Genomic DNA, 72,089 nt, shown 5'->3' with positions numbered 1-72,089 from the left:
ATAAATTCTACTACCTTAACACTTACACCGCACCCCTTACTCTTAATACAATATCTGCCATTTTATTAGTGACATACAGCTGGATCCATCATTAATGTTTATTCAGGCATCAGATATTTATTATTGTCCAAACCAGATCATAAACAGATGCATAGCCCAGAGAACACTAGCAAACCCAGATTAGTCAGTGGTTCCCAAATTGGGTGTAATGGCACCGTTAGGTGCAGCAGGGCACTTTCAGGGTTCATGGTCCAGGATTCATGGACCAATACAAAATAAAATGATTTTTGGTCAATGTAATAGGCAAAACCAGTATTTGTGGCTGCTAAGTATATAATATATGAAAGACAAACGCAATCCTGACCACTACCACATAACTGATCCTAAGAATGACAGGTAGCACAATGTATTTAATCATTTTTGCTGAGTTTCTCCAGTAGAAGTGTTTGGTGTAGGGGTGGGGTGGCCCTGTTCCTTAAAGTTTAAAGTTTAGAGGAAATAAATACAGGTGGAGTATCCCTTATCCTAAATGATCGGGACTAGGAGCATTTTGGATAAGGGATCATTGTGGATCTGTGTCCCCAGGTGGTCCATCCTGAGAGGGCTGTATTATTGGGACTAGGACTGCCTCTGAAGATGGACCGTGAATGCCGGGGGACCAGGTGAGTATAAAAAACTATACTGGAGGGTTAAAAAATATTCCGATTAAATTGGTTCTTGGATATACGGATGAGGGATACCCGACCTGTATAATAACACAGGAAAGTATGCAAAAAATATTGTCCAAAATTAGCTTGTCACAGGCACATTTAAACAAAATGCCAATATATGGAAAATCATATGCCAAACTGTACTTCTATTATTTACTGTCACTAATGTATTAAATTGTCTTCTCTTTTCCCACATTGAAGTAGAGATGCAAGCAGACTTATCCAACACAACTTAATTAACATGGAGTTCTACACAGAGAAACAATCATAGAGAATTGCAAAATGTACTTGTAGTACTTAGCATATTTGTCTACAGTGCCATCTACAGTTATACATCAGTAATACACCAGACTTATGCTGCTTTCACACCGCAAAACCTGCTTAGACCCGGTATTTAAAATGAGTCTTAAAACGGGTCAAAGCAGACTTTAATGCCCCTTTCAGACCGCACTTAAACCGAGTCTAAACAGATTTTCTGGTGTGAAAGAGGCATAACGGGACCACTATTGGCTGGGTCCTAAATACCGTTTCAGACCCGTTCAGACTATGTTACCATTTCCAAATACTGTAAAATCACTCTGGACCTTTCAGACGGCACATATTACCGTTTTTAAATGGTTAAAAATCGTCAAAATACGTTTTTTTTAGTGCAGTCTTTTTTACAGTTGTATACTGCCTGAAGACTAGAAAGCAGGCTTTGTCTGAGCTAACCGTAGTTCTTATTAAATTCATACACAAAATAGAAATGGAAATAATCAAAAATATGCAAAATATGCAATGGCATGTATACATTATACAACGTATGCAAATTGAACTACTTTATGCTTGTATAGTTTGACTTGACATGAAACAGACTGGCCAAGTCAAATGTTGACTGTAACCTTCCCCCCCCAAAAAAACAACAACCATGATGCACTTATGCACTTAAAAACTTATGTCTAGACCTAGCACGATAGCCAAACTGTTATGGACATATCTCTGTGACCGAACCATGAAAATATGTATACAGCAAATAACCAAACAAGCTTTGTTCTGTTTAATTCTCTTTATTTGTTTCTTATTATGTGTAATTTCTTGCAAAACTCAATAGAATGTGATAAAAAAAAAAAAAAACCTTATGTCTGTTAATCATATTTAGTAGTACAATTCAGCAACAGGTTTGGCAAATGCATTAATTTGTTAAATATCCTTAGTACCTATATTGTGTTCAAGAATCTGCAATAGTTTGTTCCATTCTCTTATAAGATTTGTGCAAAAATTACATTAGCTTCTAATTCCTCTGCTTATTGTACAGGGGTACATGGGAAATCCCTGGTGGGCCCCACTGCCTAAGGGGCCCTACCTCTTCTTGGGCTATGGTGTATTTTCCACAGTGCATTGCCCTTGTTAATCTGGTACAGTATCATGCACGCACTAGCAGTATTTATTATATATACAATGATATTGCACTATCTAAGGCAGTGGTAGCCAACTCCAATCCTCGAGAGCTACCAACAGTTCACGTTTTCTAGATCACCTAGCTGGGGCACAGGCGCACTTATTACTGACTATTACATTATAAATGAGCCACAGGTGGAGTTAATTACTTCACTTGAGTTTCTGTGAGGAGACATGGAAAATGTTAACTGTTGGTAGCTCTTGAGGACTGGAGTTGGGTATCCCTGATCTAAGGGATAGCCAAACCTCTGTGGCAGATTCCCCTTTGGAGATTAGCCACACCCCTAATCAAGGGCCCCTATCTTTGTATTCTCTGGCGGGCCAGTGCGACACCGTACCTGCATGACATCACAAATATTCAAACCCAGGTGATAATAACTTATTGCTGTAGTCCCAATGTTGATCTTCGGTATCAATACTCTTCCAATATCCAAAAAGTTAAGCTTTTATCTATTAATTATACAAAAAGATACAAAAAGCAGGGACTCACGAGTGAGGGTTAGAGGTAAGCTAACTGAAGCTGATACAAATGAGAGGAGATGATGTTGCCCATAGCAACCAATCAGATTATGGGAGGTATTCAATCCCGGCCGCTATTTGCGATAGGGAAAATAGTGTCTTTCCCAACAGCATTGAAGGGGCAGATCGACAGAACGGGCCCGACTGCTTTTGTCGATTTGTCCGGGAATTGTCACGATCTCGGCTGATTATCGACAATCCATGTCCGTTTACACCGACACGCCCCCTTCTCACCAATCGTCAAGTGGGACATTGAATCTAGGTATGTGCACCAGCCACTTTTCGCGTTTTGGGTTTTGGGTTCTGATTATCTTCAGGTTTTGGGTTCTAATGGGTTTTGCCAAAACACCCCCCTAAACGTTTTGAGTTCTGATTTTTTTTTTTTTAACCTCAATAACATTAATTTCCACTCATTTCCAGTCTATTCTGAACACCTCACTCTGGAGGAGATTCTCTAAGGTAAAAATGCGGTAAAAACCCAGTTATCAGGGTTTTTACTGCATTTTGGGATGCTCTAAGCATCCCCTGCTGGGTTACCCGGCAGGGGGCATCGGCAGAAAAATCTGGGGTACTTGTTTCCTAGCACGGCTCCCACGATTTTGATTGTATTGATCGGGTCGGAAAAATCGCGTTGATCGCATCGCATGCCAACCAAATCGCATGCGATGCGATCGACGCGACCGACGCGATTTTTACATTGGAATCAATGTAGAATGGTCCCTGAGAACCAATTTTACATTGATTTCAATGTAAAAAGCCCCAAAACCCCCCATTGTAATAGCAAACCCCCCCATATGGGTGAAATGGCCCTCCATTGTTAATGCCACCCCACTATTGATGCCAACCCGTAGCGTGGCGAGCACATCGAGCCTGCGAGGGACGGCGGTACGCGTCCTCCGACCTTTTCATACCCCCACTATCCACGTCGGCGTGGAGTTGATTTTATATAGTGTGGCGAGCGCAGCGAGCCGCCGAGCCCGAAGTGTGGCGGGTTGTCGTCAATAGTGGGGTGGCGTTAACAAAGGGGGGCATTAACCATACTTTATAACCATATACAATGAGAAATTGGCGATATTGGCTCATTTCCCATTGTTCCCTATGTAAAATCGCATTGATCGCGGCGATCACATCGCGGGCCATTATAATGGCCCGCGACCGACGCGATCAACGCGATTTTAACTTTAAAAATAATTTAACATTATTCTCTATGGGAAAATCGCGTTGATCGCGTCGGTGGCATCGCGGCCCATTATAATGGGTCGGTATGGATCCGATCAACGCGATTTTCTCTTTTACCGGCAAATACACTGGTGAATGACAGAAAATCGGGTCCATCGCGTCGATCGCATGCCTGAACTACCTTAAACTTAAGGCATGCGATCAACTAGACAGGCGCCATGCTAGGAAACAAGTACCAAATCTGGCTATGCCCCATAGAAGCCAATGGGCTTCTAACGCGAACCCACCGCCGCCTTTTATTGGTGGAGAGTAAATGGGAGTACCACCACGATATACCACCTTTATGTGAATAAGCGCTCACCCTAGTTTTAAAAAAGGCGGGGAAAGATGGCTTTTTAGTAGGTGTAGTTAGGTGTGATTGTAACCAGCTCCTTATTTGTAAATAGATGAAGAAGTCCTGTTTGGGGATGTTAAAGTTGTTTTGTAAATAAATAAAGGACACAAAATTATCCCCAACATACAAGTCCCCCACTGAAATTAAACCCTGGTTAATCCACCTATTTAACGGCAGGTTAGGGATGAAAGATTTCAGAGCTTTAAGTGACAAAAAGAGAGCCGGTAGGTCTATCTTTTCTAGAGAAGCCAACATTTTATACCAGGCATCTAGGGTAGCTTTGATGGATTTGCAGATGGCTGATGTTTTCCTCGTTTCAGAAGGTGGGAGCCATTACAGGTCCACGAAAGGTGAAGGGTGGGAGTACATACTCTCTAACATCACCCATGGTTTAGGGTCCTTAAGATCGAACCAATCAATAGTATGATTCAATATCTGGATAGGCTACGCCCCCTTCAATTTTAGACCAAATTAATACCTTCTTTGCAATTGTAGGTTTAGCCCTCTCCATATATATTTAGTCAAAAGCTGGTTAAATTTGGGAGGGGATCTTGGGATAGAGCGAAATAGATACATCAATACAGGACAGCTCTGTGATTATTAATACCACTTGAACGCAAATAGTTGTATGCGTTTAAAGACGAGTCCACTTATTCCACATATGAATGACTCTCAGCAGTGGGATTAATGAATGGTGATGGCTTGATCGTGTTTACCACCAGATGAGGAGCAGTGGGCGATTGGTGCAGCAATGCAATAGCTGCAAAGGAATGGAACCTTCTGATCACAGGCGGCGACCAGCCGAGGAGCAGTGGGCGATTGGTGCAGAGATTCAAAAGCTGCAAAGGGGTGGAACCTTCTGACCACAGACGATGACCAGCCGAGGAGCAGCGGGCGATTGGTGCAGCACAGAGTTGATCTGCGAGTGTGTATCTGTTTTTATCAGTTTAATATCCAATATGACCATTATCTGGCTTGATCGTGTTTACCACCAGCCGAGGAGCAGTGGGCGATTCGGCAGCCTTCAGCAGGCAGTGGCAGAATGGCACACAGTCATGTATGTCTTATCTGTGCTTAAGGTACAGTGCCTCCATTAACAATACTGCAGAACGGCTTCCCGGAGACACCTGTAACACCCTATCTTAGGCAGTAGATGCACCAGCAGAGAGATACTGTATTATATATATACGGCAGTATAATTAATTATGCACCAGCAGAGCAATATTATTTTTATACGGCAGTATAATAATTATGCACCAGCAGAGAAATATTATATACTAGCTGACCCGCCCGGCGTTGCCCGGGAAAACCTTGGGGTTTCTTTATTTCCAAAATTGCTGAAAAATGTCATCTTACAGTATACTGTTACAAAGACCTAAGATTGTAATTTGTTATAGATTCCACCATAATGTTAGAATGTGTTTGCATTGATACTCAATGATGGCAATGAAATCAGGTGTGGTGTTGTTGTTTGAAACACAACGCTCCTGAGTTGAAAACTAGTATGTGTTGATGAATTCCACATCCACTCCTGAGATTTAGCACCTACTGTATGACATATCCTCCAACATCTGAGGGTCAGAAATCGGTACAAAATCAGAAAGGGACATGTCCACACCTCAATTTCTATACTTTCAATGGTACAGTTTCTAGGGTGTGTAATTACAGGCGCTGAGTGCGTGGGGTCCGGGGTGGGCGTTACTTACCGCGCCATAATTAATTAAAAATTCACTGCTCCCTGCCACTGCCACTCCCCTCACCGAACCTGCCTGCAGCAGTCTCTGAGGTCTGGGGATCTGTAAAGCACATGCACCGAGCATCTCTACCAAACAGTGGGGCAGCCCCTGAGTGTGGGAGCAGGTCCGCGGGCCTGGTCACATGATGTCATGACGCGACGCACACTATCCGCACCACTGTAATGCACCACTGGGAATGGGTGCAATGGGTCAAATTCTTCCCTACACCCGCCGGGCCAATCCACTGATCCAGCCATCACAATCATCAATGGATGCATTGATAAGGTTTGGAGTTTAAGAAGTTGAAGAATAAGACTGAGAAAAAGAATTGCCATGTTACAAAGTGTACAATTTACTCAATAAATCGTGAAAAAAATGTAAGTGTACATAGAAGTACAATCAAGAAATGAAAGTAGGGGGCGTGTCCTGGACTCCATGCAGGGTAGACGTGTACCTGCTGAGCTCTCTCTGACTGGCTCTATATATCACCTTTTGGGCCAGCTCAGAGGGCTATTATCAGCGCCCTGCAGTTTTAGCGGGTCCCCAGACGTCCCCGCTACACACCCGCAACTCCGGGGTGACAGCCGGAGAGCCGCTCCAGGTCGCGGCCTAGTCACGGCGCCGGAGCCGCGGCCTCGATTTCCGGCCACGAACCCGCGACGCGGCCGCCGCAACGATCGCGACGGATCAGACGCCAGCCAGCACCGGACGACTGGGGTTCTCTGCCGGCCCCCACACCCTCCCGCTCACCCTCCAAATCAACCCCGCAGAGCCGCTCAAGCACCCGGCGGGTGCAGATAAGAACTGGGACCTCCGGCTCACACAGGCCCCAAGTCACGGCCTGCACTACAGACACCCCCCCGGAGGCAGCAATATAGCAAAGGGGATATATGCAAACAGGGTGTCAGGGGACACTCATCAACCCCCTCACCTGGACCCACTGCATAGTGGAAACATTGCCTCGACCTGCCAGGCCTCAAACACCAGCTCCCTGTGACCTGCTGGGCCCAAGCACTCCTGGGGACCAAGCCCAGACTGAAGCCTCATTGTGCAGGGGCCACCTGCTGCTACCACACCATAAACAACCGTGAAACTGATCAAGCCTGCAACCCTTCAGAAACCCCCAGGTACTGCATCACCCATAGAGACTCCACACAGAACAGTGCCCTGATGCAACAAGTGATCATCTCTGCCAACTAGCAGTTGCGGGTAAGCACTACTTTATTGACCTAACTATCCAAGGCCTGTCAAACAAACGGCCTACGGCCCTACCCCCCCCCACCCCCCCACGCCCCGCCACAAAGTCACAACCCCCTCGCTACTAGCACCTTTGGCTAAACGTCTTAGCCTGTCCAGACTCTCTCAACCAATTAGCCAGCCGCAGGCACTTACAAGACCATTGAATTACCCTATTACTGCTCTGACGCACCCCAGGCCGACAGCCCCTACAATCAAGAGGACTCCCCGAGGCGGCAGGCACTATTGCTGACCCCTCACCCCCCGCCACATAACCAATATACTGGCACTAGCTGCCCCAACAACTTGATAACTTTGCCCCGGCTGCCTGAGCCCGCTGCGGGTCACGGACTCATAGGATCCCGGGGTCACGGCCAAAGCCCTGATCTAGATCGCAATTCTCATCAGACTTGGGAAAATATAACATTTCCATAATAATCCCTGGCTCTCTGGAGGTACTTCGGATGCCCGGAATGGATAAGTACGTGGCCAAACCCCAACGTGGCACTAAGTCCCAACAGCAAGGGAAAAACCGTGTCAGGGAGGCCACCCCCATATCTTCCCCTGACCCACATTCCCCTGGCCCGAGATCTTCTACCTCGATTGAGGATTCTGCAACCATGCCCCAACCATCTGGGGAACTTGTCTCCACCAACGAGCTAACCTCCATACTGGCATCATTACTAGACCAAAAACTGACTCCACTGAAGGAGTCAATTGACTCTGCCCTGACGCAAATACTACAACATGACCAACGTCTGTCAGAAGCTGAACAGAGAATTTCTGATCTGGAGGATGAACTGGCTACCACAAAAGCCACCGCCTCCTCACAGGAAAAACTACTGTCCTCCATCCATGACAAGCTGGAAGATTTGGAAAATCGAAACAGGAGGAACAATGTTAGGATAATAGGCGTCCCAGAGAGCGTTAAACCGGCTGCCCTTATGTCCCTGGTCTCTGAGTGGCTGCCACGCACCCTGGGCTGTGTCTCCCCAACCGACTCAATCCAAGTCGAGAGGGTACACCGTGTAGGCCCAGACCGCCAGCAGAACAGAGAAAGGCCCAGACCTGTCATCCTACGCATCTTGAACTATGCCGACAAGGTCAGCTTAATGGACGCTTACAGGAAATACTCTGACCTGCGCTATGAAGGTGCTAGGCTACTCATTTTCCAAGACTTTTCATATTTGGTCTCCATGAAACGAAAAGAATTCACACCGATCTGCAAAGGTCTATACGAGCTGGGATACCGCTTCGCCCTCCTGTACCCAGCAAAACTACGAGTTCAATACAACGGCAAACCATATTACTTGGAAACCCCCGAAGCCACAAAGAACTTCCTCGACTCCTTACCCCAACAGCCCCCCACAACCATGGACGATGCAGACTGACTGGTTGACCGTCAGGAGTCTCATCTTTTTCCTACGTTTCTATGTTCGTATCTAAGGGACTGGTAATACACAACAACTTCTTCTTGTTCTTCTACACCGGTTTGTTATATGTTGTTGCTTTTCAGGACTGGTTTGTGAGGTCTAGATTTATATATGGCCGGGGCCAACATACCACCTACAGAGGCGAGAGATCTGCTCCAAACGCTGGGGCCTCCCCGAATTATGTAGCGGGGGACTATGTGTTTCTTGCTGACGAGGTCACAGGGACTGGTGTGGGCTCACACCCCCCCTTGCCAGCAACTACCAAATAATATTCCCCCTTCCCTGTTGGGATACCCCATAGTTGATTACTTTAAATATTGGTCTATACGACCACTTGTTTTGACTCATGAAAATGTTCAAAAGTTTATTATCATTAGATGGTTACTGTTTACAATATGTAGTACACGATATATGTTTTTTGACGAGAGGTGGCACTCTGGGTTCATATCGCCCCTTTACAGTCTGCTCGCTGGGACAGACTGGGGGCCCGGAAAAAACTCATTATCAGTAGCATACAGACCCCGTGAGGGGATTGGCTAATGATGCCCACCATGACTAACAGACCAACTAGGACACAGACCACGTTAAAGTTCGTGTCCTGGAACGTAGAGGGACTCAATTCACCGATTAAAAGGCGCAAAGTAGTAACCCATCTGAAACGCATACGTCCAGATATAGCCTTTTTACAGGAAACGCATTGGGATATTAAGGATCCCAACATACTAAGGGATTCCTGGATAGGTGAGTTCAGGGCAGCCTCTTTCACAGCTAAACGTAGAAGAGTACTAATACTATTCAGAAAACACCTGCCCTACACGATCCGAGACACTTGGTTGGACCCAGAGGGCCATTTCTTATTTATAAAAATTGAGATATGTGGGTCAATGTATACTCTAGCAACAATATATGCCCCCAATGGACCTAATGCCCCCTTTTACACATCATTATACACTAAACTACTATCCTGGAAAGAGGGAGATTTAATTATGGGTGGTGACTTTAACAATGTCTTGTCAACAGGGCTAGACAGATCTGGACGGAGGACTGGTGGGGACGGTGCAACTACACCCTCCCCCGTCTCTTTATTATTAGACAATCTAGGCCTGTGTGACCTCTGGAGATGCCAACATCCCACATCCAGAGAGTACACCTTCTATTCTCATCCCCATGGCACCTCCTCACGCATTGATCTTTGGCTGATTACAAATTCCTTATATCACCAAGTGGCGGAGTCGGGGATAGGGCCAATAGACCTATCTGACCACGCCTGGGTTTGGTTTACACTCACCTTAAATAGTCCAATCACCACATCCTACAATTGGCGATTCCCCTCCTACCTGACCCACTCTACAGACTTCACACTACATTTGAAACATGCTTTTTCCACATATGCATCGGACAATGCACAACATATAGAGAATATACACTTATTTTGGGCGGCCTCAAAGCCAGTGGTTAGGGGACAGGTAATGGAATACGTGGCCAGGAAACGCAAAAAATTAAACCTCGCTATTGCGGATCATAGTAACCGCCTGTCGAAGGCATATAACGCTATGCTCCTCAATAACTCAGAGATACCCAAAACGGCATATGCAGAGGCAAAACAAGCTTATGATGCACTATGCACCGAAAAGGCCCAATTCTCCTACGACATCTCCCGTAACAAATATTTTAGAAGCTCAAACAAAACGGGGAGACTCCTGGCCAATCTAGTTCGCTCACAATCTGCCCCACTGCACATACTACAGCTGTCCACGCAGAATGGAACGCTGACTTCGAACCCCGCCGACATTTCAACAACATTTCAGAACTACTATAAACACCTATATGAAGCACCTACTGATAAGCCCTTAGAAGGTATGCGGTTCTTACAGCAGGCCCAACTACCTACCCTTACTACCGAAGAGAGGGACGCACTCGTCGCCCCAATCACGGAGCTGGAACTAAAAGCAGTGCTCAGCACCCTAAAAAAAGGTAAATCCCCAGGCCCCGACGGCTTTAGTGCCGAATATTACCAACTCATGAAAGAAAGCTTAACCCCCCACCTGATATCGTTATTCAACTCTCTGTTACAAGGTAACGCACCTCCCCCAGAATTCACAGCTGCACGCATAGTGGTGTTCCCAAAACCGGGGAAGAATCCCCAACTAGTTCAGTCTTACCGCCCAATATCCCTACTGAACCAAGATTTAAAGATCTTTACCACATTATTAGCCGGAAGACTACAACCTATCCTACATAGGATTCTACACCCAGCTCAGACTGGCTTCGTGAGAGGTCGAACCTCTGTCCACAATATTCGCACTCTAACAGCGGCACTAATACGTTATAATTCTCTACACAACAAAGAGGCGATTATTGTAAGTTGTGACGCAGACAAGGCGTTTGACCGCGTTTCCTGGTCTCACTTACTAAGGATATTACAAATACAGCACTTTGGCCCAGATTTTATTAATATTTTTAACATGCTATACTCCTCCCCGGAAGCATGCATAACCATTAACGGACTGAACTCACCAACCTTTAAGTTAGCCAGGGGTACACGCCAGGGCTGCCCTTTATCCCCACTATTATTCTACCTGGCACTAGATCCGTTAATACGCACCTTTTACCAGGAAACCACATGGCAGGGGTTGGAGATAGGGGGGTCAGAGGTAAAGGTATCTGCCTTCGCTGATGATCTTCTCTTATACATTAGCAATCCTAAACAAGCCCTTCCCAAATTATTGGAGATATTAGATATATTTCTTAACATATCAGGCTTTCTGGTCAACTATCAAAAGACGGAGGCATTGGCCGTTCACCCCGAGGCCCAGTCTGGATGGGGAATCACTTTCCCATTCAGGTGGACCACTGAATTCCTAACCTATCTTGGTCTACGCTTTTCCAGTAAGGAATTATATGACTTATATGACCTAAACTACTCTCACTTCATCGCCCAAATGGTAGCAGATTTCCAAAGATGGAGACACTTACCACTATCATATCTGGGACGATGTAGTCTTTTTAAGATGGTTTCCTTCCCTAGACTATTATACCCGGTTCAGATGCTACCCTTTTTGCTGAGAGACCAGGATGTCATAACCATAAATAGAGCTCTTACTAAGTTTTTATGGGCCGGTAAGCGCCCTAGAATCTCCCAATTGAAATTGCAGCAACCCTAGTCTAGGGGTGGTATTAACCTGCCCTGTATTCAAGATTACGCCCTAGCTGCCAATCTACGCTACGCTATAGACTGGGTGAGTGGTACAAATAACTACACGCACAGAGCATTAGATCAGTCTTTTCTCCACGAATGCACTTTAGACGCTCTACTGTACATACCGCCCACGTCTGCCCCACCACATGTCAAAGATAATCCCCTACTCCACTCACCATACAGAGCCTGGCGCACCAAACGGAAACGACTCCGTTTACCACTCACAGTATCCCTCCACACACCACTGATCCATAATCAGGATTTTCAAAATGGAAACCCAGACCCTATATTCTTTTCCTGGCATCTACAGGGACTCAGGTCGATATATCAATTTCTAGGTGAAGATTACACCACTCCTCTCACCCTAGCACAGTTGAAAGAAAACTTTCCTCAGATACAATTCCCCCTGTTTGCCTACTTTCAGGTTCGAAGTTACATAACAAAAAGTTTACAAACATTATGCAAAACAGGCACAGACAGAGCGTTTGACCTGATGATAGTCTACAGAAAAGGAGAACCAATATCCACCTCAATACTGCACTCCCATATCCGCCCTACTTTAGACCTCTCCAAGGTCAAAACAGGACTGACTCACTGGAAGGAGACCTTTCCTGACACACCAATAGAAACCATCATAAAAGCCACAATTTCATTAAACAAATTACTTACCTCGTCATCCTATGCTGAGATGCATTTCAAGATCCTACACAGGGCCTATTACACACCCAAACACCGCTTCTTAATGGGAATATCGGAGGACTCCAACTGCTATAAATGCCTCTCCCCAGAAGCTGACATATACCACTGCCTGTGGGCATGCCCCACAGTACAAACCTTCTGGCAGGACGTACAGCAGTACATCACCCACACACTAAAAATACCTTTTAACATGACCCCATCCTGGGCGTTATGGAATATTCATGATGCGAATACACCCTCATGCCTTCCCAGGGGCACCAGGTGCTTACTGGCGAAAATTGCGGCAACTACCAAAAAAAACATCCTATCTCAGTGGATACACTCCAACCCAATTTCACTACAACTCATGCTCCCAAGACTAAAATTCCTATACCAGATGGACTGGATAGAATGCCTATTAGACACGGAAACAGGGGCCAAAAAATTCTTCGACATTTGGCTATTGTACATAAATTCTCTTACGGCCCAAGAAAAGAACAACATTAGACAGATAGTGTCACTCACAACTTGGTATAATATGGCCACCCTGGAAAGGGGACAACCTCCCTTTTAAACTAACACAAGATGTCCCATAAGTGCTATTTGATAACCATTGGTCGAACTGTCATAACATACACCTTTAAAATGTACAACTCTCTTTTGCTACCTCTGTCTATTGAAACTGATTTGTTACTCACTGTAAATATCGTTGTACCATATTTGACTTGAATTTAATAATAAAAATATATTTCAAAAAGAAATGAAAGTAGGATTAAAAAATAAGTTCTGATTCAAACTGATAATTGTTTGGATGGGGTGGGTTGTGAAAAAAATCTATAGGTGAGGGTATGGATATTGTGGGCATAATTGGTGTTTGTTACACCTACAGGGGGCCCTCAATTGATGGGATTTTCACTACAGTGTCACGGTCACAGTGTCACCATAGGGGGATTCCCAATTGGGGTCCAGGTGGTCTTTTAGGGACCCTTTACAATCCTGTAGGTCTCTTCTCCTTGAGCTTACAGTCTCCCTTAATGATAGTCAATCACTGAGGGAGACCGTAGGCTCCAGGAGAAGAGACCAACGGGATTGTAAAGGGGTCCCTAAAAGACCACCTGAACCCCAATTGGAAATCCCCCTACGGTGACACTGTAGTGAGAATTTCTCATCAACTGGGGACCCCCTGTAGGTGTACCAAACACCAATTATGCCCACAATATCCATACCCCCTCCACCTATAGATTTGTTTCGCAACCCACCGCCATCCAAACAATTATCAGTTTGAATCAGAATTTATTTTTTAATCCTACTTTCATTTCTTGATTGTACTGTACTTCTATGTACACATATTTTTTTCACGATTTATTGAGTAAATTGTACACTATAACGTGACCAATCTTCATCAGTCTTATTCTTCAACTTCTTACACTCATAACATTCAAACAAATGCATGCAGCGCTCATGCCCATCGACCAAACATTATCTATGAACCAAAAGAGTCTGGGAAACCCTTAAGGCAGAGCAGTGCCTGATATCCAACTGACTAACAGGGTGAGTGCAGTGTACCCACTTTGTATTGATCAATGGGTGCATTGGCCAGGACAAAGATTTCTCAGTGCAACTGGCCGGGGAGCGCAGTGACAGGCTGGAGGACTGGAGAGACGGATATGGGGAACAAAGTAGAAACGGTACATTAGGTACAGTTTTTATTTGCCGGTACAGACGGTTAAATAAAAGGCAAATTATTTTTTATGTGTTCTGTGTGTTTGTGTGTGTTGTACTGTTTTTGTGTGTGTGTTGTAGTGTATGTGGTTGTGTGTGTTGTATTGTATGTATCTGTCCAATGCGTAAGTGTGTGAGGTGTGCTACGTATATACAGTATGTGTGTGTTGTGTCTTTGTGTATCTGTGCAATGTTTAAGTGTGTGTGTCGTACTGTTTTTTTGGGTGTGTGTGGTGAATGTGGGTGTGTGTCGTGCTTAGGGAAGCCAATCCCGGGGCATTTTTTCAATCCCGGGATTCGGGATTGAAAAATGCTCAATCCCGGGATTCCCGGGATCCCGGGATTGGCTTTCCTAATAAAAAGACTGCCCCACAATTACTGCCCCAGTAATTACCATTTGATGGTTGCCTGGTGGGGGGACTGGTCGTCCATGCCGCTGGCATGCTGGCTGGGTGAGCGGGTGAGCGTGCAGGCTGGCTGGGTGGACGCTTGTGCTGGGCGGGTGGGCGCGCTGGCTGGGCGGCGCGGCATTACAATGCCGGGCGCGACCTCTGCCTGCGCAGCGTGACCTCATCTCACGCTGAGAGGTCACGCTGCACACAGTGCTGCTGGGAGAAGTCGGGCAGCGTCTGAGCGGTGCTCAGACGCTGCCCGGCATTAGACTGCGCGCATGCGCAGTCTAATCCCGAAATCCCGGGATTGGAAACTCCAATCCCGGGATTGAAATCCCGGCGTTTTGGGGGCCAAATCCCGGGATCCCGCCGATCCCGATCCCGGGATTGGCCACCCTAGTGGTGCTGTTAGAGGTATGTTATGTGTGTGTGTTGTGTGTATCTGCCCTATGTGTAAGTGCGTAATGTGTGCTATGTATAAATCTGTGTGTGTGTAGTGTGCTGTGTGTATCTGTGCAATGGTTAAGTGTGTGTTTTGTGTATTGTACTGTTTTTGGGTGTGTGTTGTAGTGAATGTGGGTGTGTCTTGTACTGTGAGTGTTGTGTTGTGTGTATCTGCCGAATGTGTAAGTTTGTGATGTGTGCTACGTATATATGTGTGTGTAGTGTGCTTTGCGTATCCTGGCAATGTTTAAGTGTGTGTGTTCTGTGTGTTTGTTGTACTGTTTTTGGGTGTGTGTTGTAGTGTGTATGGATTTGTGTTGTACTGCATGTGGTGTGTTGTGTGTGTGTGTATCTGTCCAATGTGTAAGTGTGTGAGGTGCTCTACGTATAAATGTGTGTGTTGTGTGCTATGTGTGCGTATGTGGTGTACTGTGTGTGTGTGCGTGTACAATGTGTGTGTGTGTGTTGTGTGGTCTATGTATATCCTCAATTATTTCCTAATTGTTTAAAGCCTTCACCATAATGTGGGAATGTGTCATTCATACTCAATGACAGCAATGAAATCAGGTGTGGAGTTGTTCCTTCGCAAACGGTTTCCCAGATCATCGATCTTTTCCCCAGAACATCAATGAAGGAAAATTACAACTTGGGGTGAGATTTAATTGGATGAGAGATTCAGAAAGTGAGAGATTTGGTAAGAAATCTCCAGTTTTTTTAAAGTGGCAATCATTTATACTGCAAAACTAGTTTGATTTTGCCATGTAAATGATTGCCGCTTTAAAAAAAACTGGATATTTCTCACGAAATCTCTCATTTTCTGAAACTCTCATCCTATTAAATCTCACCCTTGGTGTTTTTTAAATTTCTAAGTGAAATATCCCAAAAACGGCTTCGAGGTGCACACCACCGGGTCCAGAGGTATCTTGTTGCTGAATTTGGTGTCTCTGAGTGCCACGGTGTGTCCGCAATGCGACGGACACGCACACACACGCACACACACAGACTCTTCAACTTATTATATAGAAGATATGGCAGTATAATTAATTATGCACCAGCAGAGAGATATTATTTTTATACGGCAGTATAATTATTAATTATGCACCAGAAGAGAGATATTATATATATATATACGGCAGTATAATTAATATGCACGAGCTGAGATATTATTTTATTTTGTAGATGCACCAGTACACTGTTATTAATATTTATTTATATGTCAGACTCAGTACAGTAGATGCACCAGCAGAGAATATGTTTACTAGTTATATAAGGCTGTAAATACACCAGCAGGGAGGTATTATATGCCAGATGCAGGAGCAGACTGGTATACAAGTGCTTAATAAGTTTAACAACAGTGCTGCACACTGCAGTCATATACACATGTATATTACTGATTGGCCAGGTACTGGCTGGGCTGGCAGCCACTGGCAGTACAGAGCACACACCACCAGAGAGCAAAGCAGACAGTGACACTAGTAGGCACTGGCAGTCACCCCAGAAGCACAAAAAAACACAGCTCCCTGACCTACCTATCTTAACAAAGCTCCGCACACAGACTATCCCTACTCTCTTTAACAAGCTGAAATCATGAGTGACAAATGGCGCCGGATGCTCGCTATTTATATAGCGGTTCGGATCTCGCGAGAATCCGGCGCCAGGCAATGACGTTTTACCCGCGCGCCCGGATCCGAGTCAGACGGGAAGCTCCGAGCGCCGCTCGGATCCCGGCTTGGATTGATGATGTTCGTGCCAGGGTCACGGCTGTCGGGCTGGATCAACAATCACGACCTGGGATTGAATACCCCCCTATAACTATCATTTTCTATGATGCAATGATAAATTATATATTTGATAGTTGATATATGCGAGATTATTTTTAATTTTGAAGCTTTTATAAATTTACCCCTACGTTTTCTAGTAGGAATAGTTTTATTGTAACACATCAGACCTGCTGTACCTCAGGTCATCTGTGGAAGTGCTGGTCCGGGAAATATTGTGGACTTTTAGAACTAGTCATGTGAATATACCTGTTTCTTCATGTTTGAATTTTCGGATTGTTTATGTATAAACCTAAGTGCCAGGCTTAGCAGCACAAATCATTCATAGTTTATAATCTAGCTAAATATTGAAACCTCTCCTTTCTCCAAAAAGACCTCTTATCCCAACCCTGTCTCAATACTGCACAGTTTGAATGCTCCTGGAATAGTAACTACTGTATTATTAAAGGTGAATAATTATAATGTTTAGTTACACCCCCCTACAAACTATAAATTTGCACCTTTCCATATTTTATGAAGAGACAGCACGCACCAAAGGCGCACGCTAAAAAAAAGTTGTATAATGCCTGTAGTAGTAGTAGTGCCTCTTATGCACATAGTGCACCCAGTCGCAGCATTGCTGTAACTAGACATGTTGGTGCCCTGTGCTAGAAAAGAACTGGTCCCCCAAACACACAAACACAGGGACAGTGCGTGCCGAAGTTGCACATCAAAAATTGAGGGTGTCACTTTGTGGGGAAGGGGGCCAATAATAGTACTACATTACACCATACACATTGCACCAGCCAGAGCTCCTTAGGCACACTGTGCCAGGTAGAGCCCCTTAGGCACACTGCTTCAGGTAGAGCCCCTTGGACACACTACTCATGGTAGAGCCCCTTAGACACACTTCTCCAGGTAAAGTCCCTTAGACACACTTCACCAGATAGAGCCCCTTAGACACACTTCTCTGGGTAGATCCCATTGGACACACAGCACCAGGTAGAGCCCCTTGGACACACTGCGCCAATAACAGCCCCTTGGACACACTGTGCCAGGATTAAGTACACTGTAATACCCATTACACATTATGCCACACAACAGTAGTGCCCCTTACACAATGCCCTCAGTAAAGCCTATTCTACATAATTCCCCCAGTAGAGCCCCTTTCAGTGCTCACAGTAGTGCCCCTTACACATTGCCCCCAGTAGTGCCCCTTACACAGTGCATAAAGTAGTGTCCCTTATACTGCTCACTGCCTCTGCTGCTACTGAAGATGGGAGGGGAGGAGAGCATAGCGCTCAAGCTGCCAGCCCTGTATGTGGTGTGTGCTCAGCTTCTATGCTGATGAGCAGCTCACACGAGGGCTGATGGGCATTTCAAATATGAAGCCGGCTCTTGTGCCAATCTTGAGCTCTAATAGGCTGGCGAATAGGAGTGCACGCCATATACAGGTATACAGTGCTACAGGACAGGTGGCAGTGAGCGCTTCGTTCTCCTCCCTTCCCATCTTCCATCTTGTAACTTCACAGTTAGGAGCTGGCCTGTGATAAAAACCAGACACTTTATCACTTCACCGAGCTTAATAAATCTGCCCCTGAGTCACTTACAAAAGATGTGCTCCCAGGTCCTAAACCTGGAAGCCCAGTGATCACAAAGGACAACTATTTTCCTGAGAGACGTTTTTTGCGATCATAACTACATTTAAAAGTACATACTCGAAAGGTGTGAATATCATATTCCATGCATTTAAAACACATATCCAAAAATCGTCCGTACCTTACATATTATATCACGCATTGACTATTGCAATAGCCTCCTTACCGATCTTCCTAAGACTCTCACCTCTACAATCCATTTTGAATGCAGCTGCGAGGCTGATCTTCCTAGCTAGATGCTCATCATCTGCTGATCCACTCTGTCAGTCCCTCCATTGGTTGCCTGTATATTACCGCATTCAATATAAAATGTCAGTCCCTCCATTGGTTGCCTGTATATTACCGCATTCAATATAAAATACTTCTACTTACACACAAAGCCATTACTCTGACTACACCGACTTATATCTCTTAGCTTATCTCAAAATATATTCCCACCCGACCTCTCCACTCTGCACAAGATCTACGTCTGTCATCCACACTCATTACTTGCTCCCACTTACACTTGCAGGATTTTTGTCGGGCAGCACCCACCCTATGGAATGCCCTTCCATGCACATTAAGACTCTCCTCTAGCCTCCAAACTTTCAAGCGTTCCCTGAAAACTCACCTATTCAGGCAAGCTTATCATATACAGGAACACCCACACAACCTCCAGAAGCATTTATATCTAATTGCTTCCCATCAGGACTGTCTTGTAATCTGGTGGGACTGACATGCTATGGAATCCTATCCTTATGTACAGTATCCCTCCTATTATCCCTATAGATTGTGAGCTTGCGAGCAGGGCCCTCCTACCTCCATGTCGGTTTGTATCTACCCAGTTTGTTTAATCACTGTTGTTTCCAATTGTAAAGAGCAACGGAATATGCTGCGCTATATAAGAAACTATAAATAAATAAATCATTATGGATTTCTTCGAGCATAGATCATTTAATGGTGGGCCATTAGCCACTAATAAATCATCAAGCAGTAGCAATGCACTGAAGATAATATTGTTAAGCATAGTTACTAGTACCATGCCTGCGCATTATATATTTGTACTTACATTCATTTCAATTTAAGGCAAGCAACAGCCCTGAAAAAGTATGGTATGCAGTATTCTTTGGTACGCTGTTATTTATCACTTACTTTTAAAAGAACGTTTCAGCAGAAAGTGAACAAACACTTTAGGCCAAGAAGAAATGTCATTCTATTTTAAATTTAAATTAATTGTCTGGTGGTCCCGTGAGCTTTGCTGCTAAGTCTTGAAGTTTAAGATTCTGTTCCAGCACTGCAGGCTGTATCATAGCTGTTCTCTTAATGTATTTCTTAGGAAACAATGAACCCATTGTTATGCCCTTGTAACATACAGAACAGACCAGTATTTCAGGTACATAAAAAAAAGGAGAAACATGGAAAGATTTTTGGAAATATATAAAGATTCTGCTTTCCGAAATGATTTTGTAGGGTATTAAGAGTGCTTCTTTGTGCATAACACAGGGCATTTACTATGTAGGCTGGAAGAAATCATACGGAGTGGAAAATGTCTGCAGCAGGAGGACTGATTTCTTTGGCTGGTACATTTATTACACTTTTACGGTGTTCTCATAAGGCATACGACACCGGTTCATCTTCTTGGTGAAGGGAAAGTTCTGCATATTTCTTGTAACATTGGTTTAATGTTTCTACTGAAGTGGTAAGAGGGATTTGAGGTTCCTCAATTCATTCACACTTTGGGGTATTTGTCAAAGCTAAAGGCTAAATTATAAAAATATATATTTTAGGATAGAATTAGTTGAGTTGAAGAAAATGTAAAGTTTTCTTTAACTTGGTGGATCTAGCGATACAGATGGTTCCTTAATGCTTCTAACAGCCCGAACAGGAGTTGCTCCCCAATGGCCCAGCAAGGATTGATCATTTTGTCAAAGCTCCTTCCCCTTGAACTTCTCATTCACAGTCATTCACAGTCCTGCTAACTGGACACTGTCATACCCATGGGTCACAGTGGGCCTTATTCTAGTTCACTCTTTCTGACAAAATCCTTCTTAGATGGACAAAACCATGTGCACTACAGGGGGGCAGATGTAAAATGTGCAGAGAGAATTAGATTTGGATGAGTTATTTTGTTTCTGTGCAGGGTAAATACTGGCTGCTTTATTTTTACACTGGAATATAGATCTCACTTTGAAGTAAAATCCCACCCAAATCGAATTCTCTCTGCACAAGTAACATCTGCCCCACCTGCAGTGCACATGGTTTTGTCCATCTAAGAAGGATTTTGTCAAAAAGAGTGAACTAGAATAAGGCCCAGTGTCCTGCAGGCGGAGGGTCGGTAGGTTGTTGGGGGAGTCTGGTATCACTGCAGCTCTGCCCTCTCGAATGAAAGGAGGTATGTTGTTATACTATAGTGTGAGGGTATTTATCAAAACATAGAAAGAGATAAAGAGGAGAAATATAAAGTATAAACCAATCAGATCCTGTCATTTTTCAAACACAGCCTGAAGAGAGCTGATTGGTTAGTGTGTTACACAGTATGCCTCCACATTATCTATTTCCATGCTTTGATAGATACACCCTAAATGGGATATGGTCACTAGGTCTACAAGCATTAGGTCGACATGCATTAAGGTCAACATGGCTGAAGTTCGACATGCAGGAAGGTCTACATGACTGAAGGTCGACATGGGTTAGGTCAACAGGTCATTAGGTCAACACAAGCATTAGGTCATGGTGGGGAAGGTCGACAGTCAAAGGTCGACATGTGGTTTTCACCTTTTTTTTTTTTAGAAAGAACCAGTGGGGGAAGCCAGGGGAAGGTTCACAGGGGGCAGTTGACCACATGATGCACTTAGTGATGCCAGGGAAAGGTTGACAGGCAAAGGGTGATGGAGAGAGGTGGTGTGGATGGTCAGGGAGATGGTGACTGGCAGTGTGTGACAGGTAGAAGCAGTGGGTGATGCCAGGAAAGGGTGACTGGCAGTGTGTGACAATAAAAGGGTGATGGAGAGAGGCAGTGAATTATGCCAGGGAGAGGACGATGCAGAAAGGCAGTGGGTGATGCCAGGGAGGGGGAGACTAGCAATGGTTGATGTAGAGAAGCAATGGGCGATGCCAGGGAGAAGGTGACTGGCAGTGAGTGACAGAGTGAGTGTGACAGCGAGAAGCAATGGGTGATGCCACGGTGAGGGTGACTGGCAGTGAGTGACAGGGAAAGGCTGATGGAAAGAAGCGGTCAGTGATGGCAGTGAGAGGGTGACTGGCAGTGAGTGACTGGGAGAGGGTGTCAGCGAGAAGCAATGGGTGATGCCACGGTGAGGGTGACTGGCAGTGAGTGACAGGGAAAGGCTGATGGAAAGAAGTGGTCAGTGATGGCAGTGAGAGGGTGACTGGCAGTGAATGACTGGGAGAGGGTGTCAGCAAGAAGCAATGGGTGATGCCACGGTGAGGGTGACTGGCAGTGAGTGACAGGGAAAGGCTGATGGAAAGAAGCGGTCAGTGATGGCAGTGAGAGGGTGACTGGCAGTGAGTGACTGGGAGACGGTGTCAGCGAGAAGCAATGGGTGATGCTACGATGAGGGTGACTGGCAGTGAGTGACAGGGAAAGGCTGATGGAAAGAAGCGGTCAGTGATGGTAGTGAGAGGGTGACTGGCAGTGAGTGACTGGGAGACGGTGTCAGCGAGAAGCAATGGGTGATGCTACGATGAGGGTGACTGGCAGTGAGTGACAGGGAAAGGCTGATGGAAAGAAGTGGTCAGTGATGGCAGTGAGAGGGTGACTGGCAGTGAATGACTGGGAGAGGGTGACGGAAAGAAGGAGTGTGTCATGCCAGGGAGAGGATGACTGGAACTAACAACTATGGTTCAGAAAGAACAAACCAATCGGGCGCAAGTAATAACCTCACCCCTTTATAAAAAAAGGGGGGGGGAGGATGGTATTTATCAAATTGAAAATTACACACAAAATTTTTTCTTATGTAGTAATGGTAGAGATAAAAATATATATCAATATACAAAGAGTTGGCTGCTCCCAATTACAAATTGGTTAATTTGTCGGAGAACAATGTAGTACAATAAGATATAAGCGATAACTCGCATATATCTAGAGAGCGCCACACAATAGGATGTAATCAATATAAATTTATTCTTGAGATATATCTCACAATAAAATTGTACAGTTAATAAAGACTCATAAAAAATATATAAAAAACAACAATGGAAAGACAATATAATCGCACACACTCCTAATGAAGATTTTTAAAAGCTTTATTGACCAGCTATTTGTCCTTTAATTATTAAGTACATAAAGTTTCTCCTCATATGGACTCAGAAAATAATGTATAATAATTAGTTCACTCAGAGTGATCAAACAGACCTCGATTCCTTTGGATTTTTAATAGCCGATGGGAATTCCTGATGGTATGCTGTGCTCTGTATGATTAACAGACAGCTCCAGCTCCCCTGTCAGCGGTCGCCGCCTGTTGACGACCCGCTGATGTGATGTTACACAGGGGGCGAGCCGTCCGTCTCCGGCGAACAGCGCAGATGGAGGTTGCTGTTCGCCGGGAATCACAGATGTTAGTGCGCTGTGCAAAACTCACCCAGGTTAACTTGAATTACCAGTCAGACGCCGGCTGATTGTAGATGGTGGGAACACTGGGGAGATCGCGGTGGAGCAGCAAGGAGAGGAATGGCTTGGAGGTTTTTAGAGGCAGATGGTCTTAGCGGTCACTCTGGGTCAACTGTGAGGAGTGCAAGCTGATATTGTTCCTTGACGTGTTTCTCCGCTATGTCAGTAGGCAGCGGTTTCTTCAGAAGGCAGAGGATGACTGACACTGACTGAGAGGGAGAGGGTGATGGAGAGAAGCAGTGGGTGATGCCAGGGAGAGCATGAATGGCAATGAGTGACAAGGAGAGGGTAACGGAGAAAAACAGTAGGTGACACCAGGGTGACTGGCAGTGGATGACAGAGAGAGGCAGTGGGTGACTAGCAGAGAGTGATTAATATATTGCATTTTAATTACATGGGTCCAGAACTGCAGTGCGACTCCTCCTTGGGTTTTACATTGTGGACTGTCACGATAATGTGACATCAGAGTCCCAGCGCTGCTGGCAAGGGCGGCATAAGGAGACTGGGCTCAGAAAATTGGGGAGAGGATAAGGGAGGAGCTAATAGGAGAGCTAATAGGAGAGCGGATCATGGCTCCTCCTCTCACTCCCTTAATGTGCTGAATTATTGCTGCCGTGTATAAAAGGCATGCTGTATTAACATAAATGTGTTTTCCATTGAATATAATTTATTGTATCAACTACTTTGGAAGTAAAATAATAGCAAACTGTCATACACAGGGTATGTCAGTTGGGACCCAACTCTGAATCTTCTCCCATACTGTACATATTGAATTGTCTCTACATAGCAATGCTGTGGAATTCCAATGTCTTACATTAGTAAAGTTTTATACCTGTTTGCAACATCAGGTCATTTTCTTTGCTGATGGTGATCAGATGTCAGGACACAGTTTTCTTGTATATGAAGCAAAGTAAAAACAAAAAAGCCTAAACATTTTATATTCCATGCTGGAGCCAGATATCTTGGCCAACAACCGTCCTCTGCCCGCACGTTATCCCGGCCCTGCATACAGAATACGCAAATCACATATCATCTCTCACAGGACTTTTGGAATGGTTGATGGAAATAATGGACATTCATTTTCTTCAGGTGGTGAAAGCAATCACATCATTACCATACTAGGGCATGTACACAAATACTCACTACATATAGGAGCAAATGGACTGAGAATTAATGAAGAGAAAGAAGACTGCAGAAAAAATATGGACAGCACATGTGGGATATAATAAAACATCTGAGCAGAGGAGTTTGCATTTCCTGAGAATAGTGCTTTGAGTAGAATTTAGGCAATTCAACAAAAAGAAGAATAATTCAGTACAAGTTCCACAAAGATTGACCTTATTGCAGTGCTGTCAAATCACCGTGCTAATCTATAGATTGTAAACTTGCAAGCAGGGCCCTCCTACCTTTTGACTGTCTGTAAATACCCTGTTTGTTGTATCACTGGTTCCTTTTGTAAAGCCATACTTGCATACTTTTGAAAACTAGTGTCAGGGAGATTGCAGTTGGTAGCATAATTTTGCACTGCGCCCCATTGAGGGGGTGTGTCATGCTCCTCCCAAAGGGCGTGTCTAGTTCTATATATGGAGAGATTGTGAAAAGAGATTGTGAACCAATCTCTCTTGCACTCTCTCTGCACATGTTACATCTGCCCCACCTGCAGTGCACATGGTTTTGTCCATTTTGAGAACAAATTTGTACTGTGATCAGATCTGAATAAGGGCCCATGTGCACTGCAGGTGGGGCTGATGTAACATGTGCAGAGAGAGTTACATTTACCGTACAAATACCGTTCAGTATACAGTATAGACATGATGTATCATTACATGGGCCATCTCATTATCTGGGTACACAAATCACTAAATGTGTACCCAGTTTTAGAGAAAAAAAACTAAAATGACTATGCACAATTATAGTAGAGCAGTGGATACGTAGGAGTGTATTTACTGTAAGCCACTGCACCAGCAGATAATTTTATTTTTCCCAAATAATGAACCTATTTAATACCAGGTGTATTTCATTACTTTATTACCTAGACCAGTGGTTCCCAAACTTTTTTGAATCCTGGCACCCTAGATTATTAGAATCTTTTTTACGGCACCCCCAGGCCTACAGTTTCTTGATGAGAAACATAGAAAAAAAAAATTAAGTAAATTGTGTTTTATATGTTATCCTTACATTCAATGATGTGGTGAGGGACAGGATTCTGTTTGACCACATAATCTATGATTGGCAGGTACTAGCACTGGTTTTGACTATTATAATTACCATAAATAATTACAATTTGTCCTTGACCACCAACCTGAGGCACCCCTGCAGATGTCCAGAGGCACCCCAGGGCCTACCATTTGGGATCCACTGACTTACACAATAAATAACTTTTTAACTACTGTTTAAGTTGATTGTAAATTGTAAAGATTTGTTGTTACCGGGAAAAGGGAATATAAACTGCACACATGCCTGTGTCCAACATAAAACTACACACTCTTCTACAGACTTTAAAAGTTTTAACATTTTGTTCGTTGGAAGCCAGTTATGCTAGGCTGTCATCCTCTTTTGATGTGTTTTGGAAAAGAAAAGCTCAGTTTCTGGTCAGCAGATGTGTTTGACATTCCTATGCACTCTAGCCATAGCTTCTGCCCACTTGTGTGATATCACTCATTGTGAAAGCAGACCGTTACAGCCCTGTTACACTAAGGTCTGTGCACTCTACTCCTCGTCTGTTTCTTTTCATTTTTATTCTTTCAAAAACAGAAATGGTCACCGAGAGCTGTGATTTTTTTTAGCTGTAAATTGAATCATATGTTTGGAGTAGTGTGCTCCTCGCCGTCACAAAATATAAATCAGATTTTAATACAACAGTACTTACAATTTATAAACAACAGGTTACATTTCTGATAATCTTGAGTCACAAGGGTAAACAGTCTAAAGGCCCCCATACACTATGCAATTTGGGTCCAATTTCACCTGATTCCGATGGATCGAGCCGTGAAATCAGACCAAATCGCATGTATATGACATCCGATGCTCATCGGATCGAAGTCAGAGGGCTTCAATATAAAGCCAGTGGTGGGAGCTGGGGGCGGCAGACAAATTTAACATATTTGCCTGCCCCCTGCTCGGCTCTCAGCAAAACCCCCGCCCGGCTCCCTCTGCCTGAAGCTCCAGGGCAGTGGCGTAACTATGGTGTGGCAGCCCCAGCTGTGGCTTGGGGGAGCCAGCGTTCTCGGGGCGCACTGAAAAATACCTGCTGTCCTGTATGAATACAGTTTGCTGTCAGTCAGTAGTAGTGGGCGGAGGTGGCTGTGTACTGTCGCTGCGTACCATAGGTGACAGACCACCTCACCTCCCAGTCTCCTCGCCTCCTCTGCACCTGGGGGCAGCCGGTGTCATTACCCGCACACACTTCCGCTAGTATCCCCGGTCGGTCCTTGGAAGCTGAGGCTGGTTACGGAAGACTACAGTATATCAGCGGATGGGATGTCCTCCCTGACTTTTACGCCGCATGGGCGCACGTCACTCCTGGGGAGCTGCAGCACTACACATGGCGGTGCACAGTGGCCCAGGTAACCAGTCTGCACCATTGTCGTGTTTTTCTAAAGAAGGGGGTGGGGCACAAATTTTTTTGGCAGGGGGAGCTAAATTTATAGTTACGCCACTGCTCCAGGGAGTTGCATGTGATAAATCTCATGTGACTTATCACATGCAAAACTTGGCACATTAAATGCCTAATCGTATTTGAGCCCTCCTGAGGGTTATTAAACCTAATGTATGGGGGCCTTTAGATGGGATTGTTTTTGAAGATGGGATGTTACTTTGGGCAACCAATCAGATCTAGCATCTTCTAGAAGGTGCTCTGTAAATAAAGTCAATTTTGATTGGTTGCTATGGGTACCATCCCTTCTTCAATTGAACTCCCATCTTAGCAAGTAAACCCCACAGAGTATTTCAGCTCACACAGTCGAATTCTGAGCTCTTACCTGTAGGCAGATATAAGTTGGAGGACTGGAGGGAATTTCAACCAATCTGGTGCATCTAACAGCATACAGTAGTTATTTGAAGGCAGCTCTATTCTACAGCAATTTAGGAAGTAAAAAAACTTTTTTTTTTTTATATGTAGAAATACTGTACTGTAGTGTGTTTCCTTCCTTAAGCCCTGTGTTTCATAGCAGTATTTATTATATTTTGCTTGACTTTTGAACCACTGAACACCACAATTTTCACAAGGAATTTGGACAATGTGAAAGGGGAATAGATTTATATTACCAAGGGGCTTTTGGAATTCAATCATCTGTTTGAAATGCTTGGAATGTTGTACTGGTACCAGACCTGTGGTTAGATCCTAGAGGAATGCAGCCCACATCAGTTGACTGATTTTGTGCTCCCAAGCTTGTCCCAAAACACAGAGCTCAGGTCATCTACATCAGTGTAATGAACCCACCGAATGATGGCTCTACAAACCTAAATGGTATTTTTTTTTCTAGAAATGGGTCTAGAAAATGTCTCAGTGTGATGTGAAACAAGAGATCAGATATTAATGAGTAGAATATTTATTATGTGTTATATTTATCTGTAACATTTGTTTAAGGCTGTTTCATCTCCACAAAGATTGGTCCCCAATGGCTCTACTGCAAGGGAGACTGGACAGCAGTAGGAGAGGAGGCCTGGCCTTCAGGAGGAAGGTTATAAGGACAGAGCCACAACAGGGATAGTGGGTGATATGGATGGCACTATGATTGGAGGGATCAGAATTAAGCCTTGAGTGCGGGGATGAGAGCAGAGCTGCAATGGGTATAAGGAGGAGGGCAGCAGGGAGGGGTGGATCCTTGTGTTTGGTGGAAACTGAAGTGACCCAGACAGGTCCAAAAATGAACCATCACATAAAAAATGTCACATACATCCATAAGTGTTCTATTGCAGGCATGTCCAAACTGTGGCCCTCCAGCTGTTGTGAAACTACACATCCCAGCATGCCTTGCCATAGTTTTAGCATTCCCTAATAGCAGAACTGTGGCAAGGCATAGTATATCAGAGGTGATCATCATTCAAACATCTGTCCAATAAAATATCACTAATTTTAACATCTGAAAATGTATGAGTGTCATTAATGGGAAAGCTAATTTGCCCAAATAAATTGTCATCGACCATTTCAGTCATGACGCATACTAATACAAATATAACAAGTTAAAAAAAGTCCAAAATATATAGAAGAATAAGAGGCACTCACCAGACTTCAGTATGCAATTAAAAATGCTGAGTATCTTTATTCAAACCTTCATGGGTACATGGAACAAAATGTCACTCAACGTTTCTGTCCTCTCGAGACCATCGTCAGGAGTATCAGTCCATATGTAATAAATGCAGTAAACCCACAGCACAAAGCAGTATATACCCACTTCCTCTGGGTTCTTCATTGGTCCGTTCAGTTCAAATTTATAAAAAATCTGGTTTATGTTTTAATTTTAGTATGACCTTAATAGGAGAATATAAAAACCTTTAACTATTGAAAACGAGTGCAGTGGTCGAAGTGGAAATTTTGAAGTGGGGGTATGGAAATTTTGAAGTGGGGGTATGGAAAAGTAAAGAGTGAATATAGTGCGCACCTTCGGACACCCCCCTGTCCATCAACGTCCCCTGCCAGACTGCCCCGTTGTACAGGGGTATTACAAAAGCACAATATGTGCTGCTGAGTGATCAGAGAGCATCCTGAGGGGGAAAAAAAACTTTTTTTTTTTTATCTTCAGATTAAAGTGGGGGTATGCCATACCCCCGTATACCGCCCCACTTCGACCACTGGGTTAGGGTATATATTAGTGTGTATAAAACCGGTAACTGAAACCGTGTATACCATCACCCACAATCCTTAGCGTTACCCATAATGCCCCCTTAATGGTGGGCGTGTATTCCAACATTGGGATAATGTAATCCAAATTCAATATATGATTTTCGATTATATGGAACTTGTTGGTGATAACAGTGGAAGGCTAGGTGTTCACTGTGCCGCTTTAGCCGCTGTGATCGCGGCCTAAAACTTTTCCGACATCCCCGAGTGGTAAACAGACGGGAGAACCGCAATTTCCGGCTTGCGTTCCACGCTACCCCGGAAGTATGGTTCACCTCGATGCCATACTGCAGATAAATGTAGTCGTGGGACGTTTATGTACACTGCTGTTTCTACCAGGTACAACTTGATGAAGGAGAGAATTAAAGTATTTAAAGACTACCTTTGACTGCTTCACTGAATATTGGACTACCATATTTATGGACATTATTACTTCTTAAACATAGGCGCCGTTCCACAACTGGGTGTCATATTGTTGTTGGTTGGTCCCCTGACCCTCTGGGGACATTGTGGTAAAAGGCTGCCGAATATTGGTCATTTTCTATCAGAGTGATTTGAGCATAGAGCGCGAGGTGGAATATTGGGTTTACATATATATATATATATATATATATATATATATATATATATATATATATATATACATATACACGTTCCTCACCAAATGAATAAGCTAAAATGTGTGTATAATAGGCGGTTTAGAAGAGAATCAGTGAGGATCCGATGGCCACTGTTAATGTCTGTAGAGAAGTTGCCATCGTTTTATATAGTAAACACAGAAGACCCAGTTGGCAGCATGTATGTCTGGAGACGATGGGATATACAAAAACTGTAACAGTTTAATCTCCCAATGTAAACCGTCTTCTTTAGAAATCTAAATAGTGCAAACAGATTTCAGCCATAAAGCTTCGGTACTTACCAAAAACTTTCCATGATGTTGCGTTATTATTACATTATCCGAGCAGATACCTTTCTGTTAAGATTGAAACTCTATGGAGATTCAAAATGTATTGCTGCACACACTGTGTATACACTAGTATAAAAGAGACCCTACATTTGCTGGAACTTCTTCATCTCCGTGACTGTCCCTGCACCCACATTGCTGTCTTTTGGTCTGTTACCACCTTCTCCACCTGTCCATGTTCTAGACCAGTGGTTCTCAACCTCGGTCCTCAAGGACCCCCAACAGTGCACATTTTCCTGGTCTCCACACAGAATCACAGGTGAAATAATTAGTTCCACCTGTGATCTTTTAAAATGTATCAGTGAATAATGAGTGCACCGGTGCAGCTGCCAGGTGACCTGAAAAACATGCACTCTTGGGGGTCCTTGAGGACCGAGGTTGAAAACCACTGTTCTAGACAACCTTTTTTGTTGTAAATGTACCTATTATATTTTATGTACATTATTATGCTTTACTTGCTTGCATTAATCATTTTTGTATATCCTCTATTGCCGATATGGTTTGTGTTGTACTTTGCCTGTTAGTCCTGTATGTCTTTGTAACACAGTCCTGAAACTTTTGCCATTTCAAATAATCATATGTGGCTGTCTATTGGCTTCAGTTATTGCACGCACTCTATTCTAAAACCCTTGAGTCCTGTGATATACTGAACAAGTACACCTCCTATAAAGAGTAGTTCCTCATTCAACCTAATGCCACGTGCCCATCTTTCCTTTCAAAGTGTAATGATCATTATTTATAGACTAGCTACCAGCCTGTGAAAATGACATACAGTACCAGTAATATCAGCGCCAACGACTGTGTCCGCCCGAATGGAGCAGCACTTAAATTGCTCTGTTGGGAGCCATCCAGTGGCCACTGGTGCTCAAAACACATAGAGGTGAGGAGCTGCTGTAGCCATTAATAATTAAGGATTTGAATGGGTACATATTTGATTTGTATTAGTCATAGGGTAAAATGTACTAAAATTGGAGTTCTATTTCACATGGGAAGTTGCTATGGGCAACCAATCAGATACTGGGCCAGATTCTCTAAGCTTCAAAAGTGATAAAATGGAGAGTGATAAACAGCCAGCCAATCAGCTCCTGTCTGACATTTTTCAAACACAGTCTGTGACATGGCAGGCAGGAGCTGATTGGCTGGCTGTTTATCGCTCTCAGTTTTATCACTTTTGAAGCTTAGAGAATCTGGCCCACTATCTATTATCTGCTAGTCTACCACTATCTGATTGGTTGCCCATAGCAAAATCCCATGTGAAAAAGAACTCCCATCTTAGTAAATTTCCACCATAGGCACTAACATGGCCTTGTTTTCATCATTGAAGCACATATAATAATATCTATAGCCTTACATTTGCAACATATAATCAGGGCCGCCAAGAGGTATGCCGGGCCCGGCTAAAATTTGTTGGGGGGTGGACTAATCACGGGAGGCGTGGCCATCTTCTGTGATTAGGCCATGCCCCCAAAAGTTTTAGGGGGGTATACAACAATCTAAAGTCAAGGGGGGAGTGTTATTGTCCCCCCCCCCCTCCTTAGCAGCAATACACCTACAGCATGTGCTGGGCTGATAGCAGGCTCAGCATGTGCTCTTACGCTGCCAGTGAGCCCACTGTCAGCGCAGCACATGCTGTAGGTGTGTGCTGCTGCTGATCGGGAGAGAAGGAGGGGGGGGCCGGACCAGGGCCCCTCCAGCAAGCCTGGGTAATTCGGATACAACCCCCCCCCCATCAAAGTGGTAAAACGGAGAGTGATAAACAACCAGCCAATCAGCTCCTGCCTGACATCTTTCAAACACAGTCTATGACATGGCAGGCAGGAGCTGATTGGCTGGCTGTTTATCACTCTCCATTTTTTAAGCTTAGTACATCTGGCCCAATATCTATACACTTATTAGTTTATTATCACATTCCCTCAGTATACAGATTAGACTGTATTTATCCAATTGATATTTCTAGATTTTGCAAACACATGCTTTGGTTAATTGAGCTATTGATCTGTGTAGAAAATGCCATGTGATCACCGTTAGCTGGCTAAATATTATATGCCCTATAGCTCCCAGCAATGCAGGAAGGTCAGCTGGAACAAGACAACATCCTGCAATGAATGTGAAGCATTTTAACCATTTATTGTACTATGTAGTCCTTGTATTGTAAGAACATGTAGCTACACTTCTTGTTTTTAGCTTAGATGAGGCCCATAAAATGACCTACATTGTTTTAGGTTCAGTTTAAGAGCAAGGTATACCGTTACACTGACTAAAAAAGAAAATTATATGGAAATTTACAAGGGTCATTTACGTGGCCTACTTTGGTGGCCTCTCTGTTCACAGCTGTTTCACATAATTGAAGGGAACAGACTATGACCTAGTCCTGACAGTTCATCTGTATTTTAGACAAAGGGGAGTGCCACATTGTTATTGTAGACATGAAAAGACTGCAAATGTCTTAGCAGCCTATGCTGGGGGCCAGATATTTCTTCTGTATTCCTAATATGTCAGCTGCATTTGTGAACAATCATGTTATAAATTTCATATTTGAATTTCTAGTAATGTTTATTTATATCATCATATGATACAAGAAAATCAAGTTTTATGTTTGGATATTTACACTGTTTATTATGTACTGTAAAGAGAATGGGTTGACATTACCCATAGCTGGATATTGCACATGAAAATGCAGGCAGAGGTATCGTTCTAACACCCTTCGTACTTCACAGGGGGTTATATATTATTGATTAATCAATAATAAGTTTATAATTAATTTATAGTTTCTGATACCATCATTACTTTTGTACAGTGTTATAATAATTATCTTAACCCCTTAATGGTAACATTTAGTACTGCGATGATCAGATTCAACTACAGTATGCTTGTTCGACACCAGTTTGTAAGATGTCATTTCAAGAGGACTTGGGGCGGGATGTATTAAGCCGAAAATGCGGTCAAACCCCTGTTTTATCACATTTTCATATGTACTAATACCCTGCCGCCGCGCTACCGCATAGTAGGGTATCGCCGCCCGCCACCCCCCTCTCCAGCTTACCTTCCTGCAGGTCCTCCAGGACCGCGGAAGGTAAACTCTTCCTCCCCTTCGCAAGGCAGCCGGATGTCCTTCCGGCTGCAGGGGGGAGGAGGAGGCGCCGGGGACAGCCACGCTAAGCTGTTCCGGCGTAAAGGGAGGAGGAGGCGGCTGGGAGGTGACGGAGACCCCCCGCACATTACAGTTATCGCGGGGGTCTCCATCACCACACCGCGATGCCAGTCGCATATGTTAGTACATATGTGCTGGCATCACGGCGGCCGGGCGGCAATGTATATTAATACATCCGGCCCTTCGTCATGGGCAAGAAGAGGTGAATTATGTTTTGTCTCTTAACATTTGAGTGCCATGTGAATTTATCTAAATTGGTGTGAAAATTTCCAGGCAAACATTTTTATTTATCATAATGACCAGTAATGTTTACCTTATATAGGAAATATAGTCTTTTTTAACACAACATGCTTTATTTGAATTCATATAACAAATTTGAGAGATGCTGGCATTTTTAGCAGATAATTTGCAAATCTATTACAGAGATGCTGGCACTCAAAATAATAATAATAATAATTTTCTCCCAATAGGACTCAAAGTGCTTCACCATTTTTTTTACAGCTTGAAATACAAAACAAGCTTAACAGTAGATGTCAGTGAATACTTGAGTAAATAAGTACGTCTTTAGTCTATTTTTAAAGGATTCTACAGTGGGGGCTTCTCGCACTGTGCATGGAAGAGAGTTCCACAGAGTTGGAGCAGCAAAGTTGAAAGCTCGACCCCCCAGATGAATTCAGGGAGATTCTGGGTACTGTTAGTAGTCCTTCTTCAGTGGATCGTAGTTAATGACAGGAAAGCTGTTATACTATAGGTAGCTATAGACTTACGGTTCTTTGGGGTAGATATATGAAGCAATGATAAGGGAGAAGTGAGCCAGAAGAGAAGTGGCCCATGGCAACCAATCAGCACTGAAGTAACATCTATAATTTGCATAATATAAAATTATACAGAACAGCTAATTGGTTGCTATGGGCCACTTCTCCTCTGGCTCACTTCTCCTCCCTTATCACTGCTTCATACATCTACCACTTTGTGACCTATTGAATGGAGTTGGGATCAACCAAGGTTCTTATAGGACAGCCCCTGTATATGTTTGGATAGCAGGGAAATTTACTTATCTGTATGACACTCTGACATCAGTCATCAAAATATATATTATATACAGTACATAGGTGGGTACTTGTGGAGTATCACGGCTCCCACGACCTCCATCGTATGCAGATCTTATGCTACAAATCGCATGCGATGCGATGCGATCGCACCCGATTTTGCACTGAAATGCATCAGAATGCATTGAAATGTGTATTAAACTTGTGAAATGCCCCCAAATGCCATTTTCATAGTGCACCACCCCCCACTATCAACGTCAACCCGAAGCGTGGCGAGCGCAGCGAGCCCGCGAGGGGCGGCGGTACGCGTCCTACGACCTTTTCATACCCCCACTATCTACGTCGGCGTGGAGTTGAGAATAGAATAGTGTGGCGAGCGCAGCGAGCCACTGAGCCCGAAGCATGGCGAGCGCAGCGAGCCCCGCGAGGGGACGCGGATACCATCACAGCTATACGCGTCCCCTCGCGGGCTTCACAGGTATCCGCGTCCGCTCGCCAAGCTTCGGGCTCGGTGGCTCGCTGCGCTCGCCACACTATTCTATTCTCAACTCCACGCCGACGTGGATAGTGGGGGTATGAAAAGGTCGTAGGACGCGTACCGCCGCCCCTCGCGGGCTCGCTGCGCTCGCCACGCTTCGGGTTGACGTTGATAGTGGGGGTGGTGCACTATGAAAAATGGCATTTGGGGGCATTTCACTACTTTAATACACATTTCAATGCATTCTGATGCATTTCTGTGCAAAATCGGGTGCCATCGCATCGCATCGGATGCCATCGTATGGCATCCGATGCGATTGCATACGATTTTTGAGCTAAAATGCTCAAAAATCGGTAAAACATTGTATCGCATCGTATGCCATCGTATGCCACTACATATGGCATACGATGCCATGCGATGGCATACGATTTTTGAGCAAAAATGCTCAAAAATCGGTAAAACATCGCATCGCATCGTATGCCATCGTATGCCACTACATATGGCATACGATGGCATACGATGGGAGCCGTGATACTCCACAAGTACCCATAGGTGTATGCACGTAGTTATGCCAATCGTGTACTACAGAGATATTCGGGACTTATATGTTAGTTGGGCGCCCACTATAGTTAGTACACTCAAACCCCCACTATCCATATCGGCGTGGAGTTAACTTTATATAGTACCCGAAGCGTGGCGAGCCACGCAAGGGGACGTGGAAAACTGTGATCCTAGTACAAATTTGTTCTCAAAATGGGCAAAACCATGTGCACTGCAGGTGGTGCAGATGTAACATGTGCAGAGAGAGTTAGATTTGTGTGAGTTATTTTGTTTCTGTGCAGGGTAAATAATGGGTGCATTATTTTTACACTGCAAATAAGATTTCAGTGTCAATACACGCCACCCAAAATTTAACTCTCTCTGCACATGTTACATCTGCCCCACCTGGAGTGCACATGGTTGTGTCCATTTTGAGAACAAATTTATACTGCAATCAGATTTGAATAAGGGCCAATGTGTGGGAATAGAGGGCTGACAGAGCCGTCTCTCCAGACCTCCAACAGGTTTTTGCAATGACATACTTTATATACATTAGAAAGCACAGTGTGTACAGGAGAAAATATAGGATGCAACAAAGCAACGAGGGTACCACGCTTTGTAAGAAAAGAATTGATCACTTTCTCTTTCACCCACGAAATGTTCTTTATTACATCTTCATGGTCGGTGGTATGTTATGTCTTTATGACCAGACCAGATTTTGCAGGTTTGCTGCTGGCTACATTGAGCAATAGTTATAAATGCTTTGTATAAAAACTACATTTCACAATTAGATTTTTCTGGATACATAGGAGTTTCCTTTAATAACATAGTGGAATTACATTTTGTTATTGGAGCTGCATCATACATGTTAATACAGGTATGTTTAGCAGAGGCAAATGAATGTTAATAATTGTTTCAAAAGTTACATAAACTCTATGGGCCACCTTCCAATTTGTACACAACCACGGAAACGCTGCATGCTGGGTATTAAATGCAAACCTCCACCGGTATTCAGTTGGGTTTACTGTGTCAATGTAACTGTGGCATCCCTATCCATCCACCCATGAAATCAGGCATCATCGTATTATCCATTTTCACAAGCTCTATCCTTTGTGTAAAAGATTGGTTTGAAAGACTACGGGTCATGAAAAGTGATAAAATGTAGAGTGATAAACCACCAACCAATCAGATCCTACCTGAAATTTTGAATATCCAGGTGCCAACCAGTTACCCTTAATAAGCAGCGAGTAGAGATATTTCAGAGGTGCACATGACTCAGAATTATTGTTATTGTTTATTTATAAGGGGCTACAAGGGTTCCGCAGCTCCTAATAGTGGGTACACACGGTGCTAATTTGCTTGCGATTTGATCAAATGGGGATTGAACGGCAAGCAAACCGCATTCGATTTGGACTACATGGTACAGATCTGTGCTATATAGTCTTGCCTGCCATGACTATTTTTCTATGCGATTTACACTAAATGGGAGAGAATCTGCATGGAATGTGGAAAAACCATTTGATACATATTCGATTTCACTATAAGCAAAATCGAATAGAAAAATAGTGCATATCTCATTGTGTGTACCCTCTTTACCAATACATAAATGAGAAAAAAACAATTAATGAATTACAGTACAAACAATTTTAATAAGTACAGGTGTAAAGGGTAGCATTACTGCCTCACAGCACTGAGGTCATGAATTCGATTCCCACCATGGCCCTAACTGTGCGGAGTTTGTATATTCTCCCGGTACTTGCCTGGATTTTCACCGGGTACTCCGGTTTCCTCCCACATTCCAAAAATATACTGGTAGGTTAATTAGCTCCCAACAGAATTAACCCTAGAATGTCTGTATGTGTGTGTGTGTGTGTGTGCGTGTACATGTGGTAGGGAATATAGAGTGTAAGCTCCACTGGACTGATGTTAATGTTCATATATTCTCTATACAGCGCTGCAGAATATGTGTGCGCTAATAAATAAATAAATAAATAAATGGTAAATAAAGACAGTTGCATCAGGGGACAGGACACTGAAGCAATTATCAGGGTGGCAGAGGAGATAGGGCCCTGCTTGTGAGAGCTTACATTACATTACAGGGAGGGTTAGACAGACAGGGGTGACACAGAAGGAGTAGCAATGAGCATAAACAGAAGGTTAGGATGAAAAATGGCTTGCATTTATGCAGGAGGGTGGGGAGATGATCAGCTCAGCCTATAGACATTTATGTTTAAAAAAGCCAAGAGGAGATAACAGACAGACAGTTAGAGATATGAGTGAGGAGAGAGGGAGAGATCAGGAGAGGAGAGGATGATTTGAGTATTATCAGCAGAGGTGATATTGGAAGTCAAATGAGTGAATAAGCTCACCCAGAGAGGACATATAGAGAGCGAAAAGAAGAGGACCAAGAAAAGAAGCATTTTCAAAACTGACAACACAAATAGAAGCATTGATGGTGATAGTGAAACTTTTTGCAGATGTTAAACAAGGTGTTATTACGGCTGAATATCCAGATTAAGCAGTCAGCAGTATAATGTGAACTCCCTCAAAGTAGTCCTTTGATTTTCAGAGTTGTGCTTGTATTTTTGTACTTCTGTTTCACTTTGATGTAATGCCGGTATAACGCTGCATTTATTTTTCAATTATGACGCACTTTGAAAATTCTGCACATCGGAAATATTATGCATACAAATCTATGCACACAGCTAGACCTTGCACACAGCCTAGGTAATGAATCAGGAGTTACTGCAATGGAATCTTTGAAGCTTGCCGAGTGTGTAACCATTGTGGGATCCGTCAGCAGAGCAGACTTTTGTAACAGATACAGTATGTGCAACCTAGATAATACTCCAGAAGTTCTAATGAAGATGGGAGGTTGCCCATTGCAACCAATCAGATTCTACTTCTTATTAATTTAGCACCTTCTATAAGATATTAGATAGAACATGATTGGTTGCTATGGGCAACATCCCATTTTCAATAGAACTCCCATCTTAGTAAATTTATGCCTATGAGTTTAGCAAATATGTTACCAATAGGGATGGGCATCGTGGGCTCACAAACTGTGAGCAGCCATCAATGGTTAAAAACTATTCCCTGGAAGACCATTGATGGTTTTACCATCAATGGGCCAATCACAGCCTAGGGGGCGGGACTTGTGGGTGTCGGGGGCTGATCTATACACCATGAAACCATGGAAGGAAACCATCTGATTCCCTCCCATCGATGGCTAAAGCATTCAACATCAGCCATAAACCATTGATGATTTTGAATGGCTGATTGCCATCCCTAATTATCAAATGCTCTTGGTTAGATTAAATCATAAAAATATAATTTCTAGTAGATCGATCTAAGTGTTAAAAAAGTACAAATGCCCCTTTAGCGTTAACAGACTAATACCCCTTTTACACCGAGGCAAAAAGCTGGCGATCGGCGGTCCCAGCGATCCCGGCACTTGGAAATGATGTCATCGCCAAGCGCCGTCCCTTGCACCCATTTGCAGTGTAAACGGTGACAGCCCTGGAATATTCTGGGTTGGCACCGCAGTGTAAATGGGGAAAAGCCCAGATCCGACTATGTTTACCTAAAAATAGCCAGCTAGAAAATGGATGACTTCAGTTTCTTACTATAGGTGAGACACTGTATAGCAATCAGTGTAAAGAATGCAGAAGTGGACAGGCAGACAAGTTTCCCATAGCAACCATTCAAATTCAAGGCAGAATGTTTAAATAGGTCTATAAAATTATAGGTAGAATCTGTTTGGTTGTACTGGGAAACATCTCCACTTGTCCACTTCACCACTCTTTATACCGCTTGATATCTATCTCCTCATATGTCAGTACATATTGATAAAAAAATAAAAAAAATCAGGTCCTGAAATAATAAATATGGCAATTTCTTGTATTTTATGCAAAGTCAATTTATTTATTTTATATATTTAACATTTCCTAAACATAAGAAATGCATTTAAATCTATGCAACCAAAATTACAAGTGCTTTGATTTGTGTTCATAAAGTGGCAGTTAAATCCAACAAACACGGATTACTGTATTACAGATGAACTTCATAAGATTGTTGGTATTCTGAAAGGGAAACTGAACGCTGGAAATAAATACAACACCCAGCTGAAGGCTGATGTGCGCACAGTAAAGATATCACTCACATTAAATTACAAGTGAGGCTGTCCTGTACTGTATTTCTGTGATCTTCATCGCAAATGGGTATTCGTCATTGGGTTGACCAAATTAAGGTCGACATACATTGGGTCCAACACCGAAGGTCAACAGGCCTTAGGCCGACGTAGGCAAAAGTTCGACAAGCCTACTGTCAACAGGGTCAAAAGGTCGACACACTCATTAGGTCGACATTGGGAAGGCCGACGGTCAAAAGGTCGACATGGGTTTTTTCAAATTTTTTGTCCCAAATCTTGACATGTTTCTGGCAATATTATATTTTTCTTTCAAGACCATGTGGATGGTAGTGCATGAAATACCGCCTGTCAGCACATGTCAGCTAAAAAAAACATGTTGACCTTTTATATGTCGACCTTAGGTATGTCGACCTAAGGTCTGTCGACATTCAGCGGCCGGCCCAATGTATTTTGACCTAGCGAGCGTATAACCTTGCAAACAATGTAGAATAGCACCTTGAAAATAATGGGCTATTTTTTGATTCAATTCAATTTTCCATTTAGTCATTAGAGTACAGTTTCCCTTTAACTCCTTAAAGTCTATAAATACTGTTTTATATTTACATTTTAACCAAAAAAGGTAAGCATTTATCATATGTACTGTATCAATGTGATGAACCAGTGCTCTGTTACGAAATGGAACAAAGAAGCTTTAAGCATCTGTAGAACTTAGATAAGTAAAAAAAAACTATGATACACATTTTTATGAACACTGACGAAAATATACAATAACCCTGCAATGAAAATCTGCAAGCAATAAAAATGGTGATGCCGAATCTATAAAATACAAACTTTGCTGTAAGTAAAAAGGCACATAAAAGGATACTGAACATAAATAATTTAATTATCATCATTGCAAAATTTTGTGTAGCTTAAAGCTTGGTATCAAACGGTTTATCTAAAAAAAAAAAAAACACATTACGGACACTGATGAGGCTGGCATCTGCGAAAAACAGAATATAATAAAAAAGTAACATTCCAAAAGTATAAAAAATACTAGTAGGCAAAACAGAAATATCTGCAGCCACAAACAGATATTCAAACTGCCCCCAATTGCGTAACATGTATACTTTTTTTTTTATAATAGTTATAGACCTTGTTAATAGCACAAGAGTGTTGTACAATGCTTTATTAGGTGGTTGATATTGCATATCTGGATCCCACACATAGAGGGGCCAGACACAAGTAACGTAATAAAGGCTATGGAGTTCTTAGGTAGACTGTCACATAAAAGCCCTTGAGAAATGCCTCAGGTCTGTGGATCTGCAGTTTACCAACCAAGATCCACATAAATTACCATTCACATAATGTCTGTCAGCTTTTAAAAAGAAACATTACCACTGTACGGTCTACTAAATATAGTAACTTCAAATGTACAAAGGTTACATATTAGATATTTAGGTTTTATACTCCAGTATTGCTACTAACCATGAAAAAAAAAATATTCCAGGTGCAAACAAGATACCCCCCAAAAATGTAGAATATTGACGTCTTGCTGATTGCTATGGTTATTGGATGCTATCTGTGTACCATATGTACCATGAGCATTGTAAATAAATTGGTTTATGGCTTATTCTTATCCATTACATGAAGAACCTCATCTAAAAGAGAAGGACCCAAGTCAAGATGCAGTGTTAGGAGAGATCCGGCCAGGTCAGAAAGAGACTCGTCTGATTTTATATCAGTATTCTCAATTTCACATGGACTATGGCTGTCTTCAAAAAAGTCAATTCCTTGCCAGTCACTGTACTGTTCAGAGAGGCTGGAAGAATGGCTTGACCTTCCATTTGTAGAGCATGATGCCGAACTGCTGACCTTCCATGAGCTTCCACTGTCAAACTGATGCCGATTTTCGTAAGGTTCACATTTCTCCAACAACTTTTCCTCTAACACTGGCTCACAGCTAAGTCTAGGTGATTTAGAAGGGCTGTAGGAGTCTCTTTTGGAATTAAAAGTCACAGCAGATAACAGGGGAAGGACTAATGCTTGCGATCCGCCAATTGTTGGTAGGGATATTGCATTTTTAAGAACAGGTGAAGATGTTTCGGAAAACATTGAGTCACAAGTGCTATTTGCCCTAAAGAATTCATTGTGTCCATTCAAATGTCCATTTCTCGGTTTCCCTTGGTTACCAGGCAACAGTTCATAATTCCCTTGAAGGAAAGAGATATCTCCAAATACATCATGCTGCCCATCTTTTCCAATGTGTATCGTGTGCCGAAAATCTCCTAATGGTGGGCTGATCAAGTCTGAGGACAACACATCTCTTAATTTAAATTTTTTACCCTTTTTGTTGTTTCCAGCCTTCAAGTAAATTGGTGTCTTGGCGGGCATCTTGATGAGGTCTGAGTGGACAACTCACAGCGAAATGATCAAACTCAAAGATTGCGTTGCGGTAAGATCACATTATTGGCACAGCTGCTTCTGTGTATAATCTCTCCAACATGCTTTATTCTTGTTGTGTAGTTACGCCCCTTCAAAAACTTGAGCGAAAGTTTAGATTTGCCAACAATATATCAGAGACTTGCGGCTGCTTCCAGATAAGAGAACCTGCAGACGGAAAAAAAAAAAAAGGTTATCATTAACAAGTTTTTCACAGGTCAGCTGTTTCAAAACAATAATTAGTAAGAGTACTGACAGTTCCAGTCTGCAGGTCAGTCCTATGATGTGGACTCCCTCTGTTACACAGCATTAAAGTAAATGGATTAACAAGGTCATGTTGGCCTTTTTTTTATAACTTAACCATTTTTTATGTCAATGCGCCTTCTTTGTACACTGTGGGCACATTAATAATTACATTTTCCATCAGCATCTTTGTTGTTGGGACTGTATATTACCATTAATAATAATTATACAGTATATATATATATATATATATATATATATATATATATATATATATATATATGAATTTATGTGACCACAAAGAAATAAGTATGCTTTAGATTTGCAAATATAGGATTTAAATTGTAACAATAATTACAAATGGTTTCCAAACTTGGTCCTTGAAGTTGAGCAGTCCAGGTTTTAAGGATATCCATGCTAAAGCACAGTTGATTTAATAAGGCTGTGTCAGTTTCTAATGCTATATCGCTCCTGCCATCCTGATCCCATTCAAGATATGAGCAAGAAATTGCCTTGCGTGTATGGTGCTCACCAATTCGATAATTGCTCCACGGGATCAAACCCAAACCGTTTACTGGAACAGAGGCACCCAACCAAATCACTATGGAATTTCATGGTAATCTGATCTCTTTAATGTTGCACAGCAACTTCCTGCCAGTAACTGCAATGGCTGCATTACATACTTCATCCTGTATTTATAAATATAAAGTGACTGTTTAATATATTTCCTCAATAGTGCTCTACAATGTGCCTCAGAGATACTATCATCCTGTCCCCTAAATCCGAGAGGTTTAAATGTTCCTTAAACACACATTGCTTCCAGGAAACTTTTTCACTAATCTGGTCTCAGTTATCTCCTCATAACATCTTTACACTATACTATATGTATATACATTCTGTACACCACCAAAAGCTCCACTTTACCAAAAAATACGTTGCAGATTAGGCTCCAAGCAATCCAGAAACGTTGGTGACAGGGAATGGAAATATATATATAATATGCATCTTTAAAATTCTCTAGGGGTCACTCTAGTATATTTCTGAGAAAGTAGCCTTTGAATGGGTCGGGTGAAATATCCTGATGCTCACAATCTCACAGTGGAATCACGATGGTCAATATCCCATACCACAGTGTAACCTTAACCATCCCACCCAACAACCTAACCTTTCCCCTAGTGCCTAACCCTTACACTGTAAGGATTGTGATGGGCAAGATGGTGAGCACTGGGATCCTGACTGCATCCGCTTTGAACACTACTTATCCATACAAAGGCACCTCGGTTACTAATTTTGATTGGGTATGGGTCATTGGGTTGACCACTGAAGGTTGACAGGCAAAGTCGACACGTGAAAAGGTCGCCATGGCTAAGATCGACATGGTCAAAATGTAGACACAAGCATTAGGTCAATAATGGGAAGGTCGACAGTCAAAAGGTCGACATTTTTTCACTTTTTTGTCCCGAATGTCGACAGTCGACATAGACACTGAAAAAATGCACTGTGTCCGCTCACATGGTTTGGACTCTTTCCCTCGCTACACTCGGCACACTGTTATATTCTCCCTCTACACCCTAGTGGATGGTACGGCATGAAATAGCGCCTCTTAGCACACGTCGGCTCAAAAAACAGTGGAAAACCCATGCCGTCCTTCCCAATGTCCACCTAATGCTTGTGTCGACCTTTTGACCCTCTCGACCTTAGTGATGTCAACCTAAAGCATGTCAGTGGTTGACCCAATGCATGTCGACCTTAACGGTGTTGTCCTATATACCTCTTGATCTTAGGAGTTGAATCTCAAGCCTAAAGTGTGAAACAGCCTAATTAAAGATTTACGCCCTGAATTGGAAATGGACTTTGGGAACATCTAGTTTTACTAAATCAACAAATGGTATTGACAGGAGGATCCAAATGTTCTTTCCTTACTGGAAACATGATCATTTAATGGTTTGGGAACAAATTCTCTATTGAACCTGTAGCCAATGAAGAATAGGTTTAATATGGAAACATTAATATTATTTGTTTTCTACCTTCTGCAGTGATATTTTATTGCACAAAAATGAACACTGATCATAACTATATCAGCATTATAGCTTATACTTTTATATGTGTATGTATTGGACGTAGCGCAGCTGTAAGATAGTGGTCACATTTCATTCTTGTATAAATAAAAGGTCAAGAGTAGAAATGCTGATGTTTTGAGATTTTTTACTATTTCGCTTTCCAAAATAATCATATTACTGTTATGAAAAAGATCGAAAAGAGCAGAATAAAAATGAAGTATATTATGGTCTTGCAGGTGCTAAATCACCATCAGCCATTTTCTGTGTGATCCTGATATATTTTCGAATGTTGGTGTAAAAGTGAATTCATGTGTTCTTCTTTTCTTCTAGAAGTTCTGGAAGGCTCCAGAATTTGGATTCCTGGAAGCCTCCCTGCACAGTTCGAGAGGCCCCCACTCTAGAACCCTTCAAAAACAGACTCAAGGAGCCCATACACGGTCCGTTGTGTAGGGCTCCGTTCTGTACTATGCGATGCGCGCTCCCGTGCATCACATAGTACGGTACAAAAAGTATGTGCTGCACATACTTTTTGTACTAGGTACACATCGGAACGGATCGCAGTGCATGCACACTGCATGCACTAGGGATGCGATCCGATCCGATGTGTACTTTAAAAGTACAGAACGGACCGAAAAAACGGACCGTGTATGGGGGGCATTAAGACTTTCTGAAAATCGCGTGGCACTCCCAGCCACCCAGAAGAGCTAGCTGATATCCCACAACCCGCGTGAAGTGATCAGACCCCCCAGGCAATGAAGCAGTTCACATTGAATCGCATCACTGTATTGACACCCCCGAGTACAATGCCAGTAATCTAAGCATTGAATAGAGAGAGGTGGCTAGTATGACATATCACACACACACCCGATCTGCTTCTTATTGCAGTATAACGCCTTAACACCAACCCTTATATTAAGCCACACACCCCGGAGGGGCAGCCAGAAAGCCTACAAGTTACGTTTATATTTATGTACCATCTGTATTTTGCATGATTTAACACTGGGACGGTCTGTGGGATCTAACAAATGAATGATAAGTCCTTATACATTCTCCTCATGAGCCAGATACATATTTCTGTGAGGCACCAGCAGTATAAATTTCCAGGAGCCCGTAAAACTTAAACATGGACCAATAATCTCTTAAACCACCTTTTATGTTACGAAAGCAAAAAAAAAAAAATGAAAAAAAAAAAAAAAAACCCACAGAAGAACAAATGAAAGCATGGTGCAATAGTATGAGAATTTAACAAGCACATCAAAGATAAATAATATTCAACGTAACATATATATCTGGAATGATACAAAGATGATCTGAAGCTGGGTACACACTAGACCAGTGGTCAGGGAACTCGGTCCTCATTACCCCACACAGTGCATGTTTTGCCGGTCTCCTCACAGAATCACAAGTGAAATAATTAACTCCACCTGCGGACCTTATAAAATTTGTCTTTGAGTAATTAGTACACCTGTTATTTGCAAATTTACTCTGTGTATTTTCTTTAATGTATGTATCTACTCTCAGATTAGCAATCAGGGCAATGTTTTGCCTTGTAAATGATTGCCCCTTTAAAAAACCTCCAAGGTTGGCCGGCATCCTGCACAGCCACCGAACGCGGAGGCTATTACATTGGGCTGCAGGGCTGAATCAGGCCCATGGTCCGGAGAGAGGGGGCATCCTCCCTGCGTTGACAAGTTTGACGGCCGTCTAGTGTGTGCCCAGCTTCAGAGTGTTTCTGAGGCAGCTAGCTATACTAGCTTCATAAGGGAAAACATGATTTGTAACAACTGATCACTATGTGCACAACTGAAGACATTGCTGACTGACCCTGGGCATTTTTCTGGTCACTCTGTACAATTGACAAGAGAAAGCAACTGACTCACCAATCATCCATGACTGTAGTTAATTGGAAAATGATCTAATACGCATGTGACTGAAAACATGTGCTGAAGACACATGACAGTAACATGAAAGCTGTGTAGGCAATAAATGAACATACGCAGTTTACATTGGTCAGACTGAAATGAGATCATGGGATCGATTCCCACCATAGCCCTAACTGTGCAGAGTGTGTATATTCCCCCCTGTACTTGCGTGGATTTATTCTGGGTACTCCTGCTTCCTCCCACATTCCCAAAATATACTGGCAGGTTAACTGGCTCCATACAAAATTACATACCTCCCAACTTTGGCAGCTCAGCAGGCGGGACGCTGCTGCTGCGCGCCGCAGCGAAATTTTCGGGGGCGTGGCCTAATTTGGGGGCATGGCCTATACTCGCGGCTCTCCCGCGAGGCCACGCCTCCATTTTGCCGCTATGGGGGCATGACCCAGAGGCTCTGTGAGCCTCTAGCCATGCCCCCAGCCCCCTGGCTGCGGGAATAGACGCATGCGCACAGCGTTTATTCCCCGCTGCTTAGCAGTTGACAGGGGGGACTCCCAACAGCCCCCCACACACCGCGGGACACTGCCGCCCGCGGGTGGGACAGCGGGATAGGCCCTGATAATCGGGACTGTCCCGCTAAAATCGGGACTGTTGGGAGGTATGAAATTAACCCTAGAATGAATGAATGTGTGTGTGTGTACATGTGGTAGGGAATATAGACTGTAAGCTCCACTGGGGCAGAGACTGAAGTGAAAGTTCAAATATTCTCTGTAAAGCGCTGCAGAATATGTATGCGCTATATAAATAACTGGCAATTAATATTCAATCTATTTCTACCTCCCTAGGAATGGAAGGTGATGATTTGGGGCTCCTGTATAATGATGCCACCTCAGAGCAAAAGGTCATTGCTTTTGATATCATTGTTCCTATGTATCTGTCTCACTGGGGTAGAAAATGGAAAAAAAATTAACACTGACAAAAGGACATTTTCCCCAAAAAACGTTGGTATCACTAAAGTGATTTATATCCAGTTTATATAGGATTACATTACATGGCCAGGTCTAATTATTTCAGAGCATTTGTAAATAATTTGTAAACAAAGCAGTCACATTTCTGCAACTATATAGTCCCTCAGATAAGGAGGCCATTGACAGACTGGGGTAGGGAATGCAGTAGTCGTGGCCCCAAGCTTCAGGGGTGTGGCCAGATACCATGCAATGATTTGGCTATCTATTAGAGCAGACAAGCAAAGAACTTAGGAAGGGACAGATGAGTTTCAGGACCAGGGCAGCCAAGAGGACTGCCGGGCCCTGTAAAATGTTGGGGGCGTGGCCTAAGTGTGGGAACCTCCCGCACTTAGGCCACGCCCCCAAAATGTTTAGAGGAGGGTGAAAGAAAACTCTAAAAACTGTAATCTCAGCAGCAGCACACACCTACAGCTATGCAGCAGGCTCAGCATGGCCTCACGCTGTCAGTGAGACACTCATGCTCCCCCCCCCCCCCCCCCCTCGGCTGTCCTGGTCAGGAGCTCCCAATTTGGTTGACCTTTTGATGCTTTATAAAACAACTCAAATATCAGTCCCTCCTTTTCTAGAGAACGACCAGAAAAATCTTTGACGTCTCTGGATTTAACAAACCTCTTCATAAATAGTATGAAGTGGTGACAGAGCCTATGCTCATAGCTTAAGCTTATCACCACTTCATAAATAGTCTGAACTATTCACCTTATTCCTAATAGGAATGCTCCATTCAAAGCCTATAAATTCTGCAAAGCAGAACTGGAATGTTTCACCCACAATAATCCCGCTACGTTGCTCAACTCTAATCACTGGTATGCTGGTATGAGAATGGTCACTTTTCATTTCTTTGTTTGATCCAAAAAATGCAGCATAAATGTCCTTCATATGGTTACTTGTGATGTTCTTGGTTTGGTCAGGTGATTCGAATTACAAAAATGTTTTAATAACGTTACTTGGCACATGTTGCCAACTTCATATGAATAACAATGACTGTAACTCTTGGCATGCAGACAAGCAAGGCCTCAATTGCTGCTTTATTTATAATACTATAAGGAAGTGAGTCATAATCTAGTTTCCATCTTTCTAATTCATTCTTATTAAAACATAAAACACTGTAAATGCTCTACTGCTTACTATGCAAAAGGTAAAACAATGTTTGGGAACAATGAGTAAAGTAAGGGCCTAATTCAGTACCATTCAAAATACGGCAAATTCAGCCCTGTTCCAATGGTGGGGAGTCATAGCGTGCGCAGACCCTGGCAACGAACGAGCAATTTGTTGCAGGGAGGGTCGGTTGCGGTGGAAATGGGGCTTGCCCATGGGAACGCCCTGCGTTTTATGGGGTCGATGACTGCTGGGGGACGTTTTTATTTCCGATGGCAGGAGAAATCCTTCGATGGTCGGCGACCATGTAATGATTTCTCCTGCTAGCAGATGCGTGCGAGTGGTTTTGTTAGAGAACGGGGCTGGCATTCGGCACGGTGGAGCTTCAGCGCTCAGTAAACAGCGACCTTCGCTGCTTACCGAGCCTTACCGAATCCCCCCCTAAATTTTAGTGGAAGATTAAGATGATAGAGCTTGCAGAATTACGTAGAGCTTGCAGAAGCAATGTTAGAAAACATAAATGTTCTACAGAAGCGCACACACACTAGACGATAATAGTTTACAATATGCCCAATAACGATAGTATCATGCATTTTGTCTAGTGTGTGTATCAAATATATCATTACCTAAGCACGCTCCCGTGGGTCATTAACAATGTTCTCCATCGTTCTGCATGTGCCATCTACAGAGGACATCGATAACGAGTGACATGCTGCAGAATGCCAGATGCCGGCACCCCACCGGGTCCCCTTCATAATAGGCATTGCTGGGAACTCACATTATTTAGTGTGTACTCAGCTTAAGGGCTCAATTTAATTACTAATCTACTAGGGTTCTATGAAGAGGTTAGCAAAAACCTTGATAATGGAAATACTGTAGATGTGATTTTCCTAGATTTCGCTAAAGCATTTGATACTGTCCCACACAAGAGATTGATTAATAAAATGGAGAACCTAGGATTGGGTGAAAATATCTGCAGATGGGTAGGGAATTGGCTATGAAATAGAGAACAAAGAGTGGTTGTGAATGGTGCCGTATCAGATACGATACCGGTACTAAGTGGAGTGCCCCAGGGTTCGGTTTTGGGGCCCATTTTGTTTAACATTTTTATTAACGATATTGGGATAGGGTTACTCAGCAATGTATCCATCTTTGCGGACGATACAAAACTTAGCAAAGTCATCAAATCATCAGAAGACATCACCATGCTTCAAAATGATCTTGCAATTCTAGATGAGTGGGCAAAAAAATGGAAGATGAGGTTCAATGTAGATAAATGTAAGGTTATGCACCTTGGGAGACACAACCAGTGTGCAAGTTACAACCTTACCGGAGAGGAACTGGGTAATTCCATACTTGAAAAGGACCTACTGTAGGAGTCCAAATAGACAGCAAACTGGGATGTAGTGCCCATTGTAATGTAGCTACAAAAAAGGCCAACAAAATTCTGGCATGTATTAAGAGGGGAATGGAAACTAGGGACTCGAGGGTAATTATGCCACTGTATAAAGCATTGGTGAGACCTCACCTCGAGTACGGAGTGCAGTTCCTGGGCCCCACACTATAAAAAGGACATCATAGAATTAGAAAAAGTCCAAAGGCGAGCAACAAAGCTTATTAGGGGAATGGAGAATTTAAGCTACGGGGAGAGATTAAGCAATTTGGGACTATTTACATTGGAAAAGAGACGTTTAAGGGGGGACATGCTCAAAATGTACAAGTATATCAAGGGCCAATATAAGGAACTGTCACACACCCTCTTTCCTACTAGAAAGGAATCTAGGACGCGAGGGCATGAGTATAGATTAGAAGAAAAAAGATTTCATTCAGCTAGTAGAAAGAATTTCTTTACGGTCAGAACAGTCAAACTCTGGAACTCTCTTCCCAGAGAGGTGGTAACGGCTGGCTCATTAAATGCGTTCAAGGCAAAGTTGGACAAACATTTACTGGAGAAAAACATCCATGGGTACAAATAAGAAATATAATCTGTCTGTAAAATACCAGAACCTACCAAATCAGCAATGGATATCTATACCAGGTTGAACTAGATGGACGCAAGTCTTTTTTCAGCCTTACCTACTAAGTAACTATGTAATTACAGTAGGTGAAAGTCTCTGAATGCAAATTTGTTTAATGAAATTTGCAGACTTTGCACAACTGCGTGCACCCGAGAAATGCAAAATTCAATTAGAAAACGTCATGTAGCGACAGCCGCCCTCCCCCGGCACCCAGCGTCATGCCGCCATTAGCATGGGAACAACCAGTGTTTGCATGGGAGCACCCATGAAGCGCTGGGCAATCCCATTCCCCCTCCCCGCCACCGCCCACCCCGCCCCACACTGTGCGAGCGCCATGCCGACAGTGCAGAGGGAATTAGAATGAGGCCCATGGTGCGCTGCTACCCTGTAATTATATATGTGCAATTAATGTGGGAAAATCTAATAAAATTACACCCCCAATCCAGACACTAGCACATAAATACCCATGAGATCAATGAAGCCTTAGATGTTCATTCTTAATTCTGGGCTGGATATATCTGAAGTAACAATTCATTGTAAGAGGTAAGGGAAATCATTATTCCAGGATATGATTGTATTCACCAAACTTCGCAAACTTCCTCTACCAAGCACAATGGTGTACTCACAAACAATTTAGATATTTCACCATTAGTCAGCGCTTGCAGCTGAGCCGCCAGGAAATGACCAGTAACTTTGTATACAAGTGACCATTACACCACTCAGATGTATGAACTGTCAGTACAGAATATAAAAATGTTATGACTTCCTTACCCCAACAGAATTTTAACAGAGACGACAAAGTTTTCTGTCAAGTCAATGAACTGCCTCAATTTGGGATTCTTTTATGCATTTTATGTATGCAGGACAGACATAATGTTATGACTGACTAAGAATGTTGCAGAGCAATCTTAGCCATTTATCGTTCGGAGCACATGAGTTGGGACAGTGTACACACCTATACAATCCAAGGGCCATTCGTCCAGCTTTAGTTTGCATGCTAGGCATTAACTAACACATTGCTTACAGTTACATTGCTGACAGAGAATGTAGATTCTACCTAAACAATGCATTGAAGCAACTGTTAGCAGCAGCAAAATGCAGAGCAATATAAAAGATGAAACCTTATATTTAAGGTTTGCCATTTGCATGATGTATAAGCATATTTTATTGTTTAAACCATATTATCCAGACTGAACAAATGACATAATGCCAAGAAACTGTCTATGGCTTGGTATTCAAGGAGGAGGTCTCTACCCATTTCTTTTCTAACTGAATTGGCCAAATTATTAATAGGGTTATATGAAATTCCTAGTTAATATTTTTCTGCTGTGTTATGATTGACACAAATCTAAACATATCAGTTTTTCTGCAGCGAGATGAAAGGTGCCCGCATGTGTACTCTGCGCTACTGCAGCCAGCAGGAGGCGGGGATTTCCAATAATGATTAACGCAGAGAGGTTGTTAGTCGGTATGGGGGATAAAATGGGGTATGAATTAATGGGTCAACCCATATTAGGTCAACAGTCATTACGCTGACCCCATATGGTTGGCATGAACATGGTTGACAGGATCAAAAAGTTGACAGGGTAGTTAGGTCAACATGTACAAGGTCGATAGGTAGAAAAGGTTGACAAAACAAAAATGTTGACATTAAAATGGACGACAAAACATTTACTTTAAAATGTCGTGGGTGACCATATGTGTCTTGACAATCGGCATGTTGACAAATTGCACATGACAACTTTTTGTACCTATTAACCTTAGACGCAGTTGAATTGAATACCCCTAAAGTATCAGTCAATCAGCTCCTAACTGCCATATCACAGGCTGTTTTTGATGAGACCATTAAGTTTTTAATAATTACTCAAACACCTGAACCTGCATCTATCAGTCTTTAAACTCAATTCAGGCATTCATTTTATGAAAACTAGCAAAATCTACAATCCGTCTTGCAATCGGCACACTAATATAGATTGTGTCAAAAATGAACAGAAAAAAGCAGTAACACTGAACACTTCTAATAAAAGCCTGATCGGTTTAAAAGCAAGATTAGTGATTACATTTATAGCATTTGTGTTTCCATAGAAAAAGAAAAACACTTGCAAGACCGAGCAAAGAAAGTATAATTTACAGCTAAGCTTCAATAACCAATATAATCCCCAGCCTAACACCCCCATAATTCTTTTGAATCTTGGCAGGACAAACCTGCAGAACACACATCTAAACAATAGCAATAGACCGAAGGCATGTTGTATTTTAGTCTACTTATATTTTACAGCCTGATCTTACTGCCAAAATATTCTCTATATAAAACAGCTAAATATATTTTGGAAATATTTAGTGACTCGCAGGCAGTAAGTAGAACACAGAGATAGAAGGCCAAGTCCATGGTAATGTAACAGTCCAGTTTAGAAGTGAACAGTGAGGACATACAGGGTTTTTGTAAGATTCTGACATGATCCTTATTAATTATCAGTCATTGATGAATATCTCAATGGGATTCACCTTTACTAATGATAAAGCCAGACATGGTCAGCAAAAAGAGGACGGATAACCACAATTCTATCAAGATTTGTCTATTGGCAAGATGTACTAAGCATCGCTTCTGTGTTGTAGTACATATAGCCACTTACTACATCTTTAATAACTGCATATGTATATGTGATTAGTATCACAAAGGACACTTCTCCCAAAAAGAGATGTCCTTTGTGATGTCAGAATTTCTGAGTTTCGCCCCAAGAAACCCCTGGAGGGTGCTGGGAGCTAGTTTGAGCAATCTGACATAAATTGGCAGCCCCATGACATAGTGCATGGCTCTAGTATAATCGAATAAAAGATGGATGATAAATGTGGCGACTGATAATCTCCATTGCTGCATATGGGAGATCTTTGGCCCACCCAGCATTGGAGAGGAGTACATAATGGACAGATGCACCTTATGCATAGCCAAACCTGTCCAACTTGACTTTTCTACATATGAGATTCCTCACACCTCGAATGGTTATCTGTCAGTTTGAATGGTTGAAAAACAATGTGCTTTAACATCCTAAATTTGCCATATTGCCACTAAAAAAGTTGCAAAAAGGACATGTTATGTTCACCCTGTAAAGTGGAAAAAAGTAAAGTACCAGCCAATCTCCTAACTGCCATGTTACAGGCTGTAAAGTAGTTGTAGGAATGGAAGCTAAACAAGCCGCTGTTCAGTGATTCTGCCCTTTCTAGTCACCTACAGATGGAGCCTTCTTCAACTAGCCTTCTCTGGAAAGCCATGGTGAGAGACATGGCTCACCAAGGCTTATTATCATCTATTGTTCTCAGCTGCAATACAATATATAGAACAATACTGTAGGGGATTAGCAGAGTATGAACTCCAGCAGTTCTGGCTCACTTAATCCTATTAAAGGGCTAGATGAGGATGGCTTTATCTGTACTAGATTTATTAAAGGGATCACTGTTACCAACCCATTCATGTGGCTTGCTAAAGTTTTACTGATTTCAGTTTTAGTCCTCTGTGGTTGTTGCTTAGCTCACAAATTAGCATTGATTTCCATGTATAAAATAATGAGTTACTTATGTGCCCTTATCCTCATTCAGGCTGTGAATTATATTGTCTTTTGTTCAGCACATGTCAATAGGTTGTCAGCATGTTGCACTCTAGTGTCCTTTTCCACTAGCTACGCTCTCAAGTGTTGCATCCCATCACGTACTCCCGTCAAGATTATGTGGACTTACACGATATGAAGATATTTATACAGAGACAGTTTCCTGTTTGTCAAGCAGCTCCCTGTGGAAGTTTCTTAGCTTTTGCCATTGAAAACAGATGCTTTTATTTAACAAAAGCACCGAAGTTACATAACAAAATAGGACAGTATTTAGGAAGCGCAGGAAGATGCCCACAAACCCTAAAAAAGTCAACTAACTTAAAAAAAAAGTACTTATGGCAAATTATGTCATACCAAGGGCATTTTAGAAAATTAAGCGACCCATGAGCTTTAGGGTTAGGCAATAAGAGGGTACATTTAAGGTTAGGCTGTGGGGTATGGGGGGAAAGGGTTAGGGTTACGCCGCGGGTACTTAGTGCTGGGATACTGCGCATTGAGATTCCACTGTTGGTCTTCTGACCGCTGGCTTCCTGTACCCAATACCTGGTAACAAAGTCCCCTTTAAATACCTGTTCTATATTCCTAGTTGTTGCTTTACTGTCTAAGTTTGTGGTGGAGGGTTTTATCAATTATCGGTATGTATTTGATGTTAATACTAATGTTTTCTGAATTTTTAATACGTGGTTGGCAATTAACAATAAATAATTTTAGCATAAATAAAATGCTGTATCAAACAAGTAACAAATTTGTAGCCTTTTTGGCACACTACACAATTCCCCTACATTTCCTGGGTACTAAATACAGCAATTTAGGTAAAATGTAATAAAGCTCACCATAAAAACTAGACCAGATTGCTATTTTCCGCATCCTTAAAGAAAACAAAACAGGTCTAGTATACTCTTGCATAAGTCCATTTTATAACAAACATAGGAGGTTATACAGATCGGATTCGCAGGCTGGGTGATAATCGATAGTGAATATTAAGGTTTGGTTTTAGGGTTAGGCAGTAGGGAGCAAGTTTAGGCTGCAGGAGAGGATGGTTAGGCTGCCAAAAGAGCAGTTAGGGTTAGGCTGCTGAAGGGAATGCCTAAGGTTAAGCTGCTGGAGGGTATGGTTAGGGTTAGGCTGCTGAAGGGAATGCTTAGGGTTAAGCTGCTGGATGGTATGGTTAGGCTATTGAATAGGATGGTTAAGATTAGGCTGTGTGAGAGGTGGGTTAAAGTTAGAATACTCACCAATATTTTTCAGGATTTGGACTGTTGGGATGGTGACTTCCGGGATATTGTATCCAACCCCAGTAAACCACAACTGTATGGAAGCCCTGATTCGGGTCTCCCATCCATGTACTGTAGTCCTCTCAAATCTCCAGTGACAAAATATGTCTGGAACCTTATAGGAATGTTTATTTTATGATACAATGTAACGTTCAATGGTACTTGTGTAGTTTTACGGCAGCACTTCCCAGCGGATCATATGCAAATCGTACGCAGGGAAGTGCCGCCGTGAAACTACACAAGTTCAATTTACATTTAATTCTATGGGTTTTCATATCTAGTATTTTTACCAATCATTCTCCTTTAAAGTCTGCTGTCACTCAGATGCTTAATATTCATGTTAAAAGTGCAGTGTGTTAATGGTCCAAACTAAAACCAACTATTTTCAGCATAAAATTAACCACAAACCATGACCTACTGTACATTTAAGCCGTGTACATACGGAACTCGGGCTGCTCGGGCTGGGTGATGCCGAGTTAATCAAAATGTAGTTAGCAGTCGAAAGAACAGATGGCTAACTACATCTTGTCATCCACAGCCACGACCAAATACATTGTGTGTCTTGCCTGTACAGTCTCTTGGCCGGGCGATTGTGACACCACGATCATTTACATGGGGCAATGCTGGGTAATCTTCTAGGTGATTTCGACTAGTCAAAATTACGACCATGTATCTTGCTAATTGCAAAATTTAAACTTGTTCATTTAAAAGCAGTTTGTATCCTATTAGAACACTAAAACGTATATTAAATACTGGTGGAAGATTAAATGACGGCAAACAAGTAAAGACCCACAAGGTAATTAAATAACAACATCATACAATCAGGGGAAATATACCACTCATCTCACTGTATGCAACATTGTCGCTGACACCAAGAGGTGATATCAGCAAACCTCATGCTTGTGATATTGTGAACAAATATCCTCCACTCTGCTCTGATTGGTTGGCAAGATTACATAAACTAATCTGGCCAGCAAAGATTTACACTATATTATCTGGCCCGTATTGGGAACAGGCACAGCCTTATGGGGCCTACACACGTGGTGATTTCAGGGCATTTTCTAAGCAATCTGACCTTATTTGATTAGACTGCTTAGAATATGCCCCTACATCGCTCTATATGTAGGGGCCATAGCAATATTGATGCATAGTCCCGCGCATCGATAACGCCCGGCCGTTAAGATGAAGCATGCTGGTTAAACCTAGTTAGATCACCGATCAGGGCACTGGCTGATCGCTGTGATCATCGCTGACACATCGCTGTGTGCTGAGAGATCTTGCTGAGCAATCTAGCATCACTCAGCAAAATCTCTACATGTGTAGGCCCCATTGGGGTTTTTCTTCTGGCTTTATCAGTTTTATTAAAGTCCTCAATATTGTCAACAGTTTACATGTATAATATGTTAGCATGCCCGGAAAATGTATGTATTTAGCACTGTAGGGTCTATTTATGAAACTAACTTTTTGCTAGATAAATCAAGACATGTTAATCAAATGCTGAACTACTGTGTAAAAATCATTGATTTTTTTCACTGTCCCTTATATTACTGAATCCTTGTGTCAACACCATAGTGTGAAATGGGTGCTTAGCACTTTGTCAATTTACTGAGGTGAACATTTAGCAATCTAATGCCATTTGGTTTTATGTATATGATATATTCCGGATTCACCCCCCCATTGTGCAACGGTAGCACCCCCCACCCCCACCCTCATCAGCCTGCTCTTAGCAGCTGCTGGTTGAGACTGTGCATCAAAATAGTAATGCCTTATTATTACTACACTCAGGGGCATAACTAGATTTTCGTAGGCCCCATAGCAAAAGTTTGTAAGGTCCCCCTTTAGCGACTGGTGATAATAAATGTATATAAAACATATTACTTAGACAGTAAAGATGGGCCCCCTTCAGCTCTGGGCCCCATAGCAGCTGCACCCCTTGCACCTATGGTAGTTACGCCCTTGACTACACTTCTTTATTTATCTATTCAAAGCACATATAGCCATAATGGGCAGTATTCAATATAAAATATTGCCGTGTGCAGTGAATCCTGTTTAGGATTCGCTGCACACTCGCTGTGTTCCGGAGGGCTGGCTGCCACTCACTCTCCCTGTATTCAATGTCGGAGGGGCGAGTTGCCCCTCGCGGCGAACCTTAACCCCTGCAGCGGACGAGCGTCCGCGGCAGGGAGCCGTGGGACGGTGGCAGGCAGGGAGATTGAAGTCTCCCTGCCTGCCCCAGAACTTTTGTGGAGGGGGGGCTCCCCGGGACCCAGGCAGCACAAGCTGCCCCCCCCCCCAGAGCCAGCAGGGGACCGGGTATAGTCACTGCTCCCGATCATGCATATGTAATGATCGGGTGCAGTGAATATATGAATATCTAATGAGCGACTCGGCTCCCGGCCCCCTGCTGGCTGCTCTGTGTAAAAAAAAAATATATATATATATATTTTTTTTTTAAATTAAAATATATATTCATGTGCTATAAGCACATGAATAAAAATAGAATGCCCTTTCACAGAATAAAATTCCTGACTTTTTGACACCAAAATTAAAACAAAAACTTTTATTTAAAAAGTTCACATTCCACTTCTCCATGAAAAAATGGAAAATTGCTACACGGAGAGACACGGCGAAAATCACTCAGAAAGACGGCGAGAAGTGCACATTGAATAGGGTTGCTCGCTTTTTGAGAGCAAAAGTCTCCGTCCAACGCGAGAAAAGCACAAACTCACCATAAAACACGCAAATTTTTCTCATTGAATACTGCCCAATGACTGGTATCATTCCAGTGTTATGATTAAACTGCTCAAATATACGACTGGCTACAAAAGGCTTTGCAAAGATACCATTTATTGGAAAGACTTGTTCCGGCAGGATGAAATTGCTAAATCGTACTAAATTCCATATGCAAAAAAAAAAATGACAGTGATTTCAGTGAGACATAATATTTAATAATAGACCCCTGAGTCAAAGTGTGCAGAGCTTTTCTAGATACAATAAAATACTACACAATTTGACATGGGCGCTAAGGAGGCTTGAAAAGTAATAGACTGGAAAGTGCCAGTAACACTTCACCCACATTTCATGGTCAAGTAGATGCAAATGAAAAAAAAACACATGATTGTTAAGAATCAAGAGTCACTTCTGTGAATATATTTTCTCCTGCAGCTCATGTGTGACAGAACTTCAGTGATTATGCTGCTTGCTATGTTGGGAAAAAATGGAAATGATTGTAAACGCTTTGCAAAACTTATTTGCATATACAGGGGCCGTTACTATGGTGGTGAGACATGACACTGCACAGTGCTCTGCAAGGCAGTGGGCGCTGTTCTGCAGCACCTGACAATTTTCTCTATCAGACTCACTTGCCACTTCCTCCTCTTTAATCCCTGACTGCCCCCAACTCCCCCTCATGTCCCTAAGTACCTTCAGTCACACATACCTTGAGGCAAATTTCAAAATACTCTCATATTTACCATGCAGAAGGTGTCTCATTGTAATGTGGAAGGTCATGGGTTTGACTCCTGTGTATGTTAGTTTTGTAAAATTCTTTAACTAAAGGAGGATGTGACTGAAGGTCGTGGGTATGACTGCTAACAAAAGTGTGACTTAAAATAAAAGGATAAAGTCACTAAAAGACAGAGCTCTTAAATGAAGTGCATAAATTATGTTATAAGAGGATTGATTTCCAAATCCATTTTCTTTAGAATGTTCAGTGAGTATAGGTGCTCTGTAAATATATATATGTGGCCATCATAGCAAGTGCTTTCCATGCGCGCCAGGGCTTGCCTTATGTCCCTATTTCAAAAACATGTCAGGGATGGGGGCAATGCTTTTTCTCACTTATTTACTATTATCTAGCACAGCGCTACATTTCACCCCATAAGCCATGCAGAAAATAGGGTCATCTATAAAAAATCAGGGGATTAATTTAAATAAATGGGAGATCTATTTCATATGGGATGTTGGCAACCAATCAGAATCGACTTCTTATTGAGCACCTTCTAGAAGATAATAGATAGCGGGGGAAATTCTCTAAGGTAAAAATGCGGTAAAAACCCAGTTATCGGGGTTTTTACCATATTTGGAGATGCTCTAAGCATCCCCCGCCGGGTTACATCGCCAGAAAAATCTGGCGATGCCCCATAGAAGCCAATGGGCTTCTAACGCGAACCCACCAGCGCCCCGCACGGAACCTTGCCGCCCCGCATCGCCCCCTCACCTGTGTCCGGGCAGCACAGAGCTGTGCTGCCCGGACCTGTGACCTTCTCCCTGCACTGATCCTCTTCCGGATGCAGGGAGGAGGAGAGTCCGGCAGCAGCGCCGGGTGTTGGAGGGAGGGGGGAGCCGCCGGGACCTGCTGGGACCCGGCGACTCTCACCGCAAAGGACAGCTCTTAACGCAAGAGCTGTCCTTTGCTATAATTATCGCATATGTTAGAACATATGCGGTAATTATAATTGCGATGGGCGGCGAAGGGGGGCGGAGAGTTTTAGAGAATCTCCCCCAGTATCTGATTAGTTGCCCATAGCAACATCCCACGTGAAACAGAACTCCCATCTTAGTAAATATCCCCCTCAGTGTTACATTCTGCGTCATCCAAAAATATTTCTGCTTTAATAAATGACTTCAAGCCTAGAAAAATATGGGAATAAGGTGTAATTAATTTATCCTGGTAGATAATGTTCAGGGTTCATGGAATATTATTTTTTTTTCTATAAAATTTGTATCAAATTCATTACTCCCCCCCCATTCCAAAAAAAGGGATAATAAAATGCAGATGGGATTTCTGATTAGCCAAGCGAAAGTCCAAAACAGAAAATACAGCATGTCCAATATAAAGCAGCCAAGATATGTTATACTGTGTTATAGCTGTAGCTGGGCCAGTGAAATTGCCTTATATAGTAGCTGTACGTGGAATGATTTACCTAGAGTTTCGCTCATGGGTTTTGTAACGCTAACAAATCCCAGGTGTTGTCCCTACGCAAGTAACACTCCACTATTTAAGGTTTGGATTGTTGGGTAGAATTCCATACTTTCATTAATGACATCTGTTGAGAGAACGCTCATTCCCTCTCATTATAACTTGCCTTCTTCATGGACAGAACAACAGGAGTTTTGTACACTGGAGGAACAGCATGCATTGCATCCTAGTTTGTGAAGATTAGATACAAATCAAATAACACCAAAATGTGACTAATCCAATCTGGAACATGTGACATTATAACCTTTGGACATTATGCAAGTTGATTTATTGAAAAAATAAAAAGTGTATATTATTTTTACACATACTTAGGGAAATAATATATCATATTATTTATAGTACGAGCAGTTGCAGTCAGGAAGCCAACTGAAATATTTTAACTATGAGCTGAAGAAATGTACTTTATTTGCACCTACGTCATATTTTTGTGCACTACTTGGCTGATACCATTAGTGACACATATTATAGTAATACTAAATACAGAAATATATACTGTACATTTAAAGTTGTAATTAAAAAGTAACTAAGCATCAAAATAAAAGTTGATCCATTGTGACCAGTAGTAACATTATTATTATTACTATTATTATTAATATGCAAGAACTCAAATTAGATAATTGTATCGCCAACTTTGAATATTTGCTCTCTATTTTCATCTAGCCACTTTAGGTTGTATAACAGGGCTAATTTTTATGGGGCCGATGCAAGATCTTGGCACTCTAGGCAAAGTCTGCCTACTGCTCCTTGGCGCAACCACCACTTTAGGTTGTATAACAGTGCTCATTTCTACAGGGCCGATGCAAGATCTTGGCACTATAGGCAAAGTCTGCCTACTGCTCCTTGGCGCAACCACCACTTTAGGTTGTATAACAGGGCTCATTTTTACAGGGCCGATGCAAGATCTTGGAACTCTAGGCAAAGTTTACCTACTGCTCCTTGGCACAACCACCACTTTAGGTTGTATAACAGGGCTCATTTCTACAGGGCCGATGCAAGATCTTGGAACTCTAGGCAAAGTTTGCCTACTCCTCCTTGGTGCAACCACCACCAGTTACCCACTTCTCAGCCAGTAAGGTGAAAGTGCAGACATGGCATCTTGTAAGTTCCCCAGCCACCTTGCCTTCATTGAGTATAACAAGGATGTCTCTCTCAGAAAGATCCTTAAAAATGTATTGTACAACTCAGTGGAGCCTCTCCAGATCGCAGTGCCCTAGACAGCTTCCTAGAGCTGCCTAATGGTAAAGCTGAACCTGCATACACACTGTTCTTCATTTAATTGAATGTATTGTAATAGTACTTAGTGATAGTAAAGTGTAAGATGTAAGTGCCTCTGACACTAGCAGCCACTGTTTATGGTGTTGCCTTATGCATTACTGCTGTACTGCTGTAACTAGCAGTTGCTCGGCCTGCAGTGATGTTCCTGTTTTAAGAATGCATTTTGTCATATCATGCACGAAAAGGCAGCCATTTTGTTAGATATTCTGCAAGTAAAGGCTGCCATCTTTATGCCAGCTGACCTGTGCAGAAATGTTTCTTATGGCACTCGTGGCCAATTTTTAGGCTTACTATTCTTAAAGAAAAGGTATCTCAGTAAGTATGGGAGAAGAGAATGCAAAACATGCACAGTGAATACCCTACCAGGGATTTGCAGTAAAGCATTGAATTGGGATGCATGGTGTATGAGCAAATCCAAGACAATAAGGCGCAAACTATATTGCCTGCTTGATAGGAATGTCCATTTGGAGCACAAGTAGTCGACATCAGAATTTCTCTAATACATTAGCAGTTGAGTATGGTAAAAGAGGACAATCCTGGCAATAACTGGAAAAAACATTTCCACTGGGTTGGGAATCCTTATGTTCATTTCGACATGTGAGAATTTGGAAGGTATGTTCCATTTACTTTTCATGTATACGGGCATCACGGACGGTGTAATAGTTAGCATTACTGCCTCACAGCGCTGAGGTCATGGGTTCGATACCCACAATGGCCCTAACTGCGCGGAGTTTGTATACTCTTCCCGTACTTTCGTGGGTTTCCTCCGGGTACTCCGGTTTCCTCCCACAATCCAAAAATATACTGGCAGGTCAATTGTCTTTCAACAAAAATGAGCCCTAGAATGTCTGTGTGTTCGTGTACATGTGGTAGGGAATATAGATTGTAAGCTCCACTGGGGCAGGGACTGATGTGAATGTTCAACTATTTTCTGTACAGCCCTGCAGAATATGTGTGCGCTATATAAGTAACTGTTAATAAATAAATAATATACAGCAATTTAAGGTTTCTTTTAGCTGATATGGTTTGGAGTGCTAGGCTGTTTCTGGAAATGTGACACACCCTCCCTATGTGGAATGACAACACCCATTTGTTTGTGTATAGTAGTGACATACAAGATAACGCAGTCTATCAGTGCTCTAGAACACAATGAAATCATTGAAGCACAGCATGACTTCAGTCATTAGGCACTGGTTCACTGCAATTTAAAGATAATTGGATCAGCTCAAAATGGATGTTTCCACTGTGTGCTGGTGACAGATGGCCTACCAGTAACTGGGTGTGCAAATATGGTATTTCCAACACTCTGCTAATAAAAAGAAGATGTCAATAAGGGCGGCATGCACATAAACCCTGTAGGAAATCAATTCCTCACTAGAACACCATGATCCTTTTTATAATACATGGAAGCACATAGTAAAACCTAGTATTGCATGGTACGGCTAAAATCAGGAAGGATGTAAATATGACTCAATTGTCAATGGTCTGGTCAGATACTGATACGTCAGCTCCACTTCCCATTCACAGCATTTCTCCAGGATGTTGTTAAAACTAAACAACATCCACCAGGAAATCCTGTGTTTTGTTCACAAAGCTCAGTGTTTACTGAAAAATAATGTGATATCATCCATAATCTGTCTCTGCAGCAAGTTTTATTTCATTTGAATGTACTACAAGCTGCATATGTGATATTGTCAGGTGACAGGTGTATTATAATCATAGATTACCACATTATGCATTTCTCATTTTAAACTGAAATATTCATATGAATGTATTAAGAAAAGTACTTCCCACTGTTATTTACCAAGTCTAGTGGCAATACAAGAACCATCTTAATCGACTTCGTACTGCAACTTGAATATTTAATGATTTGCAACTCATCTAAATCTAAAATACCTGTTACCGATTACATATGTACTATGGACCTTATTCTGGTTGACACGCAAAGCTGCGAATTTCGCAGCTTTGTGTGTCATCTATGCGCCGCTTGCCGCCTGCATGAACGCCCGCCACCACTTGCACTCCGAATATCCCTGCACCCATGCAAATGGATGTTTAGCACAAATATCCATTCGCAGCCGACCATTGAATGATTATGTAAGTGCTCGCAGATCTAAGACACCTCTTATGAACTAACAACAAGTACTTATCTATGTTTATCAGTGTCTTAGATCTGCGGCTCCCTGTATGGGAAGAGGGCAGGCAGCTGACATCTGCTGAAGTCAGCTGCCCACCCCCCGCACCCGCATCATTGCTGAATTACCATGGGAACGCCAATGAAACGCTGGGCGTTGCCACACACCGCGGCCCTACGCCTGCACTGCTAGGTGCAAATGGGACGGTGAATAATCAATTCACCGTACCCCTGCGCACAAAGCGGCTGCACAAGCGCATACATGTGTATGTGCACGCGCAATCGCAAACCCTTGCTCCCCTGTGCAAATACACAGGGGAGCGTATGGACTAGAATAAGGTCCTATATACAGAGTGGTGCAGTGCCACGATGGTACGCATTGCTACCTTAAAGCCCAGAGGCCATGGTCTAGATTCAGAATATGGAACTATTTGAGTGGAGTGTGCATGTTCTCCAAGTATTCTTGTGTGTTTGAACTGTTCTCCTCCCTAAAAAAAAACTAACTTTTGGGATAATGTTAGTATAGATGTGTTTATGTTTGAATTTACACTGGAAGCTGATCTGTAACATGAATTTATGTTACTGTAAACATATCTGTAAAGTGGTGTATATTACAGTATATTGTTGGACACCAGTGAACTTTGGGCAATAGGCTGCCCTTCCGGTTCCCATTTTAATGTTTGGGAAAATGTGTGGTAGGGTTGGGAGGTCAAAGCTTAACACTGCTGCTATCACTGATACTAACATCGGCCATTAATCACATCATTGTACCGAAGCAGGCAGCCATGATGCTGCAAATCATATCCTGGGGCCTCCCCACCAATAGTTGACCATGGTATGTTTGGGTGGGTAGGTCCAAAAAAGTAGTCCGGTTTGGTTGGCACTACTTTTTAAACCTCTCTCTTAATTATTACCCTCTGCTAGTACCCTCCTTCTGTACTGGAGCCACACTTACCTTATGTACAGTACCATAGAATAAGCTTAATAAAACTTGCAGGGTATAACATACAACAGTGGTTCCGAAACTGTGTGCCGTGGAACACTTGCAGGGGTGCCTCGGGTTAATGGTCCAAGACCAACTAAAATTATTTATGGTCAAAACCAGCTCTGGTGACTGCCAATCCTAAAGTTTGCGTACAAACAGAATCCTTTACCATACAACTGAACCTAAGGATCACATATAAACACTATTCACTTAATGTAATATTTGTTTCTAAATTTTTTTGACCTAGGGGTGCCGTGAAAAAACTCTTGTACATTAGGGTCCTGATTCAAAAAATATTGGGAACCCCTGACATACAACCTTAATATGTATGTATCTACCATACTCTACCTCCACAGCAGTCTAAGTGGTAAATTTACTAGGATGGGAGTTCTATTGAAGATGGGATGTTACCCATAGCAACCAATCAGATTATACTTCTTATTTATGTAGCACCTTCTGGAATACTATACATAGAATTTGATTGGTTGCTACAACAACATTCCATCTTCAATAGAACCCCTTTCTTAGTAAATTTACCACTTAGACTGCTGTGGAGGTAGAGTATGGTAGGCAAAACTCCCATTTTAGTAAATATACCCCTAATAGTTCATGGACCAAGGTGCCATCACAAAGACTACAGAGTAATAAGTAATTATGAACTAACAACACATACTTCTCTATTGTTATCAGTGAAACATTCCATAGATCTAGCTTGAGGCCCCCATCCACTAGTGCGATATGGCCTGTTTTCATGCAATTGCGATGCGTTTCTGCGACGGATCGCATGAAACCTGCATTGCAGGTGCTTTTCGTTTGATTATGATGCCAGGCACGCTCCTGTGTACCTTGCATCGCAGGCGCAGATCTCATTGGTTGCCATGAATATCTGTTGCAGCCTGCTAGGATCGCATGAGATACAGTGTACGCAAATCATATGCGATCCTGTCCCCCAGGAAGGTCCCGCCCACATTGCAAGCAAAACGCATGCAAGCAATTGCTGAGATACATCACAATAGTAGATGGGGGCCTTGAGTTAGGTCTTCTCCTCTCGCAATGTACTAATAAATAACATCTAATAGCAGTGAGTGCATAGAAAAATGTCACATAAAACTCCATGTGTTTTATCAGCTTTTCCAAGATGCTTTCCGTGTCTCATCTCATACACTGTAAACATTTGACAATGGGTATGAACATTTAAATGAACACTTGTTAAAAATAATACTGGCATAGTTTCTACTTTCCACCCTCTGATCAGCAGCACGCATCACGGTACACACCTACCCCTCCCTTCACACTATTAAAAAATCACAGGCACAAACACAGTAATATAAATATAGTACAAATATAATGCTATAACTAAGTTATTAACAAGTTCCACGTGGAGAAAAATAAGATCTCGTGTCCAGTTATTTTTGTACTGCCTAGTTATGAACGCAATGATTGGTGCTCCCTGAACATAAAAATGTGCTTATTGTGTCTGTGACACATTACATGAAAAAGTGACCTATTTATCAATAGTGACAGTTGGGCCCTGAAAATATGTCTTTCTTATTATCGAATAAACTATCTTTTCACTGCCTAGTTGAATTACTGCATAGACCACCAGAAATTAATTTGAAGATGCCTCCCTGAAACAAAATAATGTGATATTTTTTGATAGTTTTCTGTGTTACACCGTTATTTGCAGGTAATGTGTTTCATATTAGGATGCCAATTCCGGGACATTTTTTTGAATCCTGGGATTGAAAAATGCTCAATCCCAGGATTCCCGGTATTGGCATCCCTAATAAGGTACTTGGTGGATTCATTGCAAGACATAAGGGTAATATTTATTAAAGAATGGATAGAGCACAGTCAGCTTCTAATTCATAGTTGCCTTCCCTCGTGCATTCTGCAGGAGACCCCCTGAAATAGCAGCAATCTCCCTCTCTCCCTCATTAGTTTAGCAATCGCCCCCCTTTCACCTAGCCCACATTACACTGTTACATTTTTGGGGAAAAAAGGAACGAGAGACAGGTACATTTACATTAAATCATCAGCACCATTTCCCAGCACTTTACCAAGTATAGTATCTCTTACTAACTGCTCTGGGGCTCGTCTACATTTGTATATAAGTCACTTTAAAATATTCCTCTCAGATGTAGCAGTACACACCCATGCTTCTAGGTGCCACTTTCACAATCTGTTTTCACAATCTCTCCATATATGGAACTAGACACACCCTTTGGCTGGCGCATGACACGCCCCCTCAATGGAGCGCTGTGCAAATTTCTACTACCAACTATAATCTCCCTAAAACTAGTTTTCAAAAGTAGGCAAGTATGTTCTAACTCATTTTACAGGTTGTGTTTTAGGAATGACAATAAGGAGCTAATTGGTTAGTACTTTATATCTGTAGTATAATAACCCCAAATAGTGGTAGGTAAATTCACATGAGCAGGACCCTCTTCCCTCTTGTGCTCTTCCCCTTCCCGCTTTGGCGCCAACCCTTAGGCTCAGTAGGCATTGCTACATCTGTTGGTACTGAAACTGTAAATGAAGCAATAGGAATACATATGGGAGACTGACTGTTGGGATGCTGGCAGTCAGCAGATAGCAGCATCCCAATTATTAGAATCCCTTCAAGGGCTGGGTAAGTATACTTACCCTCGCTCCCTACCCTCAAACCCTCCCTACCTGATCTTAATCTTAACCCCCGCCCTCCACAGCCTAACGCTAACCCCCGCATCCCTTACTCCCTACTGTCTAAACCTAACACACACAGGCCAAACGCTAAGAGACCCTGGCATACTTATGATTGGATGCCATCTGTCGGGATTATGGCCTTGTCATCTCCAGTGATTTTGAGATTCAGCTGCTGGTGTTGTGGCCGTCTGTTGGGATTCTGGCACTGGGATTTTGACTGCTGACATCCCAATCGCCAGCATACTGACTACACCCTGAAGCAATATTTATATAGCCTGTATCCCATGTTCTTTAATGTTTTGTACTGCAAAGCTTCTGCTTTCTTTGCCTCTTGTTTTGTGTGCACTGTACAATGCTTACGTACTTTCAGCGCCATATAAATAATGGATATTAATAGACTGACATGGCAATTTTAAGGAATCAGCTACACTTTCGAACAGGTCATCTCAGAGCATCACTGTAACCAAGCTTAATGCAATAGATTATTAGCTGAATGAAAATTCCCGTCATTAATTCATGAACTAATTGGGACTAAAAATGAACAGGCCCAGTTTATAGGATTCTCATGTCTGGGACAAGTCGCTTCTAAATGATAATTGTGCAATTAGTCAAACATTAATAGATGGCATTCAAAGATAACAGCTATACCCATCTATTAACTTGGACCAAGAAGCTTTCTGCACACACACCTACCGATTCTACAGATCATAAGACAAACGCCTTTCTAAAATGAATATATATATATATGTATATGTAAGCATGAATAAATGAATTATACTATCTTAATGCTAATTACATATTTGCATCAAGCTCAAGGCACATGTTCTGTATATAGATAGGATTTAGAATGCCATAGGTGAGTACTGATGGTACCTCATTATACCATGAATGAGAAATGCCGCTATCCATACAGTAGATGAAATGATGACATAGCTGTACACTGACTGTACAATGCAGAACGCATTGCAGTATGCCACACAGTTCCTACAGTCAGCCACCTAGTTCTTTGCGTTTCTACTGCAGTCTAATTATGTGGCAAAGCTCAGTATAATTCAGCACTAAATTATTTCACTCTGCTGGATCGCACTGGAAGTTGTTTCCCTTGGATGTTCTAAATGCCTGTAAAGCTTGTAGTGAAAATCTGAGCTCTCAGCAAAATTTGCCAGCTAGAATGTGAAGCGGGGCATGTGCTCAGTGTAACATGCAGATAAGCAAAGCCAGGATCTGATCTGCAGATTCTATTTCTGTTCTGCACAGGCTGCTTAATGAAACAGTCATTATAACATCTGCAATACACGATGTGATGTGTCATCCCTGCTACATTATTCCGAATCATCATAGTATAATCGTTGAATCAAAAGCGTTTCTGGTAGAGGAATAACCTTTTAGTCCATGTTAGAGGGCAACAACACCACACACACATACTTATATGGTATTGCTGACTAGCATTCTGCTCTGTGAGCAGGTCATCAAGACCAATTGACTCTGGCTGCAATAAAAAACTCTGACTCATGTAATCAAAAAGTAATAATGTACAGTACTATATAATGATCCGTATAGATCTAAATGATATCTCAGCTTTATTGGGAAAAAAATCTGTTGTGTTTTTTTAACAAATGGAGGCAATTTCAAATCAGACATAGGGGCAATTTATCAAAGGAGAGAGACAAAATTGTGAGAGATAAAGTACCAGCCAATCAGCTTCTGCCTTACATGCTACAGGCGGTGTTTAAAAAAATACAGTTAGGAGCTGATTAGTTGGTACTTTATCTCTCTTCGGTCTGATAAAAACTACTCTCATTAAAAAAAAAAACACCTTACATTCTGCTAAATATTTGATAGAATTGAGCTATAAATAGTAATTATATCTGATACTGATGACTTGTTCTCATGTTTCTGCTTTTTATTTATTTTTTGCACTTTTCACAATGCAGAAAAAAGGTGGAAATAGGGTCATGGTGCCATTCCCAGTATTGCGGTGTACTGTAAACTGTTAACACAGCGTTTACGATTTTAGAAAGTGGTATGACCTACTTGTGAGGCATCAACATGCGCTGCCAATACCATACAATGTAGAAGGCATGGCAAAACGCATCACCAAAATGGGTCTAAAGCCTGCGCTTATTTTAATGCGTTTCATCAATTTCCCTAGCGCATATGCGAATAAGACCTAAACGCCATGGCACCATAACACAGCAATATTCCATTATAACCTCTCCGGAATTCTGCTGCACTAAATTTTAAACATTGACTCAACATATTTCATTTAAAAAAACATGTATATAGTGTCACCTACATTTGCAGGCAGAAGCAATGCTAGAGGAAAATTACAGCAGGAATTAACACTGCAGTGGAAATAATTGTGCTCGTTCCAATATAAGAACATTGATGTCATTTTTGCTGATCAGTAATAACATCGATGTTACATGCAAGTACTGTTAACACATTACAAATGTATGTCTTATGCTAAAGCAGATCAATAGAGAGGGGGAAGGCAAGCATACATGTGGCTTAACATAAATCCATCAATATAGAGAGCAGTGCACATCAATAGCTACTGATTTATTTAAAGGGAGTCTCACACACCCACACAAACACACACACAAACACACACTCTCTCACACCCACAATACATGCAGATGACATTATTCTCAGAGTCACTTACAGTCCTCTCGGCGCAGTCTGCAGATGGTAGAAGTCCCTGCTAGGTCTATAATCAGCACATGCACATCCCGCAGCCCCAGTGTAGATCTGTAGTGTCCTCTCACTGTGGATATCTAGGACATAAAACGCATCCAAGTGCAGCAGCAGCAGTCTGTGCGTGTCTGGCAGCAGCGGGTGAGGCTGGAGGAAGGAGGGCAGCTGCTTCCTTCAGACACCTCCCTTCTCTACATAAGCCATAGGCACAGCAGCAGCAGCAGCATCTCTCCACCTGTGACAGCTCTTCTGAAGCCACCTCCCAAGACGGCTCCCAGTCCCAGATGACTCCTGCTCCGGTCAAGATGTGTGGGTTTTTCTCTAGTGGGAGGGAAGCTGCAGAAAACTCATTGTCATTCATTCATTTAAAGGGGATGTGTGTACGTATGTGGATGCGTCCTTTGTGTGAGGCTGCAGGCAGAGAGCCTGTGATGGGGAATGTGGGTGTACCAGCAGCATGTCACTGGGATGTGTAGTAGAGCTTTGGTGTTTGGGTTGGGTGTGGATGTCGGACTGATGATTTGCTGCAGTGACCTGTGGCAGGTAATGGGATTCTTGTTTGGGGGATATCTGGTTCAGGCATTTGTAGTAGGAGTAGGGGCAGAATGTGTACTAATTACCCTCCCTTCTGTTCCATGATTGTAGTGCCAGATAGTGCCTGCAATTAACCCATTGAGTACATCATCATCATCATCAGATTGTCCCTTTACATCTTTCTGGGTAGTGAGAAATATGCATTGCTTATTGCTTATTTAGTAGTGCAGATTTTTCTTGTTACATTGCTCTGAAAAGTGCCTGAAACAATCCCCGATTTTGTCAGTCTACATCAAAGGAAATTATTTGGAAAGAATGTCTAAGAAAAGATGAGCTTTGCTGCACATGCAAATAATTTCTCCAGCCCGAAAGGATTATTGCTTATAAAGTTCAAGCAGAGATTTTTACAAGCATAAATTACAATTTCAAAAACGTTCCTTTGATGGGCAAGTAATTGGTGCAAGACTACAAGCTTACACAACTGCTTCTCACTGTGCAACTTCACAAGCTGCGGTGGATCTACAGTACTGGCTTCTTGTTGGCGCAGTATAGGAACAGCAGCATCTAGAGCAGTTCCTGCCAAAGCAGTCAGGAGTCCCGAAGTAAACCTGGTATTAGCTGAATGACAGTTTTTGGCAGTTTTCCAGCATTTCAAAGCAAATGGTCAACTGTCATTTGCTCTCATCCATTACCAGGATTTTGTTCCAACCAGCCCAATCTGACAATTGATCTGTAGATGTATGGCCAGCTTTAGGCTGGACACACACACTAGTAGATATATTTGAAAATCAATTGATCTGCAGATATATCTACAGATAGATCAGGCAGTGTGTTCTCCATACATAGGACTCACTCACCCTTGCATAGGACTCATCCACCCTACACGCAGTTGTTGCACTCGCAATGGGGGGTGAGCGGTCAGTGTCCCCTGTGAACTCGGAGAAAGGGAATGTGTATGTTCTCCATACACACTGCCCAATCCGTCCAGATTGACATCACAAATGGGCGGGCAGCCCCCGGCGCAGCTGTGCGGGCAGTCAACGGATCACCCGTACACACAGAACAATGCTCCAATATATCTAAAGATATATCAGGAATCGGCTGTGTTACAAAGCCGACGGGACATACCTTTAAACTACGCCATTAACAGATATATTGATTGTACACACGATGGTATATTGATGGTACACACGATGCATCAATATACAGTATTGGCTGTTCAATCAAATGGCCAATATTTCGGCTAGTGTGTGTGCTCCTTTAGATTTGGGTGGGGTGTGTTCAAACTGAAATCTATATATATATATATATATATATATATATATATTGAGAGAGAGATATTGGAATCACATACACCGGTTAAAGATGAAGTCTGGTTCTTTATTCTCAACAGGTAGACAGCATTCCAGGATAACAGATTGGCAATGTTAAATTACAGCATGGCAGTTCCCAGGTTACAGCAATGGCAGTTGTCACAATAAGGGTACTCTCAGAGAATCTCTAACGTAATCCCCGGAACCTCGCAAGCCTATTTTCCAGGCACTAACTGCCAATGGGAACACCAACCCTCTGTCAGCCAGTGATTCCCAATTCATCATAGGAAAACCCAGGTTAAAGCACCTAGGAAAACAGGTGACACGGGTTAGCGGGTTAGCTGAAATAAATTAACGGATGTGCATGAGAAAAATGATCACAAAAAGATTAAAACAAAAGGCATTAGTCCACTGTACTCGCCATAGGTTTCTATGGGGGATCCGATGCTGCCCGATGTACCAATATCGGGCAGCATTGCATTGTGTCTTGTATAGGGATGGCCATCATTGCCATCGATGGTTGCCATCTATGGCAATTCTGCAACTGGCCATCGATAGTGCTATACTATGCAATGGATGACCATCGA

The 72,089-nt window shown here is 42.5% G+C and overlaps 1 protein-coding gene across 1 annotated transcript; it reads right to left on the bottom strand.

Annotated features, from left to right (window-relative positions):
- Positions 1–39,020: 39,020 nt before the first annotated feature.
- On the bottom strand, positions 39,021–70,040 carry CDC42EP3 (CDC42 effector protein 3). Its single transcript, XM_083176035.1, has 2 exons — positions 69,624–70,040; positions 39,021–41,866 (listed from the first exon to the last, which is right to left on the bottom strand). Exon 2 carries the CDS (start codon positions 41,648–41,650, stop codon positions 40,880–40,882), a length of 771 nt encoding a protein of 256 aa, XP_083032161.1. The 5' UTR covers positions 41,651–41,866; positions 69,624–70,040; the 3' UTR covers positions 39,021–40,879.
- Between the last annotated feature and the right edge of the window lie 2,049 nt (positions 70,041–72,089).

Source organism: Crinia signifera, chromosome 3 (assembly GCF_055691185.1).
Source record: "Crinia signifera chromosome 3, ASM5569118v1, whole genome shotgun sequence".
NCBI classification, from domain to species: Eukaryota; Metazoa; Chordata; class Amphibia; order Anura; family Myobatrachidae; genus Crinia; species Crinia signifera.
This window is presented reverse-complemented; position numbering and strand designations above follow the sequence as displayed.

Excerpts from the sequence above, each read along its gene's own strand:
- CDC42EP3 (XM_083176035.1), bottom strand. The coding sequence starts at position 41,650 with ATGCCCGCCAAGACACCAATTTACTTGAAGGCTGGAAACAACAAAAAG.